At 34.4% G+C, this 57,760-nt stretch overlaps 3 protein-coding genes and 1 long non-coding RNA gene across 8 annotated transcripts in view; 3 read left to right on the forward strand and 1 right to left on the reverse strand.

Moving 5' to 3' along the window:
• LOC107935566 (uncharacterized) overlaps positions 1-990 on the forward strand; it is a 7,133-nt gene extending 6,143 nt beyond the window's left edge. For all 3 annotated transcript variants that reach the window (XM_016868194.2, XM_016868207.2, XM_016868200.2), the window contains 5 exons: positions 1-34; positions 111-215; positions 289-454; positions 550-659; positions 727-990. The exon at positions 1-34 is cut by the window's left edge and continues 5 nt beyond it. In XM_016868194.2, the coding sequence (XP_016723683.1) occupies positions 1-34; positions 111-215; positions 289-454; positions 550-659; positions 727-813 (502 nt within the window). In that variant the 3' untranslated portion in view covers positions 814-990. The remainder of the gene's footprint in view (positions 35-110; positions 216-288; positions 455-549; positions 660-726) is intronic.
• Positions 991-26,504: 25,514 nt separating this feature from the next.
• LOC107935586 (protein SET DOMAIN GROUP 40) lies at positions 26,505-31,372 on the forward strand. 3 transcript variants are annotated; one of them, XM_016868213.2, is made up of 5 exons: positions 26,505-27,275; positions 27,379-27,510; positions 27,628-27,768; positions 28,091-28,339; positions 30,622-31,372. In XM_016868213.2, exons 1-5 carry the CDS (start codon positions 26,961-26,963, stop codon positions 31,252-31,254), a joined length of 1,470 nt encoding a protein of 489 aa, XP_016723702.2. In that variant the 5' UTR covers positions 26,505-26,960; the 3' UTR covers positions 31,255-31,372. The 3 variants fall into 3 exon arrangements, with proteins under 3 accessions (XP_016723702.2, XP_016723717.2, XP_016723708.2); XM_016868228.2 differs by having other exon boundaries at positions 26,733-27,275; positions 27,375-27,510; XM_016868219.2 differs by lacking the exon at positions 27,379-27,510 and having other exon boundaries at positions 26,733-27,275.
• Positions 31,373-32,891: 1,519 nt separating this feature from the next.
• Positions 32,892-34,068, forward strand: LOC121210862 (uncharacterized). The gene is made up of 2 exons (XR_005906128.1): positions 32,892-33,348; positions 33,419-34,068. It is a non-coding gene; the product is annotated as an uncharacterized lncRNA (long non-coding RNA).
• Positions 34,069-43,809: 9,741 nt separating this feature from the next.
• LOC107935609 (SUPPRESSOR OF ABI3-5) lies at positions 43,810-55,288 on the reverse strand. The gene is given in 16 exon segments (XM_016868259.2): positions 43,810-44,136; positions 45,228-45,412; positions 45,607-46,023; positions 46,026-46,553; positions 47,577-47,769; positions 50,096-50,275; positions 51,165-51,233; positions 51,316-51,407; positions 51,490-51,577; positions 52,003-52,156; positions 52,988-53,067; positions 53,148-53,240; positions 53,333-53,404; positions 53,495-54,239; positions 54,509-54,549; positions 54,723-55,288. Coding segments are annotated over 16 exon segments (3,171 nt in total). The 5' UTR covers positions 54,777-55,288; the 3' UTR covers positions 43,810-43,956.
• Between the last annotated feature and the right edge of the window lie 2,472 nt (positions 55,289-57,760).

Raw genomic sequence — 57,760 nt, forward strand, 5'->3', positions numbered from 1 at the left:
ATGGTCTTTCACAAAGGAATTATACAAGTTAAAGGTATTAAATAAATTGAAAATAATTTTGTTAGTTAGATTATTGTGTAATATTTAAATTTAATTTAAGGTGAAAACAGTATGTAGAAGATGCAGGAGGAGAAAATGTGGACGCCTCCATTAACAAGATTACATACAATATCTCCAACCCTGATGATATTGAAGATTTGCATGCTATTCTATGTGTAAGTTATGTTTTTGTTTATAAATGTTTTTTTTTTAAAAAATCATTAACAACTTTATTAATATTTATTTCAGACAGTGGATGTTGTAATAGATGAAACATACAGTTGGGATGCAATTGGATACAATACCACTACCTTCCTCCAAAACATAAACATTGAAGATCATTCATGTTTTGGATTTCTTACTAACCAAAGCATCTGGAGATACGATAAGAGAATCTATAAATTAACAACTCTTGGTAATGATTTTTTATTTATCTTTTCTTTTGTTATTTATTTATTTATATAACAATAATTATTTCACTCTTTTTTTTACATAAAAAAATGATTAAAGATTGGTTTGATGGTGCTGTCTCTCAACCCCAACTGGTATTAGCTGATCTTATTGAGATTTTGTTCCCTACTGGAAACTATAACACCACTCACTTCAGAAATCTTGCCAAGGTACAATCTTTATTTATTTATTCATGTATTTCCATTTATGAGCTTAATACATATATCTAATGTTTAGGGAGAAGGTGTTGTAAGCATTGAGCCCAACATGTGCCAAAGGGATATGTCTACACCATTGGATCCCACGATTCTACCTTGCCCGTGATTTCTTTGTTTTATAATCAATTTTGGTCTCTCTTTTTAATGGTTCTGCTAATATATTTGATCTGTTGGGACCTCAATACGAAAGGCTTAGATTTAAATAAATTAGTGTTTGAATTATGACCAGAAAAACAAACATGAGTTTAGCTATAAATTTCATCACTGTTTGGTATTTTCTTTACATTAATTTTTGGTTGCCCAGTTATTTTAAGTTTATGGTAGACTTCTTTTCCAGACACTTATTAAGAGAATAATTAGATATCATCCAAATTTACAACAGTTTTTTCTTTTGTAATCATTATAAATACCTTGGTAATGATAACTCGTTGATTGTAATTACAGAAAACGTTGCTTCTCTTTATGGTATCGGTTTTGAGATGTACCGTTTAAACATCATTCTTTTCGATTCTTACCATGGCTATCCAATCACCGTCGTCGTCGTCATATTCTTTTTCCCTGTCCTCATTAGAGCACAATCAAGCTTACTTCCTCAAATTATCTTCTCTGGAAAACACAATTTATTTATTGTTCCTTTGTGAGAAAGAATTGGTTCATCACATTGATGGCTCCAACTCTCCCCCTAAATATCTTGATAATACTCCAAACCCAGAAAAACAATTTGGTATGTTAAGGATCAAACTATGTTATGTTGGATCCTTAGCTCTGTTTCTGAAACTGTTCTCTCTCAAGTTGTTGGTGTCACCATAGCCTACGTTACTTGGTCTTGGTGGAAGACTTCCATGCTTCAGGATCAAAAACTCAAGTTCTCACTATAAAAAATGTTCTTTATGCTTTGTCATGAGACTATGACTCTATAGTCACCTACATGGATCATGCCAAACTTCTTGTACTTGATGCTTCGATCTTTGAGGATGATCTTATTGATCATATCTTGCATGATCTTGGCTCAGATTACAAACCCTTTACACGCAATATTGAAGCAAGGTTAACTTGTAACATCCCTCACTTGAAATGAATCGATACATCACGAGCAAGGGATGTCACATTTGAACACTAAGACTACTTAACTCGAGCATCAATCACAAATTTTTGCTTTAACGTAAATAGACTCTTTTGAAGTTTTTCAAGTCATTTCTAGACTTTCTTTAAAGTTTGGTTACAAACGGGGACCATTCAAGGATTATTTGGGATTAAAACAGGGTAAACAAGATCAATGTCGCGACACTGGGAAATGGGTGTCGTGACACTAACTGATGTTGCGACACTAAGCTTTTGATGTCGTGACACCAAGGGCAAATTACTCTAGTTACATGTCCAATGTTGCAAACTGAGGACAAATTACCCAAAACATGTCTGAAACATCTACATATGTCAAATTATCATTCAAAACCTTCATATAACACATGAGTATATCCATCTAAGGAAGATTATCCCAAGGTACAAAATGATATCAAGCATGCATGACATATTTTTGGACCACTTAGTTACTTTACAACAAATATTCATATGGTTCTAATCCTATGTACATGCCACTCTATTACCAAAATCTAAGTTCCATACACTTCAATCTTTGCTTGATGATGAGATGAGGATGAGGATAGCCACTTCAAAAGATGTCTTCAAAACGATTTTTACCTACGCATTCAAAAAACTCGTTAAGCTTTGTACTTAGAATTCTAACTTACCTTTTTAATCAATATAGTATATCAGTAAATAATTACTTAAATAATAAATATGATAAACATGGCTCCTAAAAACTACTTAAAGATTGATATGAGCAACAAGGTTGAATAGCATCATTTCACTTACCACATTTTATTCATGCATTTTCATTCATTAATCACCCACTTTGCCCATTGTAGACTTGAATGAACAAGAAGGATATATGAAATATAATCACGAAGTACATAAGCATGTAAGTGCTAGAATATCACGAATACTAATAATGTTAGAACACAAGCACCAAAGTGCTAAATTCACAAACTCGCTAAGGAATTCCTAATAGCATGCCATCTACATCCATAAGTTCAAAACTTCTCTACAAGGGCTTTAACATTATTATAAATTCAATATTCATCACAAGCACAATCAAGTTTCATAATTTCATTGTCACACATAAATTTTCAACATTTTACAATTTAGTCCTTTTTTACACACATATATTCACATCAACAATGATCATATTCATTTACTACTTCCTTGAATTATTCACATATTTATTAAGTTACTGTAACAACTCGATTTTCAATGGTGTTGAAAAAAGTAGTTTCGGAACCCTATTTTCGTAAACCGGGTCCGTAAATATTAAATTAAAATAATTAAAAAATTGGTATAATAGTTTATTAAAGTTTGGTCCTTTAAATTTTTTTCTATTAATTGTTTAATTAAGGTACAATGACTAAATTGTAAAAGTTTATCGCTATAGGTTTTTAATTGACCAAAGGTCTAGGGGTTTAAATTGTAATTAGCCAAAGTTGTAAAATGGTAATTAAACCATTTTGTAACATAGTTTAGTGCTTGATGTTGATGAATCCACTAACTTTGCTTAAGGTTAATTAATTAAGCTTAAGTTAATTAAACCTAATTAGTTAATACCTAATTATATTATATAAGCTAAAACTAAAGATGAAAGAGCCATTTCATTCCTTCATCTTCTCCATTCGTGAGAGAAGAAAGAAACCCTAAAAAAAGTCAAGGTTTTGTCAACAACTGGTATGTGTAATTAAGTATTTTTCTTGTAATTTTTATGTTTTTTAGGTCATGTGAGCTTGATTTAGCTAGCCCATGTACCAATTTGTAAAATTGTTAAAGTTTTTGAAAATTGTCATTGATGATTGCTTGAAGAAATTGGTGTTCAATTGTTAGATTCTAAGTTTAGATGTGAAAAAGGACTAGATTTTAAAGTGTAATTGTTAGTTTTTGTCAAAAGAACCAAAGTGTAAAAATTGAATATTTGATGTGAAACTTCTATAACTATTGATAGCAGAGATTCCTAAAAGGGTCTATTTGAGATTGGTTTTGAAACTGAAGCTCAAATTTGAAAGTTATGGGAAATTCAGTTTTAGAGACTAAATTGAATAAAATGAAAAATTTAGGGGCATTTGAAAAATGAAATTAGACTAATTCATGCATATAATAGGACGTTATAAAATGTTTGGAATTGATAAATTGAACCAAATTATTATATAGGTCGAGAATTGAACCAAACTGAAGATAATGGGGAAAAGGTAAATTTGTTGATTAGTCCTTAAAGACTTGATCGTTTTTTTTTTTGCTGGGTAAGTTCATATGAAACTTACTGCTTTGCTTCATGTTATAATTTAATTGTAATTATTTTTCTTATTAGTTTATATAAATGTGAATTTGGTGATTTTGGCATCAATTAGACTAAATTGCAAAATATGAAAACTATGGCATTTATGAATAGGTACAAGGTACCAAAATGGATATGGGATGTTTATAAGATTGGTATGACATGTATATACTGTTATAGGGATTGAAATGATATTCTTACAGTAATAATGCTCGTGTGAACTTAGTAAAGGATTAGGGTACATATGGCATGCCATTAGGGTCAAATATGGAAACGATAAGGGATTTACACATGTTTATATAAGATCCAGTATTAGTTGCAGATTCTCAGTTTATATATATTGTTGGTTTATCCTATACCAGTAACCTTGATAGGATGTCACCTTGTATGAGCAACTTTGATCATTGTCAGCTTGTGTGAGCACTATAGTCCCGTGTATCTGAGTTCGATTTATTAAGGTTCTTTTGGGTGAAAACAGTAACCTAATGAAAATGAAATTGTTGAAATAATTTGAACATGAATTTAATTACATATACTTTCAAATGAAATATGAATTGGATGGTACATGATACTAAATTGAATTGTTATATATATATATGATTTGTGTTATAAGTTCTTGATATGTAAGTGAACTAACCTATTGGTTGTATTTGTGGATATGCATATGATAGTATAAAGATGCAAAGGGATGCCATATAGAATGCTAGTGTATTTAAATGTTTAATTTGTTGTAATGTTAAGGTAAATTAAGTAAATTTCATAGGGACTTACTAAGCATTCAATATGCTTACTCCATTGCCTCCCTTTTCCTTGTAAATTACCAACTTGCGCAACATGTCAAGCGGATTAACGAGAAGCTCACACTATTCTGCTATTGATTTGGTAGTTTTTCAATCATTAAATAGTTTGGTTTTTTAGCATGTATATAGGTTTTGGTACATATTTTAATGTATTAAGAACTTGATGAATTAAAGGTTGTTTTGGTGCATGGGATTGAAAAGTGTGATTTGTAAATGGTTGATGTTTAGTTGAAATGGTTTATTTTGCTGAATATGTTTCAAATATGTATGGTGTTGAATGGCTAAGTTGTTAGATGAATAAGTTGAAATTGAACAAGTTGAATTGATATGTTTTGATGCCAAATTGAAGTTATTTTGGATTGGTTGAATTGAAATGGTTTAATGCAATGTTTTGGTATGTGTTTGTGTAACACCCCTAACCCATATCTGTCACCAAATCAGGGTTATAGAGCATTACCAAAATATACAGATCAAATACAGACATTTTTAATATTCATGTCAGAATTTATTCATAAAGTCTCTTATATGAGCCATCGAGACTCAAAACATGCATTAGAATCAAATCGGGACTAAATAGGGTACTCAAAGAATTTTTTCGGGAAACTTCAAAATTTTTCCTAAGTGCAAGGGACACACGCCCGTGTGGCCAGGCCGTGGCCCATGTCTCAAGCTGTGTGGGCATTCGAAATAGGGACACATGGCCATGTCCTAGCCTATGTCCATACCCGTGTAATTCTCTAACTTAGGTCACACAGCCAAATCACACGCCAGTGTGCTAGGCCGTGTGAACATAAAAATTTATGTTAAATAGGTGCAGGGGTCACACAGCTAAGCCACACGCCCTTCTGCAATTGAAGGAAAAATGAAGTAAGAGCATGGTATTGAAGACGTTGCAACATATGTCGGGAAGGCCTCCGTTAATTGTGTACAAACAAAATACGAGTCCAAAGGCAAGGTAAGAAAGGGTTTAGCTAATGAAGATATTAACTCTTCCGGGAACCAGTAACGCGTAAACCATGTCAAACCAAGACCGATCAATATCCGAACGGAACGGATTCGAAATTCTCCTAGAATAGTTTCCGATGCAAAATGAAATTCATATGATATATATATGAGTAATTCAAAGGAGAAATATAAATATTTGATAGGATTCGATTCATTTTAGTAATAAACAAAAACAAATAGCATTGATTATGTATCAAAATTTCGTTACTACATCGAAGGCTTTTTTGTAAATATTCTTACAAAGAAAATAGCATTTCCTATTGATTTTTCCCCTGGACTGGATCTATTCTTCTTTTTAATTATCCGTCGCTACGCTGTTCCCAAGGACTGGCAAAATCAAAATAGTGAAATTCTTGGGTCATCTCAATGGGTTCAGAAACCACACGTTTCTCTGGATCATCATAGCGTACTTCCACATATCCACTCAGAGGAAGGTCTTGTGGATAATATTGAGCATTTTGTTTTAAAATTTAAAGATACAGGGGACACACAACTGAACCATACGCCCATGTGCTAGGCCATGTGTCACATACGGTTGAGACACGCGCCTGTGTCTCTACCCGTGTAGACGAAAATAGACCATTTCCAAGGCCACATTTCTCACCCAATTTGTCTTCCACCTATATTAACACTTAAACATATTCACCAACCAATTCAAGACATTCAAATCAAGCCAAAATCATGCCTTAAACATAACATATTACCAAACTCAACTAATGTGCTCTTAGGCACCTTAATTGACAATTTATTATCATATCTACTTAGTGTTCATATTTACCTAAATAACTAAATGCACAATCAAGCTCAATACTTCTAACATGATAAATCCACTTATATATACATTAAAACATATCAAACATAAGTCATTCAAATGGCTATTATCAATCAAACATTTACATACCAACATTTTGGCTAATTAACCTATACATGCCATTATAACTAAAATGAGTTTACTATTTATACCGAGATGAACCGAGGGATAGTATGATGATGCTCCGACCAACCTCTAACCTTCACGAGCTTTCGAGTACTATAAAACAGGGAAAATAAATCAAAGTAAGCATATAATGCTTAGTAAGTCCGTATAACATGGAATTTAACTTACCATTTAATCACATTAAAGGTAAGCACACAAAACGTATTCCAAACAACTTGGTCAAAAACCTAAACACATATCCTTACCAACATGTTAGTCATGTATTTCATAGATATATCAAGGGACATATATGAGCTCATAACAATAGAATTGCCATATACATATACTTTCCATATCATGGATTCATATAACATGTACAAACTATTTCTATGTATTTCAAATTTATTCAGTAATAATCCATTCTGAATCTATATTATCTCATATCAGAACTTTGCCCGTTGATCCATTTAAAATCTCAAAGGATACAAGGGTAGTACACACAAAGTATACAAAACTATAATCCATCAATTCATATTCGGCAATGCTCATACGAGTACATAAACGGGAAGCTCTCTCTCGAGCCAAATAACAGGAAGCGTATCCGAGCTGTATAATGGGAAGCTCATAAGAGCCATAATTAGGAAGCTCATGCGAGCCAATAACGGGTAGCTCCGAAGAGCCATTAATCAAGAAGCTCCAGATAGCCATATATCGAAAAGTTCAAGCGAGCCATATCGGAAAGCTCCAGAGAGCCATTAATTAGAAAGCTAGAGCCTTTAATCGGGAAGCTCACGAAGAGCCATATATCGGGACGCTCATAAGAGTTGTGGTGTGTATACAACACATGCAGAATCACAACCAATCGAGATACTCCGAAGAGCTATTAACGGGAAGCTCACAAGAACCATATAACAGGAAGCTCGAGAGGGTCATATATCAGGATGCTCATGAGAGCTAATATCAGGATGCTCATGAGCCCCTATACTTTTATTTAATTCTGATTTTGTCCCTAGGCTCGGAAAATGAAATTCATGCAATTTAATCCTTATTCCAAGCCTAGCCAATTTTTACAAATTACAATAATAGTCCATGTATTTCACAAAAATCAAAATTTTTTCATAAATTTTACATCTTTTCAATTTAGTCCATAAATCATAATTCATCAAAATTTCATTTACAAAAGCTGTTTATTTATCAACAACATTTCATTTTCAACCATAAACTTCATAATTCATGCATACTCATGAATGGAAAAACCCTAATACTTTGATAACTTTACAAATTAATCCCCGAATAGCTGGATTAAGCTATTACGATCTCAGAAACATAAAAATTATTGAAAACGGGACAAGAATACATACCTAATTAAGCCAAAATAGCTTGCTTGAGCTCAACAACCATAACTAGGGTTTCCATCACTTTAATTTGGGAAAGATGATATAAAATGATGATATTTTCTTATTTAATTAAAATATCATTTTTTATTATTTCATCTTTCCAATTTAGTTCTTTTCTTTATTTAATTTCCCATGGATGAATCATCATACTTATCTACTAACTCCTCTTAATGGTCTATTTTCCATATAAGGACCTCCAATTTTGAAATCTATAGCTATTTGATACCTATAGCTACTAGAACTCAATTTTTGCATTTTATGCAATTTGGTCCTTTTATCAATTAAACATGTAATCGGTAAATTTTTCTTATCAAAATTTTTATACGATATTCCTATCATACAGTATACAATAAATAATTTTAAAATAAATTTTCTTCCAGACTCGAATTTGTGGTCCCAAACCACTGTTCCAATTTCATTAAAAACGGGCTGTTACAGTTTGGGTTGTTTTTGTGCAGGTAATGTTAAGTATATATACACAAGTTTTTAACTTGTGTAGTGACATTGAAATAGGTATCAAATGGCTTAAATTTTACCAAAACTAGAGTCCATGTCCCGATGAGCAATCTTCCTCATTGCAACGTTGGCAAATAGTGAGTCACATAGCAACGTTGAGTGACCTAAGGTCACGACATGAAAATTTATTTGGCAATGTCACTACGTGGAGAAAGTGATGTCATGAAATCGACCCTAAACTTTTAAAACTTTTCAATTTGGTCTTATTTCATGCTCGGTCAACAAAAGAGCTTTGTAAGCTCCATTAATGCTCAGATTTAATTGTGTAGCATGATGTGAATGTGTTTATGATATGATTGATTATTTGAATGATTTATTTACAGTGTATTTAACGGTACTTGCTCCAACAATGGATGTGGCTTCCCCTAGCTTGGACCCGACGATCAAGTCGGGCAAGGGCTGTTACATTTAGTAGTATTAGAGCTACGATTTATTTGATTATAGAACTAAAACGTAGCGCGTGTTGAGTCTAGAAATACATGCCACAATAACCTATGATAGTGTAATGCCTTCTAATCCGAATTAACTTTGTTTTCTTATATAGAAAAACCATGTCGGTCAAATCAAATCGTGTCAAATAAGATGAAGCTGGTAGAAATGTTCCTGCTTTTGATCAGGGAGCTGCTCATAGTGTACCTGTTCCACAAGGGCCAGAGAGTGAGGCAAGATACGCCTTCTTCCAAATAATGAACCAATGGTTCACCCAATTTATAGGAGCTATCCCTTCAGCTCTATAACCCCAAATACATCATATTTCCCCGATTTTACCTCCTATGGCACCCTTTCATCCTCAAAACCCTAACACGATAAATGTTAATTAACCCTCAATTGATAAAATTCAGAGGCAAAAAGGATGATGATCCAACAAAAGCTAAATATTGGCTGGAAAATACTCTGAAGGTTTTGGACGAAATGATATGTACTTTAGAAAATAGTTTGAAATGTGTTGTATCATTATTGAAAGAATAAGCATACTAGTGGTGGACGACTCTGATATCTATAGTTTCGAAAGACCGAATAACTGAGATTTCTTCGAAACCGAATTCGAAAAGAAATATGTTATTTGGTTGTATCTCAAAAAGAAAGAGATAGAGTTTATGAAACTGAAATAAGGTGACATGTTTGTGGCTGAGTACGAACTAGAATTCACTCGTCTCAGTAAGTATGCCAGAGAGATTATGCCTACAAAACCTTAAATATGTACCCATTTTAAGTAAGGACTGAACAAAGATATGCGTATGTTGGTGGGAGCCCTAGAATTAAAAGAATTTATTGTTCTGAATAAACGGGCTCAGAAAATAAAAGAAATGTGAAATGAAAATAAGCAGGCTAAGTCAAAGAGCTGAGATACTGGGAAACATGGCATGGCTAGATCTTTTTCGACTCCTCTGTCCAAACAGATGAGAGATTTCAGAAGTTAATCATTCGCTCCTACAAGAAATCCAAGAAGAGACATGTCTAGACAGAGTTATATGATACTTCATACTACGCCAGCGGCTAGTATTAGCAGCGCTCGGAACATGGATAAAACCAATTTTCAAGCATTGCGAAAAAAATCATTTCGAAGAATGTAGACTAAGAAAATGAGCCTATTTAAGCTGTGGTTCTACTGGTCATTTCCTAAAAGATTGTCCAAACAAAGTTGAGACTATTTTAGATCAAGTTACAAAACAAGTGACAGCTCCACAGAGAGGTGGAAGACCAGGAACTGATGGTAATGCTGGAGCTAGCCGAGGTGGAACCAAATATACGACAATGAGGTCACAAGCTCGTGCACCTACCAAAGCTTATACTATACGGGCTAGAGATGAGGCTATTGCTCTTGATGTCATTACTGGTACATTTTCTCTTTTTGATATTACTATACATGCTTTGATTGATCATGGATCAACACATTCTTACATATGCACCGCATTAGTAACTGAAAGAAATATTCTAGTAGAATTGACAGAATTTGATGTTAGAGTAACAAACTCGTTAGGTCTGTGTGTCATTGTCAATAAAATATGTAAAGATTGTCCACTAAAAATCCGGGGCCGTGATTTTCTTATTAATTTTATGTTGTTGTTATTTAATGAGTTTGATATTATTCTCAATATGGATTGGCTAACTCAACATGATGTTGTAGTCAACTGTAGACAAAAAAAATATTATTGAGATACTAGGATAATTGATAAATGTTGAGGCAAACAGATCTGATTGTTCTACCAATATTATATCAGTAATATCTGCTCGAGAACTGATTAGAAAATATTGTAAAGCGTATCTAGCCTACATTTTAAATACCAGAGTACCAAGACCAAAGATAGAACAAGATTTGATAATTAAAGAATTCATTGATATGTTTCTTGAAGAATTACCAGATTTAACGCCTGAGAGAGAAGTTGAATTTATTATTGAAGTAGCATCATGAACTACTATGATCTCTATAACACCATATAGAATTACTCCAACGGGATTAAAAGTATTGAAGGCTTAGTTGCAGGAATTGTTGGACCAGAGATTTATTTGACCGAGTGTGTCACCTTGGAGTGATCTGGTTATTAATATAATTATGAACATGGGCCTTCAAATCCCCCTCTTCAATGTTGAGCATTCCACTCTTACTTGCTATAATTGTTAAGGTTTGGTGCACACCTCCAAACATTGTTCAAACCTTAAATACAACTATACAACAACTACACCAATTACAACTCCAAAATTGACAAACAATTATACCGCATCTCCCACTCCACCAACCAAACCATGGGCCATTAACACTGGAGCAACAAATCACATGAATTTTGAACTAGAAAATTTAGGCATTCACTCTGAATATTCAAACACTAACAAAGTGGAATTCACCAATGGTAAAAGCTTACCCATTGCTCACATTGGTTCCATTAATATTTCTTTCAATTCTTGAATTCTTTTGTTAAATAATATGTTTTATGTTGCAAATCCAACACAATTTTGTTTTCTATTCATTAATTCATCAGTTCTAATGACGTCGCTATTAGATTTTTCTCTTTTTTTTCTTTTTTTGTAATTAAAGACCACAAAACAATGCAACTACTCCATCATGGATACGTTAAAGATTTATCATTACATTGATTTCCATGTTGTGGTACATTAAAGTCAGTAACAAAAATTTTGAAACATAAGAGGTGTAACACCCTAAACCTGCCCTAGAAGTTTAAACCGAATCCCGGAGGTCACATTGATCACCGAAGTGATCGTAGAAAAAAATTATAAAACATATTGTCTCAATTCCACTACGACATTTTAAAGTTTAACAAACCGAAAATAATTAAACGTTGGCTTCTAATCAAAAATGTTATAGTTAAGTTTAATAAATAACCAAAATAAATTGTGCGATTAAAAAATTTCCAAACAGATCTTGTACCATAGTTTTTATACAACCCTACAAATCTAAACGGTAAAACAAAATGAAAACTAAAAAGATAACTGATAAATTAGCTTCCACCGAGACTGTCCGAGACCTCCGCGTACTGAGTCCAACAGCAGAAAATGGAAGTGTACCTGCAAGGGGAACATTAAAGGGGGGTGAGCTACATGAGCTCAGTGTGAGTTCAAAATGATTAAAAATAGATTTCAAAAGAGAACATCAAATAGCAGTTCAAAACAAAACATACTTACAGATGTAAGCAGAAACAGATACCAAACACGGAACCAAAGCCCCAAGAAGCAATTAGAACAAAGCACACCAAGTACACACAAAACACTTAACACGTGTTGTTCAGAGAACAGAAAAAAGTTAGATAATCTTACACCCAAACAAATTCACATGAATGCAGTCAAGTACCAAAAGCCACCCATCCAACCATTACACCTCTCCGTCCCCCAATCACACCCCAAAAGAGCTAATAAAGCTCATCCAACCAATCACACCAACTAAGGCCTCGAAAGGCCCATCCAACCCTACACTCTAAGAATGTGGACTAAGCTGCTCAGAATATAATACGCAGCAGGGCTAGCATATATGCAATACAGTGCAACGCGGTAGTCCGTTGTATAGTCACATTGCAGTTTAATCTGCCAAATCAAATAACGGTACGCAGCAAGCTGACGTACCTACGGTATAGTCGGTAAACGACTGTACACAAAAATTACAGTAGAACTGTCAAATCATATCAGAATCAGTCTCCTTTCTCTTAACAACCAACCCCAAAAATTTTACTTTATGCAAGTGTATGTATGCATTCAATCCCACAGAAACAATGATCATGTCAACAGTAATCAGACAAATTCAGATATGCACACACACCCAACAAACTAGGTCCAGAATTAGACATCACCCACAATAGTCACAATTAACCCATAAGCCGAAGCCCAGATCAGAATCCTAGCAACCCTCACTAAAAACTAGCTAAGGGTCGGAACACACAGAATCTTAATTAAAAAAACATACACTAATACCAAAATTAGTGACTTAGAGCCACACGGCTTTGTGGAAAAACCTAGGGGACTTGGTTATTTTGTTATGTGTCATAATTAATTTGGCCTAAAATATTGACCTATATTATTTGATAGTTCATTTTGTATAAGGCCATTGATGTGGGCTATTATTGGTTAATTTGTATGTTTATGATAATGCCATTTGTGTGTTGATAAATTTGGTATAAGTGTGTAAATGTTTTGGATAGAAAAAAGCTTAGTAAATAACCTAACTTTCATCCACACAGCTGGCCACACGGCCATGTGCTCAGGGCATGTGCCCTTATTTTTCAAGGAATTTTTCAAAGTTTTCAAAAGTTTTTGGTTTGGTCCCGAACCACTTTCAAATTATGTATTGGGCCTCGTGGGCCCGTATAAAGAACGATATTCATATGATTGGATGAATATGATTTGGACCAAATTTTATGACTCGGTTTTGTATGATTGGTTATGTTTAAGTCCAATAATGCCTCGTACTCTGTCTCGAAGTCGGACACCGGTAAAGGGTGCTACATTTAGTGGTATCAGAGCTATGATTTAGTCGATTCTCGGACTAACATAACGTATGTGAGTCTAGCTATACATGCCATATTACTACTCGTGATAGTGTGATATCTCTCGACTCTGACGAAATTATATTGTTAAGACAGAGATGACTTCCAACCGGGCTATTTTTTGATAATGCTGATAATGATATTGAAATGATTGAAATGTGCTTATGATGTGTCGAAATTTGGAAAGGTATGAATAGAAGTTCATGATATGCATGTACTAATATACAAAATGAGATAACCACAAGTTGAGAAATGTGAAAAGTGGAATGAAATGAAAGTTTATATGGTGATAAGCCCATCCGTGTTTGTTTGGCATGCATATGATGTTATGTGCCCAACATATTTGACTAAGTGAATACGATAAGTAAATTTACTCAAATTGACGGAATGTGTGTTTATGTACACTTTTTTGAATAAGATAATCGAAAAAGTTCGTGTAACATGACTATGTATGTTAAGTTGCTTGAAGAGAATTATGTAATTGTGATGATATGATGTTAGTGGTGAATGCTAAGTCATATGTGTGTACTTATGAGAGTCAAATTAGAGGCTTTACGACCTCACCCCCTTACCAGTGTTGCTTTTATAATGAAAATTCATAAGAATTATGTTGAATAAGTTCACAAGTGTGAAACCAAAGAGTACAGTGGTGAAATAATTAGTAATACATACAGAGATAAGAATAGTTTGGAAAGTGGAAACAATTTTGGAAGGATATCAGATTGTTCTAAAGATTATTCAAATTAAGCAATGTCACAGTTAAAGAAAAAGTTAATCTCGGCTAATCGACTTATTCAGCTATGATGCCTAGACTATGTGTTTGCTGAAAATTTTCCCGAATTGGTTTTCGCTAGTGAATGGAATGATGCGAGGTTCATGATGACCAAATTAGTCAGAAAAATGATAATTGAGTACTAAAGATATTTTTGTGTGACAGTTACAGTTGAAATGAATATGATGGTTTTTTTTGGGTATTCTATATATTCTTTTATCCTTAGAGATATGTGTGTGATTGTTTATTTTCTGGTGAAATTCTTATCGTGTGAAAATGTTAGCTGACTATAATGTTAGACGAAAGTTTTGTTGGTCTAGTTGGTTCATGATTGGCATTTTTTTATCTCTTCGGAATTCTATTCTGATATGTTAGAATGAAGTTGATGGTAAAAATTTATGTGAGACTAATCTTATGTTTCTACTGATTATGGTTTTGTTTTATATATATGGAAAATATATTATTTCTATTATGATGGAAGTCCAGAGTCGGTAAGCAGTATTTTTCTTCTAGCTTTCTCTGGAAATTATCAAGATCTTTATTATCTTCTTGTGAGTTATATTCTTGGACTTCTGCTATGGTATCGTATCTTGGATTTCCTTATCTTGGTTTTTCTATCATTCTTATTTCGTGAATTATCAACCATGGCTTATCTTTAAAGTGTGTTCTTCAGCTTGTAATAATTATGTCTATTATGATTATGCTTCTATGTAACACCCCAAACCCGGCCCAGACGTTACGGCCGAATCCGGTGTGTGACATTGAAGCGTTACTGTATAGGTCATGTCTTAACTAAAATCTTTCTTAGTGATTTAAAGGGTATTTTCGTTATAGATTAAAGTGAATGGAAGCTGTGCACCAGGTAGGATGCCGAAAAAAGAGGAGGTGAGTCTATTAGACTGCTTAAGTACCAAGCTCTCCACCGATCCACTCCTAGACATGCACACAACCATTGCCACACTTTAACTGAATGATTGTTCAGGAAAAACCATTTCATTTTAAGCCTTTGAAAACACTTATTAATTTTTTAAAACGTTTTCATTTCGGAAGCTTTGCCTTGTTTCACAATATTTTGAAATCAGGTAATCCCTTTTAAAAATGCGCCCTAGAGCTATTCAATTTCAAACATTTAAATCCATATCATGCCTAATCTAATAATCATACTAAAGCATTTAAAAATAATTAAAGCGGCCTTATTACAACTTAAAACCCAAAGCAATTAAAGTAAATGAAACTAATCCAGTCATAAGAAGAAAATTGAGCTTGCAAAACATGTGGCCACTCCGAATCCCTCTCAGCTCCAAGTCCACTATGGTTAGGGGTTACCTGCACTGATAAAATTAAGGGGGGAGTTTGAAAAACTTAGTGTGTAAAATAACCCAACCATAGTCCAGATCAGTTCAAACCACAGAAACAGATTAAGTTAGGCCTTAGCCCTATACAAAATTCAGAATGAAGCCCATAGGCCCATAACAGAAACAGAACAAATATATCTTGTATGCAGAAAACCCAACCCATATCCATCCGTATACACCTCCGTGCCAACCTTACACCATGTGGGGAGATTACTCGACGCACCCATCTGCTACACATCACAAAATTTGCAGCATGGCTGCTAGAACAGATATTGTGACAGAGCCACCAGAAACAGATATTTGTGGCAGAGCCACCAGAATGCTTCCTCCATTAATATAACCCATATCTCATGCAACAGATATACATGTCATGGCATACAACAAACAGAATCAGAATATCATGCATTTCAATCAAAATTAACCCTAGGGGTATAATGGTAATTTTGCACCTAGGGGTATAATGGTAATTTTCATACTTAGGGGTATTTTAGTAAATTTAACTATTTTAGGGTTTACACTCATATTACAGCCATTAACACATTAACAGAAACACTTACTAAGCATTTTTACCGAATTGGGCCCGTTAGACCATTAACCCGATTTCGGCCCATTAAGCCCAAATATACCGAAGTGCATGAAATTACGCACTCTATAATCATACCACTTGTGGTTACCAAAATTAACAACCAAACCATCTCACGAGCGCTCACACGCTTGCAAGTTCACATAATGCCAGCTTTTCGGCATTTCGGCTTTATGGCTTTTACCGATCTAGTCTATGAGTGGGTGTCGTTTACACACCTAATTTGCTACAACTTCTATCGAAATCTCCCACGATATCCTACAATCGTCACTAGACATATCAGATCCAAAATACAATGGCAACCATCATAAACTTACTTACCATAATCGGCCATCAATACCTATAACCCTTGAGATCCTACCTTTGCCAAAACTAGAGACTAGATCTAGATCTAGTCATTCCACTTGCCCAAGCCTTCGATCAGTAGCCTCTAGATCACACTAACACCAAAACAAATCAATTGTTACAACCCTTAGAACCTTAAGCTCCAATCGACAGCCTCCCTATGCCTTTAGGGATTTTGGCTTTTCTAAAACCCAAAATAAAGAATAGATTTGAGTACCTACCTCAGGTTCTTTCAACCAAAACAATTCTACTTCAGTTTCTACTCAGATCTGATGCATATCCAGCCCTTAAACACTAGCAGAAATCGAACCTTAGAGATCTAAAGATTCGACTAGACGTCCCTAAAAACAATGGTGTTTTCGGCTTTTGGAACTGTGAAGAGGAAGATGATTTGGTATGGTGGCTTTTTGCAATGGTATTGCCGATAGGGATTGAAGTTCAGAGGATGTAAAAATTGGCCAAAAGAGATGAATAAAATAGGAGGATTTTGACTAGAAGAAATCGGCACAAGAAACAACTTTCGAGATTTCGACTTTTATGGCAATCGGCTATAGAGGTTTAGAAAAGAATGGGAATGAAAGAGGAGATGAGTAGAATGGTAGGAATGTTTCGGCCAGAGAAAAAAAGAAGGAGAAAAATAAAATAGAAGAAGTGAGGAGAAGAGAAGGAAGAATTCAGCACTTAGGAGATCTAACTCTGCGTTTTTCGGCTTTTTGCGACAATGAGAAGAGAATAGAATAAAAGTGAAGGCTCTAGGTGGCTAACCCTAATTCGGAAAAACAAAAAGAAAATAAAGCTTGCCCTAACGGCCATTTAGACCCACGGTCCAACCTTCCTAAAGCCCTAGCCGAATTTCCACTTAAGCTCTATCACATGCCCGGCACATGTACACAAAAATAAAAGTAACAACACGCTTACCTTGTGACTTGAACTCTGGCTTCCCCTAATCATCCACACATCACTCCCCAAACCCCTAAGTGGCGCCACATGCCACTTTACCACAGATCTTTTCGTGTCCTATTTTTACCACCTCAATTTTAAAAGCCCATATCGCCAGAACACTCTCTCTCCAAAATTAAAATTCAAGAATTGCCTTGAACTACATTTACTCTTAGGCCTTTTAAAGGCCCACCAACATACTCAGACCTACACCAGACAGTCGAAACACACTATTTCTAAAATTCATTGAAAATTACAGAAATCCCAAAATTCTCAAAAATTGAGGCGTTACATTCTAGTTCGATCATAGAAACGTGGTGATTCTGGTATCTGGATTTCTCTAATTTTCGTGTAAGAAATTGACATCGACAAAGGTATAAGTGGTAAAATCACAAGGTTCAATTTGTATGATGGATTTCTTTTCTCAGGTAAGTTAATTAAAGTCAATGCATTCAATTTGGATGCGTTTGTTTATTTGATCTAATACAATTGTAAAGATCTTGATTAGCATGATAAGAGAATTTTGAAAGATTGTGTGTTTGAGTTGTTTTAATAGCATGAAGAAAGGAGCATTTTGTTATGTTATTATTTGATAGTCTAAATCGACTCGGTTGTTTTTTTTATCAGAGTGAGCTGGTCAGTTGAAATGTGATTTGAGCTATATGTAGTTAAAGTATCCTCAATTATGGTAATAAATTTTATGCATTCACGAGTATATCGATAGACAGTCTGAATGAAGGATTAATATTTTAGAGAGTATAATACCGAGATATACCTATTAGATTTGTTTTAATCTGATGATGTTATTATGAGTTAAAGTTGTTCTGAATGATATGGTTATCACATTTATGAAAATTTAGATGGTCTGCGCATGTTAGCCAGTTGAAAACAATTGAAGATATTATTAACCGAAGCTCTGGTTCTGAGTTCAGTTTGAATTGAGTAATGAATTTATGATTTTTCAGTGATGCACTATTGAGCGGATTGGAATGTGTTTTATTACTAGAATGTAAAGTGATGGTTCATGTTTTCATACGGTTAATGTCACATTAAAAAGAACTGTTCGACCAGTGATTTAGAAACGATCACTTTTAAATCTGTATTGAGAATTTTGTGATATCGTTTATTCGACGAAAGGTGTCACATGTTCCCTGATTTCAAGAATTAAAGCATCGAATGTCATAGAAAGATCTAAAGTTAAAATAGTATTAAAAACTTGAGCTATTGAAAGATCACGAGTAATTATTGTTTAATCTCTGGGAAAGCAGATATAGTTACATTTGTTGAATGGAAAATTCTTTGTTTATTTTGTAAGTGGGTTACACGATTGATCTTAATTGATGATGATCTGATTTTAGCTATAGATTAAAAGCTAAAGCGATGTTTTCATTACAAGATTGAGAATCTCATAAATGTGTTAACGAATGGTACGCTAAAAAAGTTCAGTATGAGTCGATTTTTTATTCTAAATTTTAGGTCTCACCTAATGACTGATGTTATTATTCTAAGATAGAAATTGCGTGCAGATGAATTCAGAGCTTATGCAGGAAATTTTTGTACGAGGCTCAGCAGTAGCTCGTTGGTTCATTCTGGGAGTAATAAAAATGTGTAGTTAATTGAAATAGATGTTTTGGTGATTGGGTTTCTCATTTGACAGATCGGCCGAGTTATATGTTTCTGAGATTGTTAGTTCTCATAGAGTGTCAGTCCCCACTATTTTGGATTGAGATCCGAGGATTATATCCCAATTTTGGAAAAAGCTACATGAAATTATGAGTACGCAGTTGCATCTTCGCACAGTAATACATCTGTAAATCGGTGGTAAGTTTGAAAGAGTAATTCAAAACTTTTACGATATGCTCCGACACTATGTGTTAAAGTTCAATGTGATTAGAAGCAGTTGATATGATTTGTGATTCTGGGAAATTAGTGGAAGTAAATCATGAATGTTAAAAGCAATTTCTTCTGGTAAGATTTTCGGGGACAAAAATCCCTAAGGAGGGAGAGTTGTAACAGCCCGATTTTAGGCATAGTCGGAACAGTGGTTTCAGGACCACATATTCGACGAGGAAAAAAATTATTTTTATTATATTTTTATGGTCTATGGTTTCATGGAATAATTTCGTGAAAATTTCGTTCAAAAATTTTGACGTTTGGGCACTCAATTTAGTCAAAATGACTAAATCGTAAAAAGTGAAAAACTTGAGTTCTTGAAGCTAGAGGTGTCTAATTGCTATGAAATTTTAAATTTGAGGTCCTTAAATGGTAATTAAACCATTGGTTAATTTTTTGGACAAAAATGGACATGAAATAGGTGAAATAGAATATTTTTAAGTTAGGGGCATTTTGGTCATTTAGTAATTAAAATGAATTAAAAACAAAATTAAAAGCCAATTTTTGTCCATCTTCAACCCCATGGCTGAATTTCACAAGGGGAAACCATGGCTAGAGTTTTTCAAGCTTCCAAACTCGATTATCAAGAAAGACGAGGAATTGATCTTGATCGGGGAAAAGAAAAGGTTGTGGACTAAATTGCAAATTCGTCATATTTTGCACTTAGTGTCACCAAGATAGCTCGGGGTACGGAGATCGCCAGATATCCATCCACACTATCAACACTCTTTTGGTATTTTGAAAGTAATATTTTGAATTATGGCATGTATAGGGGACTTGGTTATTTTGTTATGTGTCATAATTGATTTGGCCTAAAATGTTGGCCTATGTTATTTGATAGTTCATTTTGTATAAGGCCATTGATGTTGGCTATTATTGGTTAAGTTGTATGTTTATGATAATGCTATATTGTTTATTGATAAATTTGGTATAAGTGTGTAAATGTTTTGGATAAAAAAAGGCTTGGTAAATAGCCTAACTTTAATTCACATGGCCATGTGATCAGGGCGTGTGCCCTTGTTTTTCAAGAAATTTTTCAAAGTTTTCAAAAGTTCTTGGTTTGGTCCCAAACCACTTTCAAAGTATGTATTGGGCCTCGTGGGGGCTCGTACAAGGGACGATATGCATGTGATTGGATGAATTTGATTTGGACTAAATTTTATGACTCGATTTTGTATAATTGGTTATGTTTAAGTCCGGTAATGCCTCGTACCCTGTCCTGGCATCGAACACAAGTAAGGGGTCTTACTTTTTCGATCACTATAATAACCTTCAATCATGTCACTTCAAAAACCAACTATAATGCACTACATTTCAAAAAATTACAAACAACACGAGCCTAACTTGCCTAACTACCAAACACACAAAAAGATCACTGAATTCCATAGGAAATCAACAATTTCACAAATAAAAATAAAAGAGTTTCGAATCACACACCTAATTCACGATCAAAGACATCCGAACACCGATTTGACGATAAGCAAACGACTCTCCAAAAACCACAAGAAACACCATTTTTAAAAAGAAAATGTAGAAGAACCAAAAACCAAAAAGAAAAGCAAAAAGAAGAAGAAAGAACGTGAACTTCCCAAAAAAATAAAAAAAATAAAACTAATAATTATATTCTAAAATTAAAACAAGTCCACTATAATCAATATAAAAATACATCACCCAAAATACACACACAAAAACTCGAACCCAAAACTCAGAGGTTCACTAACACTCACTCAACCACTAGACCAGCAGGCTCATTCTATCACTTAAACATGCAAACTAATCCAAGTGCGCGACCTACTCACTGACCCTTACTTAGAATCTCAAACTTCTAACCCCAAAAACTGGGGTGTTACAAGAGGCTTGTATCAGTAAAAGACCTCTAGGTTCTGGTACATGTACCTAATCAGTTTAATGCTTCGATACTTTGTGGCTTGGAGATAAATGACTAAATTTTGTCATATGCATGGATACCTAGATTCTAGGCAACAATGCCTAGCTCTCACTTTGTGTATTTTGGGCCCCAAATATCATTCCAATGCCCATTTATGTTTGATTCACATCCAAGGCTCCTTACTAACATCTGTTATCTCTATAATTTCTATTTGAACATGTTTTATGTGAAATTATTGAACATTGATTCGTTGTTTTGATTGTTTTTGCAACCAATGTGTCTTCCTATATCTGATCTTTGTTTGGATCGAGTGTAGAGTGTTACATGTGCACATGTAGATATTAGGGTCTAAAAAGGATCCCATGCACACATGTTGTGTGTGATATTGTATAGGTATGAGATATTATAGGTTATATAATTAAAGCTTACAAAAATATATATAATGTTTCTTGTACAACTCTATACTTCCCTCTATTCTTAATGACTAGTTCCGAAAGGATTTAAGAATGGGGCTTATGAATCCTCCATTGAAAAGGAAACTCTTTGAAAGAATAAAGTGTAAAGGAAAAATAGATAAAGGTGAAAAATATAATGAAAGTAAGTTGTCAGAAAAAAGGGTGAAGATGAGCAGCAGAGAATGTGGCCAAGTTTGACACAATAGCAGTACTTGTCTTCAAAAAAGTCAACTTGAAGTAAGCTTTGTTCTTGTCATTTTATTTAAAAAACTTATAATTTTTTCCATGTACTAATATATAGTTGACTTCACTACGCGCAACCAAAAAGAACTCAAGATGATTCAATAATTAATCAATCTTGCACATAATAGTTAACAGTTAAGGTAGTTTCTTTCTATATTTTGTTTAATGGTTTAGGAATGACATTCAATTTTTTTTTTTTGGAACAGAAAAATGAAGAAGAACTAAGGTATTATCCATCTCAAGTTGCATCCTAACCTTCTCCTACAGTAGCAACCAATGTAGTATCCTTATCACAATGAGAGCAGTAACAAGGCACCAACAACAAGTTGCACCTACAACTAGATTAGAAAGGTAATAGCCTCTAGGGCACCAGCAACAAGGTAGTAGCCAGGGCTTAGGTGACTACCTCTCAACCTCCCAAACAACAACCAAATAAGCATGTTGCAATTAAACTAAGAGAGAGAACACTCATGCAAGGCTTGGGAATGTACAAAAAAAAAAAGGTTTGCAAATCTTTAATGTAAGGAACTTGAAATGTTATATTGTCTATTCTAATGTGTTTAATTTGTTAACAAGCTAATTTATTCATTTTACAAGTTAGAAAACAAGGATAAATATCAGTTTCAAGGCCTCTCACCAAGCAAAAAAGTTATAAAAAGAGCTCAGCATACTTCAACAACTTCTGTCCATCCTACAAAAATAATTAATACCTCACACCAAGAACCAACTAGTGTGCCTCTTCAGCAACCACCTCAAACTAGGCACCAACAGTTAAGGCTCTTACAACTAATATGCCTCTTACAATGACCAATGAAGCCTCAACCCAGCTACTAACCATTAAGCCTCCTACTCAAATAAGTCTCCTATAGCAACCAATAAAGAAAACCCAACATCATCTCAGCTAATAGTTAGATTGAGCAAAGTCCTAAATCTAACTCCAAGAAAGACAATCCTAAAACCAACCATCTAGAGATTGTAATTATATGAACAAATTATATGGTTGTCATAGATGTTTTAGTTGAATTGATTTTTGTTGTGCATCAAAATTGTTTTGGCCTCTATTTAGAAAGCTTTTTTGTGATTATGTTTTGTGAATTGTTTAAGAAGCATTTTAGGAAACATGTGATAATGTAACAACCAATGTCAGACAACTAGCTCTTCATGAATTCAACTTTTAAAGTAAGTGATGGTAATTTAATATTTAATTAACAAATCCATAGGGTTTTACTGTTAAAAACATAATATATGAAATGACCTTCTGATAAAAGAATATGTCCAACTAATTTCATGAATCTAATTAAAATTTTAAACTAACTTTGATAAGTTCCTAATCAAGTACAAGATAGAAATTTAAACCACACGATGCCCCGATTTCTACACATGTTACAAAATAAAGGATGTCATGCTCATACAAGGCTTTTGAGGTTCTGGCTTAGTTCCTTAATTCCTCACAAACAACAGTTTGGAATCACCTGAAATGAGGAAAAGAAACATGGTAAGTTTAAGAGGAACTTAGTGCGTTCTAAAATAAGTTACTTCAATTTTTAGGATTCGCCACAGATCTTTCTTAGCTAAAACTTGTGAGACCATGTTCCACAACTTATTTTTGAGTATGAAGCACATAGTGGCACAGTACATTATGCATTAGAATTTCCCCTGGTGCAAGATCGTGAAGCATATAGTTTCTTCATACAGACTTGTTGCGTAAAATCTTAATATAAATCCACCAAACGGAGAGAGAGTCATTTCAAATTAACTTGGTAGACAATCTTGCGGATTCATACACACGAACTCATAAAAGAATATTTGTGAATACAACGGCTCATTCATACAAATTCAGAGAAGAAAATTCTCAAATATGGCAAACTCAAACATGTGTACTTGTATAGAAAAATTCATGAATATAGTAGTCTATTCATGCGAATTCATAGAAGAAACTTCATAGATAAAGCAGATTTAAACATGTGGATTCATAGAAAAACTTCACAATCATAGCGGATTCGTACAAGCGGATTTTGTCAAGAACTTCGTATGGAAAAATCTTACATATAACTTTAACATAAAACTTATTGATTAAATCCGGTAGACTTTCATTTCTTTCATAACTTTCATATGTCATGGCCATGGACTTGCTTACACATTTGAGGCTTAAAGCCTTAGACTCCGCAAAGTCTTATACGTACATAGAACCCACATTGGGTTATCATATTCATTTGCACATATATCTCCGTACAATTCAATCGAACCTCCACAAAGCCAGATAACATATGGCACAGAGTGCACAACATGATATTTCTTCATCTTTCATCCATCAAAACAACCCTCCATACTCTGCTTTCCATTCATAATTAAGACAAGTATATAACAAGCATTCAATTAATCATTTTATTGATGACACAACATATCATACCAAACATAACATCTAGCGGACTATGGCAATGATAACTTCATCAATAATTATTTTTCCCAGTGAAAGTTTATCAAACAATGAAGTGGAAAGTTTAATCAAACATGCAACTGTATAACAATACTTTATTTAAACCATCCACGATAATTCAAATCATCATCAGAAGAACATGAAGTCAACCACAACATGATAACATAGTACTGATATATATAAAACAACCATAGAGAGTTTGAGTTTTGAAACTCGCCAACAAAGTACATGGGTTAACATAGCTTACACCCACTTAGTCTTCCCTTTATCATTTGGACCTTCTCTTTCTTGGTTGTTTAAATATAACAATCATATAAAGATCAAAATAAAGATATACATATGTAAGAAACCTTAATCCATATGTATGCAGAAAAGTTATATATGATATTTACGACTTAAACATCACATTTCAAAACAAATTATACTGAAATCCCCTAACTTTCCTTCCTTTTTCTTAAATCGAAAGGTACATAAGAGTTAGAAAGATTTCCATATTACTAAGTTCATGCAACTCATTTATTAGTTTTCCTATCTCACAGAATGAACCAGACAAGAAGAATATAGAAAAAAGAGAAAAAAATTTAATATCGAAATGAATACTCCTTCCTATATATAATCTTTCCACCACCGCTTCACTTAATCTAAAACCAATCAGTATTATTATTACCATTAAACATAATGTTTCCTACTAACAAAAGCCCTTAGTTATAATATGACGAAACTAAATTTAATATCTAACTATTTACTCAAACAGCCCACAAGGTTCATATAATTACATTACAACCCGCTTAAACAGAAAATTTTCTAATTAAATACTCAGAATTTCCATATATCGAACCTTTAATATTTTCGGATGTGACAAATAAGATGGAAACTTATTTGCGATTATGTTTTGTGAACTATTTTCGTCTCAATTTAGGAAGTTGCATAGAAATTTTTTGTGTTTGCATCAACTTATAACATTCTATGTAATATGGAGCAAGTTAATGAGCATATTTCTTAATGCTTCATTTTCATGTACTACTTGATTGTCACATTTGCACAAACTAGGGAATGGAACATAAAACCTTATGTTCATTTAAAGTTTTGTTTGACACTTGTGTAATATTAAATTTATGATCATTCAATTTTTGGAACTTTGTAAGAAATTTGAACATTTCAATAGAATTCAAAACATGACTACCAAATATCAAAAGTTCTCAGCTAATTTATTACAATTCATAAAATCCTCCAATCATAACATTCCATGTAATTTCATTACAAATCATGACAATCAAAAAGATAGATTAGAACATCCAAATAAATTGACACTAACCTTAAGAATTAAAGTACAAATTTTATTACAAAGAAAATAATCCATAACATAAAGAAAGGCACCTTATAAAACAATAATTATTTCCTAATCTTTGGCACAATAAGTTTATATGCTCTTAACTTGTCTTTTGTCAACCTTCTTCAACAAATTTTGGAGTTCATCCACATTTAAATTCTTCTTCAGCTTAATGTTTTTAATATGAATTTAATAATTTCATTCAATATTATTTGAAGTTTAACTCGCAAATTATCAATTACAATATTTCGATGCTCTCTATCCTCTTCTAGCCATTAAAAAATTCACAACAATTCCCCTACATAAAATAAAAATCAAACACGAAAAACTATTTTACAATACTATCATATCAACCCAACTAACATTTCTTCTAAAATTCATGTCAAGTTTAACAATTTCAAACAAATTAACAATTATAATGATTCTGAGATTTGCAATAAAATTATAAATAAAATATTCAACTCAATTAGAAACTCGTATTGTCAATTTAAAAATCAAATAAACACTAAAGACCTCTTTCTACTTTGAACAACCAAAAATTTTCTTTCTTTTCCTTAAGGCATTTTGAAGCTACAAATTGGTGCCCTCAATTGATAGTAACAATAAACATTGCTTAAACCAATATGAGATTTTGAGCTACTAAATGTCGATATTCGTGTTTTGTTGTAGGAAAGTGCAGATTTTAGTATCAACCCTAGGTTGAGAAGGGGAAATTTGTAATAGAAGTTCGAGGAAGAAAGGCTTTTTTTTTTAAAAGCAAGAAGAAAGGTAATTACATTTTTTAGTCAAATTAAGTAAAAATTAAAATTTAATTACATGACAAATCTTTATTAGTTTTTTTTTGGGGGGGGGGCGCGGGGGCGCGGAATTAACCCAAAGAGAGGGTGTAGTTCAATTAAGCCGTTCCTTTACATTATTTTCGTTGGTGCAAGGCCTGAATCGATCTCAGACGGAGGCCAAATCTAGCGTTTAGACAAGTGTAGGACCGGGCAAGTTAAATCAAATCCAATACATGGTTGGGAATGGTAAGATGAATCCCTCATCGGAGGCAGAGGAAAGAGGTATGAAAAGCTTGCTAAAATGGGCGGCAAAGTATGGGATTGAGGTTTCAGAGTCATGTTCCAGCCTGGGGTTGGGCCATTGTCTGGGAGTCTCTTGGTTCCCCGGCGCCGGAGGAAGAGGTGTGGCTGCTCTCCGACCGATTAGCAAAGGAGAGTTGCTTCTTAAAGTTCCAAAATCTGCCTTAATCACAACTGACTCTCTTCTTTCAAGAGATGAAACTTTGTCTCTTGCACTCAAAGCCCATCCTTCTCACTCTTCTACCCAGGTTTGCTTTTGTGTTTCAGTATTTGATATATGTTTTAATCTGCGTTTCAACCAAACACAACGACTGGACTAAAGCAATTTTCCTATTTTCATTTGCAAGGCAGGTATTCACTGTTTGTTTGTTATATGAAATCAATAAAGGAAAGTCTTCACCATGGCACCCTTATTTTCTGCACTTGCCTCGTAGTTATTCCATACTCGCCGCTTTCGGTGAACTTGAAACGCAAGCCTTGCAAGTTCTGTCTCTTATTTTACCTCTTTTGCTTTTGCTTTTGGTTTCTCACATTTGCTTCACTTGTATTTCTTTTTTTCTTTTTTTTTCTTTCTAACCTTGCTATTTATCTCGTTCTTAGGTGGATTATGCCATCTGGGCTGCTCAGAAAGCTGTCGCAAAAGCTAAATACGAGTGGGAACAAGCCTTCACTCTCATGAAGGAACTTAAGCTTAAGCCTCCACTTCTCACTTTCAGGGCTTGGATTTGGGCTACTGGGACTGTAAGTTCACAGTGTTTATGCTTCTCTGGGTTTTTCTTTTTCGGTTTTTATTTGTGTTGGACAACTTCAACTTAGACTGCTATACACATTTCACACGCATGCGTATGGATAAATGTCTGGATATACAAGCATACATGGGTTCCTAATTTATCTTCTCGTGTCTATACATAACATATTCCTACATATAATACATGCAATTTGTGTTGTCTCATGCTATCTACTTTTTACAATCTCAAATTTCTCCCAGATTTGTTTCTCTTTGGCTTTTTTTCTTTCTCATGTCTTTATGTACTTGAATCATAAACAATTGTTCATGTTGAAGATCTCCTCTAGGACATTACATATACCTTGGGATGAAGCTGGCTGCTTATGTCCTGTGGGAGACTTGTTTAATTATGCTGCACCTACTGAAGATCCAGACAGCTTTGAAAATGTAGAGAATTGGCAAAATGAACATGCAAAAGATGATTTAGATATTCATCACTCGCAGAGATTAACTGATGGTGGATACGAGGAAGATGTTGCTGCATATTGCTTCTATGCTAAAAAAAACTATAATGTGGGGGAGCAGGTACCAGAAATTCTTTCATTTTGCTCATAGCAATTAAAATATATCTTGTTCAATAAATTGCTTTATGTTTTACATATCGTTACTTTTTTTTCCTTGCATGAAATTCTGAGCTCCTTTTTATAGTTTATTTTTAGTAAATCAATGTCCCAATGCCTTACAAAATGTGACAGGTAGAATGAGCATACACTGATATGAGAAATTTACTTTGTTTTGTCTGCAAATCATATGCTGCTTGCTAAAATTGTCACTAGCGTGTCCCAATTGTCAAAAAAGCTTTTATCTGCAGTCCTCAATCCTTAGCTTCCCTAGTAGGCTGCAATTCACACTTATAATAATTTGCCATAAAGCACTTTCTTATTTGTTCGAGGATGGTGGGAAAACTCTTTGACGTTTCTCAATAGATTATATCTTTTACACTTGCTGTAGCCAAAGCTAATCATCTCCACTTTCTGTGCCGCTCTTATTACTGCAAAATGTGGTTGTCTGTTGAATATAATCATTTGTAGAATTTAAAATTAAACCATGCCTTCTGTTTGAATCTCACACCAAGTACGATGTCAGTCTTTGAAAATTGTCAAAGACTTTAAATAGCTTAATTTGTTTAATTACTTGTCTAATAAGCTGCAAATGCAAGTCATTCACCATGGGTAATCTTCTTATTCTTTGTATTAGTCCTCTGCTTCAATGATTTACCAAGTCTAACTTAAATCGTTTAGGGATGTAAACTCGAGGTCTGTTTTTGAAGATCCGTATTCTTTTTTCTTGTATTAGGCTTCATGTTAAGTCTCTATTGCACCGTAAGTTTTGCGTTGATGTAATATATTTTTTACATGATAACCTTATTTTATATGCATAAAGGAAAAAGCTCCACAAAAGGGCCCCTGACTTATTAGTGAGAATCCAAAACCCTGAGGAGAAAGTACAAGCCTTGGTATCTGTAAACAAACTAGATTTCTTTTCCTTTTTTTTCTTCAGTTTCATTGATGGCAAAAGACCCTTAGACCTTTACTCTTAATCCACAAGTCATCCTAATTTAGTTGTCTAAGAAAATTGGTAATGGTAGTTTTTCTTAGGAATCAAGTACACTCTCCTATTTTATTCCAGTTCTGTTAAGTATGGTGTTTGTGTATTAATATTGGGTCCTGCAGTTGTTGTCACTTGATTTTTGGTCTGCTTCTTAACTAAGTATTTATAGAATGTTTTTGCTTTTGTCTTACACTACCAGAACAAAATGTTCAGAATCAGGAATCAAATCAGTGTTACTGGTCTATTTATTATGTCAATTTATCAGTTATTTGATGATTGTATCCTTTGTCAAACGGATGGCTGTTGAATTTAATCTGCTTAAATTTTGAATATACTTTATCCACTAGACAGCTATTATACTTCTAGATTGATTAGGAGGTGATTTACACTCTGATGTCCTCAGGATTAAGCATGTCCTCAAACCAAGCTATTGCAGAGATTTTACGTGGGTTTGATTTTCAGAGTTTTGAGGCTTCCTTAAAATTATCTTTTTGATGGTTTGTGGTAACAGTAGTTTAACCTTCATATAGGACACCTTCGTTTGAATTGATTTTCATTTTAAAATGTACTGACATTTAAGCAAATAAAATTTTGTTTCTTAATATATGCCTTTTCTATTAGCAATGCTTGTGATTTGACAAAAGACTAAGGTTTTGCAGTAAAGAATGCTAGTATTTAGAAGTCTTAATAATTATTTAAAAATGAGTATATAACAATGTCTTCAGTGCCCTGTTTTGGGGAAAATAAACTAGTTTTGCCATCCTACTCTCTCTTTGGGTAAAGCTTCAACAATTCTTTCTGTCACCTAACTAGCTTCCATTAATGGCATAACTTATTGGATTGGTTGGGATTTTGCCATCCTTGTCTAGGCAGAATTTGTTGGTTTTCTGGGTTTTGCCATGCCTCTTAGGTGCCCAGTTTAGCATTCAATCCAATTGAAGCTTTAAGCTTGCTGAGCTCCTCGGTTGTGGTGACCTGCGCTTACGGCACTTGCAATAGTGCAGTATCTTGCTTCAACAATGAAATACTTTCAAGTGAAACGTTTCATATTGTTTGTTATGGTGCATCCCTTAAGCTGTAACATACTGACATGAGAATATAAGGTTGCTAGATGTCAAAACTAATTGTTTTTTTAACTAAAATAATAAAATATAATCTAATAAAAGCCAGAATTTCGTTATCATCTTGATTATGTGTACCCTTTGAACAGTGCTTGAAGTTTTTATAGGTTGATATGCTAATTATCTTTTATGTAGGTTCTCTTGAGTTATGGAACTTACACAAATTTAGAGCTTCTTGAATACTATGGGTTTCTTTTAGAGGATAATCCAAATGAGAAGGTGTTCATTCCACTAGACCTTGACATGTATAGCTTAAGTTGTTGGCCGAAAGAGTCGCTATATATCCATCAAAATGGGAGGCCGTCTTTTGCTTTGATGTGTGCTTTGCGCTTGTGGGCAACTCCACTGCAACAGCGGAAATCTATTGGACACCTAGCTTATTCGGGATGTCCGATCTCAAAAGGCAATGAAATATATGTGATGAAATGGATAGGTAAGAAATGTGATGCTTTATTGAAGGAAATACCGACATCTGTCGAAGAAGACAAGTCGTTGGTTCATTTGATGGACAAAATGGAGGAGTATGAGAACCTGGGGGAGTGGGTAAAGAAAGCGAGTGCAGTATTTGGAGGCGAGTTTGGCGATAATAATATATTGAAAGCAGCATATGGTGTGGAAGGAGATGATGAGTTAACTTCATTGGTGAGGACTAAAATGTTGATAGATAGGTGGAAATTAGCAGTCCAATGGAGGCTTATGTATAAAACAGTTGTTGCTCGTTGCATTTCCTACTGTACTGACATAGTCAATTCTTTATCTACTCAATGATTTAGTTGTGCATAACAGTTAGTAACACATAGTGAGCTTAGATTTGATCTTACTAATATGATAAATTTACTGTAAAGGATAGTTTTCGCTGAACTGAAAGAAGTTTACAAACCTCAAACACAGTTTCCATTTTCTCTCGTTCCTTCTCCTTACTATTTGATTTTCTTGGTTTCCAACCATCATTTTATATCAATTTCTTTCGCATTGAAGAATCTTGATAAAGTACTAGAGCCTACTTGTCTCACAACTGAGGAGTTTTTGAAGGGATTACAAGCTTGACAGATTTTCTAGTGAAGTTCCTTGGTCACTATGGAGGATTCTAAGAATAAGATTCATTTCTTGTTTCTAAGGTTTGAAAGAACTTTACTAACAAGAAAGTGAACATTCAACTAGATGAAAGTAACTTTCCATTGTGGAAGCATCAGGTTCTACCTTACAATTCGAAGCTATGGAGTTGAAGCATATTCCGAAGGTATGCAGTCTGTCGTCTATACCTACCTAATTTGTTGTAAATGAGCAAGGTCAAAGGGTTAAATTTTTTGAAAGAATTTTGTTAAATGAGCAAGGTGACAGAGTTAAAATTTTTTAAAGAATTTTGTATGATCAACAAGATAGTGCTCTAGCTTTTTGGCTATCATCTGTTTATACAGTCTTTTTTAATAATCTTAAAGAAATTAAACTATCATGATTAAATAAGTTAATTTTGACTTTTAACTCAATTATTTAATTTATTTATTTAATTAAATAATAATCTAAAGAAATTAAATTAATTCTAAATTATCTCGTCTCTCGAGACATTGTATTTACGATATATAGTAATTCATATAATCTATTTCTCATTTATTATTTTGTACATTCATTTAAAAATTTTGCAATCCACTAAAACTACCATGAATGAATGGTTCATTATATCATTATGAAAGCCACTTTAATTAAGCCTTTGTCAATGACTTTGTCATATGTGTTACCCTTATAAGATATTTGTGCTCTCTTTGGTTAAATCCATTAACCTAATTCGATCTATTTTTATCTTATGATCATCATTGCATCTTGCAAAATAAAAATTATCATTACTTGTAATAGTGATGATAAAATGTCCTAGGCAAATGATTCATGGTCATATTCCATTTTCATAACCCTTGTAATGTCAATGAAAAGCTACCTTTTTACTCTTTTTATTGAGCTATGATTTAATTATTGTGAGTGAAGCCATGTATACATCATGTACTAAATTTATCAACTTTAGATTTCCTACTTCAAACAATTTACTCAATTTAACCTAACGAATTAAGAGAAATTTAGATTTTCTATTACTCCTCTCGCCACAAGTGTTCCCCAAAGAGATAAACAACGGGTCATGAAATATGCTCTATTTCTATGGACAATGATCAAACCCTTAACCTCATGGTTAAAGGATGAGGTGAGCAATCACTACGACACACCTCATGATTAATTTAAATACCTTCTAATATTATGACTTATGTATTACAATTCGATCATGCAATATAATTTAATATTGGTTAAACCTTAGGTAATTAATTAGTAAGAAAATATTTGCTTATTCTTTTTGCTTTACATGCAAAAATTATTGAGGAAAAAATTCAAAAAATATTAAATAAACATGTGGTCATTTTTATTTATTCAATTAGTTCAAAAAAATTACGATTATGACAAAATCACTACACTGAAAGCACAAATCTTAACACATTTATGACTCCCTTAATCGGCTACTTACCATTGAGCCCTCTTTTCCTCCATCACTAAGAGACCCAGGGGGGCCATCGCCCTCCCAAATATAAAAATAGACCTCTCCAAAATTTTTATAGTATTAAAAAAATTGTTTTTGATAAAAATAAAGAGATATTATTATTGGATAAGTCAAATTTAAGGAATAAAAATTGAAATATGAAAAGAGACATTCTCACTGTTGGCACTCAAAATACTTTCCTCATCTCTTCTTCTTGTAGCTGTCCCCACTTGCAAGTTGTGGAGATTACGTTCCCACCTTGGCCCTCCCAATGTTAACATCGTGGCTCTGCCGCTACTCTTTTCTCTTGACTCACGCAAGGCACCAGTCTGCCTAAAGTCTCTATGGTATGGGGTCTATAATAATATTGCTTTAGTTGACCTCTACACAACCAACTCAACTGCATTTTTGTTGTAGACGTAGTCTTCCATTTGTGGCCAGAAGCACTATGAAATTGGCATCTATGAGCTAAGACTCTCGTGTACTAGCGAGGTCTCATGGGAGGTAGGGGCTCTAAGATTGTTTGATTTTCAATATGGCTAAGGATATAAGCATATGAAGCAGCAGCAAGAGTCTAAGTCTCAAATCTGTTGTAAGGTGCTCTCTCCACTTGTCCTTTATGTTGTTGGCGTTGACTATTATCTCTACCAGTCATTTGATGCAGGGGGAATTGTTAGAAGCGGAGAAACGTTACCCCCCCCCACCCCCCCCCAAAGTTTATGTTAGAGTGAAGGTTTCTCCTTTGATGTTCATGTAGAGAGGGCAACCCTTGCGCGGGCTATTAAATCTATAGGGGGAGGAGGGTTGGAAAAAGCTCTAGATGGCTATACATTTACCCCTTGAAGCCTTTTTTTTTCTACATAATGGTGGACCTTTTTGTAAAGGGTGAAAAGTCTGTCTGGTTGATCATTTATCAATGTATACTTGAGGTGTTCATGATCTACACCTACAATGAACGCCTAAATGGCCCATTCATCTGCTAGACCTTTAACCCTCATTGTTGTTGCGCTAAATCTACGAATAAATCCCTTAGATGTTTACCATCTTTGTGCTTGATGAAAAGTAGATATGTTGGGCCTTGTTTTAATGTCTTGTTTGTGAATAATCTGGCCATAAACAGGTTCTCCAACTCATGAACGGTATGAATTGGTCCCTTCGGTAAGGACAAATACCATGCCCTTATGTAATCCCTTAAAAGTCATAGAAAAGGCTCGGCATTTTAAGGTCAGCTGTTGGGCCTCTCTGTCGGTGAGAAAATGATTGAATGGTTTCTTCCTATTAACCCTCTTACTAAGGGGCTCGGGTTGGAGGTTTTGGTTGGTTTGTAAATCTTAAATTTTTTTGTTAATAGTATCAATCTCCTGTTGTTATCAGTAAAGCCATTAAAGTAAGGTGGGTTGTTTTTCTAAAACCTTCATTCTTTTTCTTGCATTTCACAACTTGTGTTGGGATTTTGCAAGGTTTGTTTTCTTAGGGTAGAGTAAGGGTAGTTTTGATGAGGTGGTGGATAGTTAGTATCTCGGTGGTGGGTGTTGGGCATAGCGCGCGTAGTATGGGTAGCTGGGTCATAAGGATTATATGAACATAATAAGTATGGTCTTGTGATTGCCGAGGGAAAGCATGTTGAGAAAAAAAAGGCTTTTTTACTAAATTGACTCAAAAAAATTTTATATTTATAAAAATGATTTAGGTTCAAAAACAATCACTAAAATTACCTGAAATAAATAGTAGAATAGGGTTTTAGCTTGTCAATGACCGGCACCAATTCGTATTTTGGACCTCTGATTGTCTGATAATTGTGTCAGGCTTTAAAAATTGTTTTTTTTTTGCTGTCAATGGCCGACATCAGGGTATTTTTTGGCTATTTTACTAAATTGACCCAAAAAATTTTGATATTTACAAAAATTACCCAGGTTCAAAAACAATCACCAGAATGACCTGAAATGAACAGTAGAATGGGGTTTTGGCCTGTAAGTGGCCAGCACCAACTCGTATTTTGGACCCATGATTGCCTGATAACTGTGTCAGGCTTTAAAAAATTGATTTTTTTGGTTCTGGCCTGTCAATGGCCAGCACCAAGATATTTTTTTGTTAAAATCATATCATACTGGTATACAAAAATACCAGTATTTAAAAAAAATTGGTTCTGCCCTGTCAATGGCCGGCACCAGAATACGTGTTTTTAAAAAAAAAATTGGTACTGGCCTGTCAATGGCCGGCACCAAAGTACAAGTTTTAAAAAAAATTGGTTCTGGCCTATCAATTGCTGGAACCAGAGTACGAGTTTTTAAAAAAAAATTGTGCTGGCCTATCAATGGCCGGCACCAAGTAAAAAAAAATCAATTTTTTTGGTGCCGGCATGCACTAGAGTACCAGTATTTTAACAAAAAATTAGAGCTGGCTTATCAATTGTCAGCACCAGACTGTGCTTAGTTGATTCTCAAGTCATTCTTAGGCCTATGCTTAGGTGATGCAGGCAAGCCTGCAGATTAATCTTGTCAAAATTTTCTTTTTTCATTTTTTTCATTTTCATTTCATTTTAATTTTATTTCATTCCAATTTCATTTCATTTTAATTTCATTTCCATTCCTATTTCCATTTCATTTCATTTAAATTATACTTTTTTCAATTAAATTTATTTTTTTCTCAATTCATTTATATTATTTTTAATTTTAATTTTAATTTTAATTTTTTTCCTCATTTCATTTAAATTTTCTATTTTTCAATGCAAATTTAATTTTTTTTAAATACTGATGCCGGCCATTGACAGACTAGCACCAAAAAAAAATTTAAAACTCATACTCTTTTGCCGGCCATTGACAGGCCAATACCAAAAAATTTGATTTTTTTTTTTGCACTTGGTGCCGGCCATTGACAGGCCAACACCAAAAAAATTTGATTTTTTTCGTACTTGGTGCCGGCCATTAACAGGCGAGAACCAAATTTTTTTTAAACTACTGGTATTTCTGTATAGCAGTATGATACGATTTTAAAAAAAATACCCTGATACCGGCCATTGACAGGCCAAAACCGAAAAAAATAATTTTTTAAAGCCGACACAATTATTAGACAATAATGGATCCAAAATACGAGTTAGTGCCGGCCATTGACACGCCAAAACCCCCATTCTACTGTTTATTTCAGGTCATTTTAGTAATTGTTTTTGAACTTGTGTCATTTTTGTAAATATAAAAAAATGGTCAATTTAGTAAAAAAACTTTTTTTAAATCGTATCATACTGGTATAAAAAAATATTAATATTTTAAAAAAATTGTGCTGGCCTGTTAATGGTCAGTACCAAGTACAAAAAAAATCAATTTTTTTTGTGCTAGCCTGTCAATTACCGACACCAAAGTACCAATATTTAAATTTTTTTTTAGAGCTGGCTTGTCAATGGCCAGCATCAGACTGTGTGACAGCCCTAAAGTGACCCTAGTCGGAAAGCGGTTTTGGGACCGCTAAACCGAGTCACCAAATTATTTGAATATAATGATTATTGTCTAAAATATGTGAATATGAATGTGTGAAAGTTTTAAGCTTCGATTTAGTCAATTGCAAGTGAATTTAGCTAATAGGACTTATGTGTGACACTTTTAAAATGTGATAGGTCGATCTATAAGGATCTATTAGTGCATGAAATCAAAAGGGTGGACTTGCATGTCAATTTCCCCCTTAAGAAGTAGTGGCCGGCCATGACATTAAGGATAGACAAAATGTTATGGGCAAAACATGTCATAAACATGTTATGTTAGTGATTTATGTTAGGAAAAATAAAATAATGAGTATGGGCAATAAAATAATAATGGGAAGGTAAATGATGACAAAAGAAAAATGTGTGTGGTTGCCCCCCCATTGCCGTGAATTGAAAAAAAAAAGAAGTTCTCATGTTGTTCTTGGCCAAATGGGAGAAAGAGAAGAAGGGGGAAGAGCTTTGAGAAAATCGGCTATGGTGGGTTGCTAGACTAAGGTATGTTTGATGTTGTCCATGAGATTCATGCATGTTTTTAGTTGTTAGTTTGAGTTCTACCTAGCCCATGGTTTAAATCTTTGCTATGAGATGGAGATGATATTCGGCCATGGGTGTTGCCTTCTTGGTTGATGTTTGATGTTGTGGTGATGAGGCATGAAGATGAGTCAAGTTTCGGCTAAGGTGGATTTGTGTTGATGTCATTTGCATGCTAAGTGTGAAGCTTTGTAATGATACATGTGATGGTGATTGATGACTCTTGGATTTTCTTTTTGGCATTTTTGAGTTAGACATTAAGTTCTTGTGTAACCCATGACCAAAATTGAATGGTATGGTGTCTTGATGCATTCGGCCATGGTAGAAAGTAGATGTGAAATGGCAGTAAGGTGAAGTGCAAAATGTTAGTATTTGATTACTAGTGTATATATGCGTATTAGCCGAGTTTTGAACTTGAAACAAAATGATATGTAGTCAATACAAGTAACCATACTTGTAGGAAGTATTAAGCATATAATCGGCCTCAACATAGACATGCATATTCGGCCACATGAAGAAGATTGGTGTTGCATGTATTCGGTTAGAGGCAAGCATATTGATGCTTTTATCTTGGCTTAGATAATCGGCTCAAGGAGAATTTGTTAAGTGCTTAGTTAATTGATATTAGGTCAATGATGTGTGTATTCGGTCATAAAAGTGCACATGAGGAAATGTTAGATTAATTGTATTAAATTGCTCAATGTGATTAAAAATGCGTATGACCATTTTGTATTTGAGCTAAAGGTGGCCATATGACCTATCAAACTCCTTGTCATATTCGGCCATAAGCTAGCATAATGAGACTTTAATAAGTTAAATTTGTTTGAATTAGCTCAAGAGCTTAGAGGACCACAGTTGGATAAGGGAAGGGAAAAAGTGATCGAATAGCCGCCGAAATCATTCGACCACATCCGAGGTAAGTTTTAAGTGATTAAACGTTGAGTAAATTCAATCATAATAGGACATAATGAGTTGATTTAATAAGATATGATGTGGCCATGATATGTCTTAAACTCAAATGGTAAGTTCATAAGTGTTTGGACTTGGAAATTTAAGAGCAAATTGTAATAATTTGCTTGGACAGCAGCAGTAATGTGATTTTAGAAAATCACTATAAATTGTTGGTGTGGAGATTATGTCCGGGTAAGACCCAATGACTACGTGTGGAGATTATGTCCGGGTAAGACCCGATGACTACGTGTGGAGAGTATGTCCGGGCCCGATGACTACGTGTGGAGATTTTGTCCGGGTAAGACCCGATAACTTCGTGTGGAGATTTCGTCTGAGCTAAAGGTCTCGCCGATAATCCGAGTAGAGGTGAAAGCTATAAGACTTCGTAATAAGAATTGCTTATAAATATATTCAATGCGAAAGGTTAAACAGGTATGTACTCCAAGTTTATATGTGAGCTTGATTTGAACTAAATCATAAGGTAGTTATGTGATGCATACGAGAGCAATCTATAGGACTATTCCTATGATTATGTGACATCGGATTAGTGTGAGAGGTTATTTGAAATCATACGATATATCTATGCCACATGAGCTCACTTTTATGTGAGAGTTTATCTGCCTATTGTATATGATGAGATGTGCATATTCGGTAAAGGGATGGCATGCCCGAAGGAAGAGTGACATAAAAATACGAACAACTATGTTATAATTTGATTGTTATCTATTGACACTGCTTAAAATTTACTAAGCATTGTAATGCTTACTCCGTTTACTCTGTTTTCTCTGTTTTATAGATCTCATTGCGAAGCTACAGGCTCGGGGATCGTCAGCAACTAGTCACACTATCACTATCCACCGCTTGTTACTGTTATGTTTAGAATTATTTTATGGCATGTATAGAATAGACTAGTGGCGGAAGAATATTTTTGGTTAATGTATATAAGCCATGCGAAAATGGCATCTTTTGAATGTTTACTTAGTGAAGTTTAAATTTTACCTCTGGTTGTGCTTAGTACTTATTTAAATGAACGATCTTTATTTCAAGAAAAAGTTCAAAATTTTACTCTTCTGACATGAGTTACAAGTCCGGTAATGCCCCTTACCTATTCCGGCGATGGTTACGGGATAGGGGTGTTACAGACTGTGCTTAGGTGATTCTCATGCTATTCTCAAGCCTATGCTTAGGTGATGCAGGCCAACTTGCAGATTAGTCTTGTCAAGGTTTCTTTTTTTTTTTCATTTATTTTCTTTTTCATTTTATTTCATTCTAATTTCATTTCCATTCTCATTTCCATTTCATTTCATTTCATTTAAATTATATTTTTTCAATTTAAATTTATTTTTTTCTCAATTCATTTATATTATTTTTAAATTTAAATTTAATTTTGTCCTCATTTCATTTAAATTTTCTATTTTTCAATGCAAATTTAATTTTTTTAAATACTGGTACTCTGGTGCCAGCCATTAACAGGCCAGAAGCAAAATTTTTTTTTAAAACTCGTACTCTGGTGTCGGCCATTGACAGGCTAGCAAAAAAAAATTTTGATTTTTTTTTGTACTTGGTGCCGGCCATTTACAGGCCAGCACAATTTTTTTAAAAAAATACTGATATTTTTGTATACCAGTATGATACGATTTAAAAAAAATTTACTAAATTAACCCAAAAAATTTTGATATTTACAAAAATGACCCAGATTCAAAAATAATCACCAAAATGACCTGAAATGAATAGTAGAATGGGGGTTTTGGCCGGTCAATGACCGGCACCAACTCGTATTTTGGACCCATGATTGCTTGATAATTGTGTCAGGCTTTAAAAAATTAATTTTTTTGGTTCTGGCCTGTCAATGGCCGGCACTGGGTATTTTTTTTAAAATCATATCATACTAGTATACAAAAATATCAGTATTTAAAAAAAATTGGTTCTGACCTGTCAATGGCTGGCACCAGAGTACGAGTTTTAAAAAAAAAAGGTGTTGGCTTGTTAATGGCTGGCACCAAAGTACATGTTTTAAAAAAAAATGGTACTGGCCTGTCAATGGCCGGCACCAAAGTACAAGTTTTAAAAAAATTTTGGTGTTGGCCTATCAATTGTCGGCACCAGAGTACGAGTTTTAAAAAAAATTGTGCTGGCCTGTCAATGGCCGGCACCAAGTAAAAAAAATCAAATTTTTTGGTGCCAACCAGCACCAGAGTACCAGTATTTAAAAAAAATTTAGAGCTGATTTATCAATGGTCGGCACCAGACTTTGCTTAGGTGATTCTCAGGCCATTCTCAGGCCTATGCTTAGGTAATACAGGCTAGGCCTGCATATTAGTCTTGTCAAGATTTTTTTTTCATTTCATTTTAATTTTATTTCATTCCAATTTCATTTCATTCTAATTTCATTTCCATTCTTATTTCCATTTCATTTCATTTAAATTATATTTTTTTCAATTAAATTTATTTTTTTCTCAATTCATTTATATTATTTTTAAATTTAAATTTAATTTTTTCCTCATTTCATTTAAATTTTCTATTTTTCAACGCAAATTTAATTTTTTAAATACTGGTGCCGGCCATTAACAGGCCAGCACCAAAAAAATTTGATTTTTTTTGTACTTGGTGCCTGCCATTGATAGGCCAACACCAAAAAAATTTGATTTTTTTCGTGCTTGGTGCCGGCCATTGGCACGCCAGCACCAAATTTTTTTTAAAAAAAAAACTCATACTCTGGTGGTGCCAGCCATTAACAGGCCAGAACCAATATTTTTTTAAACTACTGGTATTTTTGTATACCAGTATAATACGATTTTTAAAAAAATACCCTGGTACCGACCATTGACAAGCCAAAACCAAAAAAAATAATTTTTGAAAGCTCGACACAATTATCAAGCAATCATGGGTCCAAAATACGAGTTGGTGCTGGCCATTGACAGGCCAAAACCCCCATTCTACTATTTATTTCAGGTCATTTTGGTGATTGTTTTTTAACCTGGGTCATTTTTGTAAATATCAAAATTTTTTGGTTCAATTTAGTAAAAAACCTTTTTTTTAAATCGTATCATACTGGTATACAAAAATATCAGTATTTTAAAAAAATTTTGTGCTGGCCTGTCAATGACTGACACCGAGTACAAAAAAAAATCAATTTTTTTGGTGCTAGCCTGTTAATGGTCGATACCAGAGTATGAGTTTTAAAAAAAATTTGTTGCTGGCCTGTCAATGGCCAGTACCAGAGTACCAGTATTTAAAAAAATTAAATTTGCATTGAAAAATAGAAAATTTAAATGAATTGAGGAAAAAATTAAAATTAAATTTAAAAATAATATAAATGAATTGAGAAAAAAATAAATTTAAATTGAAAAAAATATATAATTTAAATGAAATGAAATGGGAATGGAAATGGAAATGAAATTAGAATGAAATAAAATTAAAATGAAATGAAAATGAAAAAAAATGAAAAAAGAAAAAGAAACCTTGACAAGACTAATCTGCAGGCTGGCCTGCATCACCTAAGTATAGGCCTGAGAATGGCATGGGAATCACCTAAGCACAGTTTGGTGCTCACCATTGACAAGCAAACTTCAAAAAAAAAAATTAAATATTGGTACTCTGGTGCCTGTCATTGTCAGGCCTGCATCAAATTTTTTTAAAAAAAACTCGTACTTTGGTGCTAGCCATTGACAGGTCAGCACCAAAAAAAAAATTAAAACTCGTACTCTGGTGCTGGCCATTGACAGGCCAGCACCAAAAAATTTTGATTTTTTTTATACTTAGTGTCAGCCATTGACAGGCCAGAAAAAAAATTAAAACTCGTACTCTGGTGCCAGCCATTGATAGGTTAGCACAATTTTTTTTTTAAAAACACGTACTCTGGTGCTGACAATTGACAGGCTAGCACCAAAAAAAAAATTTTAAAAACTCATACTCTGGTGCTGACAATTGACAGGCCAGAACCAATATTTTTTTTTAAATACTTGTATTTTTGTATATCAGTATGATACGATTTAAAAAAAAATATCCTGGTACCGGCCATTAACAGGCCAAAACCAAAAAAATCTATTTTTTAAAGTCTGACACAATTATCAGGCAATCATTGGTCCAAAATACGAGTTAATGTCAGCCATTAACAAGCCAAAATCTCATTTTTACTGTTTATTTTAGGGCATTCTGGTAATTTTTTTTAACCTGGGTCATTTTTATAAATATCAATATTTTTTAGTTCAATTTAGTAAAATAGCTAGGAAAAAAATATTATGATTGATCCTAAGTTGTTTGTTGATAAGAAAGAAGATAGGGACGGTAGAATTCGAAAAAGAATTAGCTAACACGATATAAAAATATTTTAAGAATATGAAATTGATAGACAAGAAAGAAAGAGCTAATTGGTTAAGGATCTAAATCAGGTGTGAAGCCTTAATTCCAAATTTGGATAGTAGCACAAAGAAATATTGGCAGAAATTACTAGATAAATGTGTTCAAAGATAAGGAAGAATTCGACTAAGATAGTAAATGCAAAGCACCAAATCTGGACATGATTGAATTAGAATTAGACAAATGATAGAATAATCAGCAAAATGGGTAGAATAGAGATGACAAGTTGATCCTCTTGGAACAAGATGTTCCACTAAAATCAATCAAGTCTAAAAGATTGGAAAACAATCCTTCAAAGCTGGTCCTTGACAAATCTAGAGTTGAAGAACTTTCACCAAACATTCCAAAAGAGAAATAGTGTTCAAATTTCTTCTAAAATGCAAAAGGAAAAACTCTAGAGTGTTTTCAAAGTATATTTAAACTAGCTCAAAGAGAGTGGCCAGCCCTATTTATAAATTCTCTCAGCCACAAAGTACAAGTTGCTTTAAACTCTTAAGGATAAATGTAACATTTATCCACAAAAGTTTAAACTAAAGACGTGGCTTGGAGGTTGGGGGCAATTCACCCAGAGGATCGAGAACTGCAAGAAAGAGAGAGAGAGATGGATTTGACGATGGATTCATGTCCCCCTTATTACGAGGTATGGGAGAATATATAGTAGAGACCCTTGTAGGCCACACACGTCATCTTTGAATTTGTAGGCTTGTCATTTGACATAGATTGTTTATTAGTTGGATTACGTGAGTTGAAGTGACAGATTAATGATGCATAACTATAATTTTATCAGGGTGATTAGGTCTGGAACGGCCATGACCTCAACGAGCTGTCATATTTGGTGGTACTTATCATTTGACAGGGCTTTATCTATGCATTGAAGCTTCAATTGAGCAAAACAACCCAATTAGATGAAGCATGCGTAGCAAATGTAATTATAGATGACGACTGTACAGCCTATAACCTAAGTGTATTTATAATTCATTAGAGAAGGTTATGAAAAATAACTATTGAAAAAGAAAATCTATATCTCGTCCGTCATTAATAGCAAATAATATTTGAAGTACTCTATTATTCCGCCCCCCCTTTTTTTTTTATATGAATCACAAGTGTTAATAAGAGTTTCCAACAAAAGCGAAAATTGCCGTACCGCACATGATGTAGAAGCATTTAAGAATCAGAAAAATTAGAGAACATCTTTCATTTGGATGTTATACTTAATTATTTAATATTTATTTTTAAATTTATAGGATAATAATTGTATTTTGAAGGAAATCATAATGTTATTTGTTACAGTTCAATCTTGATAATGTTAAAAGTCTCAATCATTGTGAAAATTACAATATCATTGGCTATATATTGAATCACAAGTCCATACGTATCAAATATTTATGCATCAATAGCCCGTCTAGTTGAATCAGTAAACACTACCTGCAAGCCATTTAGCCACTCAAATAATAATGAAGTAAAAGATATCCTAGGCAGGCTCCAAAAAACTCGATTCACACCGAAATTAAAATGGCCATAAATATTAACTTTCCAAAATGGTGTGGACTGGAAGTTTCAAACCACGCCAACATTCTCTAAATGATACATATATATAAACAGAAACAATAATGATTTCCACATCTTTTCTACCTAGGGGCTGCTAAGACATTTCACGAAACCTAGCAAGTGCTTTCTTATGAATCACAGTTTTGTAACTATCCCCGGCTTGCACCTCAAGGCTAGGGTCCAACTTCTTCGTCTGACTTCCGAGTCCTGCTCTACCATCCATCGCCTGCGTTTGTACTGGTTCTTTCATTCCACTTCCATCCTTCCCCAATCCCTATATATTTTTTCATTTCATTTCCACAAAAACAACAAAAGAAAATAAAGCAATCCCCCATTGTTAGAACTTTCTGCTTCAAGCATGCAAAATGCAACCTACAATTGAGGATAAGTCAAAGACACAGAAGAAAGCACTCAATTTATATGAAGAACGAGCAGTGATGCTAAATTTTTTTTCAAGTGTTTATTAGAGGTCAAATACCATACAACGCCTCTGTACTATACAGCCTTTTGCAAAATTAGTCACTCTACTATAATTTAATCAAATATTTTAAAATTGACCAAAAAAAAAAGAAAAGAATGTATAATATTTGTTCAATTGTATAAAAAATGCCTATGCCATATCACCGCATGTAAAAAAAACGTCACATTATTTGATGGAATTATTGATAAAAAAAATTGGCTTCAGGACTTGAAATGCACATTTTGAAAAATAAAGGGACCAGAAATTATCAAATTATAGTAGACACTATATCCGCAAACAAAAAGAGCATAGTACAGGGGCTTTTCATATAATTTAACCTTTATGAGGCAGTCACAGTGCAACTATTACTAAAACATCTGGCATTCTTTTTGTACGCTTATCATCTTTAGACATTCTAGTTGCTTGGCCTTAGGAACAAGTCTTGGAATAGATCAAATGCAAAGAGTTTGAGTATGTGTTGCTAGGACTTGTGAACAAGTGTTAGAAAAAAATGAGTGCAAAGAGTTTGAGCCTGTGTTACTAGGGAACAAGTGTTAGAATAGAAGAATGCATAGGGTTTGAGTACGAGTTGCTTGGACTTGGGAACAAGTGCTATATAGGGGTCCCATGTCTTCGAAGAAAATTTTTCATATAGTTAGAGGGTCAAAAGGACATAGGTATCAATCTAATGTCTTGGAAAGGGGTACTTTTGGGGGGGGGGGAATGAATAATTAAGAGTCATGGTAATGAGTTTGACGACACCATGTAAATGGGGCATTAGTGTTGGAAATATACAGTTCTTTTTTTTTTTTGAGAGAGAGGACATAGGCATCTCATCTTCAAGAGGAAACATCAATTAAATGCCCTTGGCAAACAAAAATCAACAGCTAAGGAGAGAATGGTACCAATCCTTCATGCCAACCCATATTGCGGAGCATTTGGTTGCCCACATTTTTCTCATCAATTGCTTTCTCTGCTGTGATCACCTCAAAGCTTTGAACATCATCTGACACAACCCCCCGTCCACCACCAACACCAGGTGGGAAAGGCATTGGATCTGAGGAGAATTTTTTGAATGCCATATCTCGATCTTGAAACAAAATTCCTCACAGATTAATAGAAAATTTTATAAATAAAACAAAACCATTAATTTGCACAACCAAGGCCTTTAAACAAGCAATATTTAGAAGAAATATTAGGACTATTTTGCAGACAAGGGTCAGTACGAAACACTAACAGGACAACAATGAACAAATAACATTTGATACTGATAAACGAGCTTACTCGAATTCCTGAGCTCAGGGTCAGGCAGATCATCTCCTGTGGAAGATGATGAACCATACAAGTTCCTCCTCTCGGCCGCACGGTCTCTGTAAGCAGTTTGAGATTGCTCCTTGCTGGTAGTAGAAGTCACTGGTGTTTCAGAAAATCTTCTCTTACCACTTGCAGAGACAGTTGAAGGTGTATAAGAACCCAATGCAGAAGCATCAGTCCTAAAGGGAGTCATAACTGTGGGCATATCTGAATTGGTTGATGAAACTTCAGCACCTCCGACAGCTGAAGTGGAAATTCCAGCAGATGTTCCAGAGTATGGAGTATCAGACTTTACCACGCCTCTTGCCGAGCCTCTTATTACTCCCATTAAAGTCCCCCCTGAGCTGTTGCTTACAGGCCTTGCCTTGACTGGAGACTCCAAACCCCAGTCAATGCAGCTTGGGCAGTTGTATTGACTCCAGAACTTGATATACTACTCTCCTTCAGGCCCGTCACATCAAATTTAACTTTGGTCTTTGCATGTTGTCCAGATTGCAGAGGTCTATCCTCAGATAAAGTAGACAAGTGATTTTCATCAAGAGTTAAACGCGTGGCCTGCCCTTCATGACTCCTCTGTTTCCACATTGTCAACACATTATTCATTTTCTTCTTATTAGCCAGGATACTGCTTTTCGAAGCAAGTTTTATCTCTTTTGCTTTCTCCTTTTCTTTCTTCTCCGCAGCTAGTGCTGCTGTTGCAGCTGCTTGAACTGCATCAGGTAAAGAGGCTGCCTTCTCAACTGAAGTGACAGTAGCAGCCGGCGCAGATATTACTACCTTCCTACCATCAGTTCCTTTGGAAGGCTCAGACTGCTTACCAGGTGTTTTGTTGTCATTCTGATCACCGCAAGGTATGTACTGCTGAGACTGGTTATCATACGAATACCAGATCCCACTGTTACCATCATAGTAAAGACCTGCATGTTGAAATAACAAAGGAAATTAAGTCTAAACTTGCAGCTCTAGAGCATTATTATATTTTGAATCCCAAAAATAAAAAACCAAAAATTAGCTGTTTGCATTGAAACAATTATTTCACCTTTTTCCACCATACAAGAATAAAAGTTATTCTGTTACCACTAGATAATATTAATGTGACACATCAATAGCTTGGTTACATAAATGTGCTTTAGAAGCTGAATTAGTTCCAAGTGTCTTCAGTAACTATTAGGTTATTGTCTAATTATAATTAGTAATTTCTGTTATTGTTCACATCACTTTGAACTGCCATGAAGTATTATCCTTTATGGTTTAATCAATCTATGGCATGGCTTTTTGTAATCTCAAAAACTGCGTGTCATCCAACTTTCTCCTTAAATCTCACCCGAAATGAATTCCAAACCCTTAAAAAACTGCTCACTGAAATATGCACCCTCCACCACATCGTCTAGCCACTCTGCTGTGGATGTATGCCAATTAAGTCAAACCATAATTCACTCCAAAATATTATCCCACTTTCCACCAAATATAAAATTTGCCAACTTAAACAATGAGCCACAAAGCAAAATTAATCTCTGCTACATAACTACTACAAAATCCCTACAGCTCACTTTTGATCAATATTTGTTATGCATAAACATATAACTGGATGTCTGTCTCTGAGAGAGACATCACGAAAATATATCATTTTACCAACACAAGAATCTCAAGTTTTATTTTGAATCTACCATACCCCACCATTGACAACTTGAGCCAGGGATCATGCGCCATGACAATTTCCTGAGCAAAATAGCAGTTGCAAGCAATAGATCCCCAGTTACCACAACTCCTAATGATATAATAGTTCCATTCTACTATTAGGAAATTTATATTTCTTTAGGAATAAATTATGCCAAAATCACAATATAACTAAAAAATTCCAAAAATCCATATCCTAATTTTGACTTCTAACCAGCCAAAAAAAACTGTCATAGAAAGTTAAAAGAAAATGCAAAATAAACCTGTATTTCCATCATAGTAAAACCCAGAAGCAGCATCAAAGTAGTAACCAGAAGCTTCATCCCACACAAAACCAGAATGCAACCCCGAACCATCCTGTTGAACTGGAACTGAACCAACAACTTGCTCCTGCCAGCTAGTAGACTGTTTGTCATCTGGATTATATTCCTTTGGTGTCCATCCAACAGCATCGTACTGAAAGGATAAACGACAAAATTAAGCCCCAGAAACATTTGGAACTAAGATGACAAGTAGGATGCAGGAAATAAACTTTGTATACTGTGTAATTACATAATTTATAAAAGCTTAAAAAAGAGAGCCTGCAAGGATTCATCACAAGGCACATTACATATCTATATAAGCTAAAACAAAGGAAAGAACTATGCACATCATTGAACAAAGTAGGAAAATCAGAGGGTTGGCTTTCCAGCTCAAAGAGCTTATAGTAGGTTTTGTTCTAGCAATTCCCCGTCATTAGCCACACAACACTAGACTCGATATATCTCCTATATTTCTAAATAGAAGAGGGAAAAAGTTGATACAAACATGAAAAGAGATAACTCAAACTTTGCTCGGTTTTCCTGCAATAGAGAAGATGAAACACTACAAAAGCAATCTTATTCTCATCAAAGTAAGGGTTCTAAATCCATGTAACTACATCAGGATTGCTTCTTTTAAGTTTCAAGACTACACCAAATAGTACTAATATGCCACAAATGAAAAGATTATCCAGCAAAGAACCTAACCCAGCAAACTGAGGTTCAGTAATAACCCCTTTTTTCTCTCCAAAAAAAGAAAAGGCTTTGAGTTTTGAAGATATTGGCACACAATAGACTCTCTTGCTTTAAATGACACCTTATAATGACACATTTTACTAGTAATAGCTTCATCCATTTTCTCCTTTGTTTTGTTCTTCTCACTCTTTTATGGCTTTTATCAGACATAGAGCCTTCTCTCTCATCTTCAATTCCACATACTCTTTGAGCTTCTTTCTTTCCTTTTTCTTTTTGGGTTCTTATCACCTACTTTTTTGTTTGTAGAAATCTTCCTAGTTCCGTCAGGTCAACACACCAAGCTACTTCACAGCATCTCAAACATCATGATCAAAGTATCCTAATCTCTTTTTTTTAGTTTCCTACATGTTACCTCTCTTCAAGATCAGTAGATATACAACTACATTGTGTCGAATAACGGTGCCATCGACAAACCAAGTACTATAGCTTTTGTCTGATACTGTATATGGCACCCTTTGCCCAAGAAGAGCCAGGGGCATTCAAGATAGTGCATGTGGTCTTGTCTCAATGGTCAAAGTTAACAAATCTATGTCTCAGCAGCTTAGTGCCATAAATTCCTCTGTATAGACACACTCAAGTTTCAACTATAAATGCAAATAGAATATCAAAGGCCAACCTGACAATTCAAACAAGTATTTAGGATGCAATAAAGATACCTCTAAAGTTCATACATGGTACAGATTTTACCATCCTATGTGCCACCAAGACAAGTGATACTAGAAATACAAGATAAACATTTGAGTCATCCGTCTGCAAGTGAGCTAACGAAGAACAATATATGGGTTGCAGGGTAGAAAACCAAAGAAAAAAAGGGATAAAGTTGGGTAAATTAGATAAGTAGACTCAATTATGTGACAGCAGCTGGCAGCAGGCAATTTGCAAAAGAAAAGCATGGTAAAACAAAGAGGACAACCCAAGAATATCATAGAAAGTAAAAGAATATATATTTACAACCATTTCAAATTTTCTACAGAACAGATTTGACAGGCAAGTAGAAAAAGAAAAAATGGTAAAACAAAGAGTACATCTCAAGAATATCTTAAGTAGAAAAAAAAAAGTATTCACTGCCATGCATTCAAATCTTTTTCAAAACACATGCGACAAGCTCAAGCTAGAATAGGAAGACTTGTTAAGATAGACTTGAACTGAATTCCGATAAACTAAAACTGCATTGAATATTAACTCAAGTATCCACAAGGTAGGTCATGATAGACCACAACTAAAATCCATTTTTAAAGACAATAAGCCCCAGCCTACTCTTACAACTAAATCTCCTACATTGTCAATGTTAAAAGTTTTTATTTGTTAGTACTTAATAAAACTTGCTTTTTTAATCCTTCTAGCTTTTCATCAACAATATACAGAAGGGAGACCATGGTAATTTGGGGAAAGCAAAACAAATTCAAATAAATAGAAAATCATTTGCTAGCCACTGCACTCTTTCTCATTTGATTAAGAAAATTAATGGTTTTTTGTGCTCCAAGCTTATTTTGCAGAAATTTGCTGCAATAACCAAAATTTTCAGAAAGGCTCACTCATGCAATACATCCTAAAATAGGAGAAGAAAAACATAAGGCAACATAAGAGATGACCAAACATTAAAACATATCTTGTAAACACACAAATGCCCGTACATTAACTTGCATTTTAGTTTCCAAAACGTGCATCTAATATTATTTCTAAACAGTAAAAACATCATCATTGAAACCAAACAGACCATGAAATACCTGTTGAGAAAACGCTGCTGCCTCAATCGCAGCAGCTGCAAGGCTACTTGACTGTGAAGCTCCTGATGTCCCTGATCCTGGCCCAAGGATGCTCTTTGCATATGCCACTCTTAAGATTTGCCCGTTCTTCTCAAGCGTTGTTCCATTTGTAGCTTCTAGAGCTTTTGTGGCATCAGCAACCTACATGACATCAAAATACTTGGTCATGCATTATATGTTAAAAATAATTTTGCAAACCAAGAAAGCTACAATTTTTTTTCCTCCTCCTGGCAATTAATTATAGCAAAATATCATGAGGAAATAACAAAGGCAGAAAAATATAAGCGTTAATATAGCTGCCACACGGACTGCAAAAGAGAACACAGTTATAAGCATTTTATAGTACCAGCAGACCCATGATGCATGGTCAGTAACGTGTCAGATAATGCTGTTATACTTTATCTAAAGGCCTTTAGTTAGAGGTAGTGTTAATGAAACAAGATCAGTTGAAGCAACCTATAACAGAGGATATTTTCACTTCAGTGCCTAAAGTTGTTCTGTTCACTTGCACAAGAAACATGGAGAGTTTGGGACATTCTTAATAGGTGGGATGGAAGAAGTAAAATAGAATTTGAAAAAATACCAATATTTCTTTATTTAATAGAATCGCCTCTGATTCTCTTATTTTTATGATATTTATAGGGAAATAGAAGTACGAAAACCCATTATCCAAAAGAAATGTAAAAAAACCCAAAATGTAAACAACTAGTGGCAGAAAGAAAAGAGCTCTTTGAATACATGCAACAACGTTTGTACCCACGTGCCCAATAGAGATGATAAATATTAAATGTTAGCAATGAATTTTATATTTATTTGCACTAGAGAGGTGCACCACAGCAAAACAATAATTTGGGGATATCAACCTAAAACTTTCATTTTGACACCTGCTCAATGTGACATCACAAACCAGAAATTTATCAGAATCAATGGCCTATACTGATACAAATTATTAAAGTCAGATTTATTTAGAAGTCATTCATATTTACAGCTTTTATAGGAAAGTAATACCATAAAGAAAAGCAAGATATACCGAATGGAAATGAACAAAAGCAAACCCCCTTGACACATGGGTGAACTTGTCTCTAACAAGGCGAAGATCCTGCAGATTAATTCCATAAGGTTCAGCAGTTGCTATAAAAGAGAATTTTCTGTCAAAAGATAATTATAATAAAAACATAAACCTTAATTGGTGCATGTTTAGAGAACTCATAACGGAGCATTTCCTCATCAGCATTTTCATCCAACCCACGAACAACCAGTACATGAGTAGGACCTAATTACATGTTAACTTAGTAAGTTGTGGCAATTACACAAACAATGATACAAGCCTACTCAAAATAACAACAGATACCGACCTGAATCAGTTCCTTTCTTTCCTAAGGATGTTGAATGTGATAAAGATATGTCAGCTGCTGGAGCATCATCTGTACGTGGCTCATTACACTACACAAAAAGGCAAGAGAAAGGACACGTCAATGACACAATTGGAAAAATATTCAGACATAATCATAGCAAAAGAGCATATTTACACTAAAGCAATGCACCACCCTGTAAAAGAAATAGATCAACAATAATTGGGTTTAGCAGTTAAACTTGGGTACATAATTATATCTAGGTTTCAACAGCCAATATGAAGTGCTTCACAACTTCTGACATCTGCTATGCATTTGCATCACTAGCCTAGTTTCTAGGCTCTAGCATAACATTCTGGTATGCCTTCATCCAAAACAACATAAAGCTAGACAACTATAATTACCTCTTCTTGACCTAGTGTTGCAAAATAGCAGAAATGTAATCTACTGGTCATGGACACCTCCTTAAACGGTATTTTAACAATACCAGAAAGACTGGGAATGAAAAAACCTTACTTGAAAGCATGAAGTTCGCCGTGCAAAGTTGACACATCCACATATGGTGCACATCCAATCAGAAGGCACAGTGATGCCCCTATGAACTGAATGGCCTGACTTCAAAGCATTATCATTACCAAAAGGTCCACCAGTGCCCCCAGTTGGCTTACTACTGCAACGGAACAGATTTCAATGTATTTCTTATGCAAACACATGGTCAGAAAACCAAACATATAATAGATAGCTTTTTTTCCTTCATCATCACAAATCCACAATAAAGAACAGAAAAAGAGGGAAAGGATGTTCCATTAAATATAGGATTTAATACTGATTTCAACCATATCAATTCATCAAGGTATAAAAGCTTTAGTTAAAATACATATATCACTCAATAAGCACAGAGTAACACATGTGATCCAGATAGAAAAAGGTGCATATAACACATCTAAGGTTTACTAAGGGGAAAAAATATTAGCAATTTCATATTTCCATTGCATGGGGCCTCATAACATATGAATCCATATTTCAGAGCAAACTTTCATGCTCAATCATCTAAGGTTCACTAAGGGGGGAAAATATGAGCAATTTCATATTTCCATTACATGAGGCCTCATAACATATGAATCCATAGTTCAGAGCACACTTTTATGTTCAACAAGCACTCTGTTTCAGTTTCCAGTTTAAGATTTACTGTGGACAAGAAGCATTCCTGCAAATAAATACTAGACTCTTAGTCCTGAGAGGACCTGGAGTTCCCTGTTTACTCCTTTGCAGATACCAATAGTCACTACTTTGGAGCAACTGGTTTGCCATCAAACCGAAATCAATCAATATTTATTTCATTATAACCCTTATAAACCTGTTTTCCACTATCAAACCAACATAGGAATAGAAGGAAGACAGTAAAAGATTTTCCCTAAAACCTACCATCAAAAAGTAACATAAGAAATAAAAATGGTGCCAGATGAACAATTTCAATCGTGATTCTAGAATGAGAATTTACCTGTACTCAAAAAAAAGCTTCCGACCATCAACAACAAGACCATCATCACCAATCCTCTCCATCATAGTGCTTGCTGCCCCCTGTTCCAGAAGAAATTTCCCTCATATTACATTCAACCAAACTTAATGTAAGGCATTGACTTGTCAAACGGGATGAGTACCACAGAGGGAAAATCGATAAAAGCAAATCCACGAGAAATTCCAGAATGTCGCTCTTTGATCACTCGGACATGGCGAAGAGGCCCCCATTCAGCCTGATGGCCACATAAAAATTGAGAAATGTAACCTGAGTTATATCTACCAAAAATAAGAACATTCAACACAAAAACAAAGAGCAAAATGTTACAAGAATCTGGTATAGATCTTCTTCAGTTGTTTTTTGCGAGAGACCCTTTACAACAACAGTAGCAGATGGTGCCTGTGAGAAAGCAAAAAAAATTTACCCAATTTCACAACTTAAAACAAATGCAGGAGCAGAAGCACAAGGAACATGGAAAATGAAACAGACCACAGAATAATGTTCCCGCTGATATTTCTCTTCACGATCCCTTCGCTTCTCAGTTTTATCATTCCGACCATCATCATAGCTGTCCTCACGATGACTTCGTCCATGGCTTCGACTTCGAGGTGATCTTGATCTAGGACGATCATCGCGTCCATGGGATCGTGATCGAGATCTCTCATGCCTTCTATGTGGACTCTGATCTCTCTCTCTACTCAGGCGATCTCGATCGCGCCTCCTCCAATTGCCATCTCTTCGACTACCTCTTTCATAATCAGAATCATAACTATGTCGGCCATATTCATAATCCCTCTCACGGCTGTTGTCCCTGCTCTGATGGGAAACACGTGGCCTATAGTCATAATCATCATATGAGTTGTCATCTCGTTCTCGTCCCCCAAACCTAGAGGGCCTGTCAAATTCATGATCACGAAAGCTGTCAACACCCCGATAGCCATCCCGAAACTTATCAAAATCTTGAAATGAAGTGATCTCATGATCACGAAAAGTATCCATGTCACTATAAGAATCAGCATAAGGCTTCTGATGACGCCTAGAATCCCGATTGTGGGGATATTCTTCCTCATAAGTTGTCCTTCTTGATTGAGACCAGATACCAGCAGAAGCAGCAGGAGGAGGGGGTTGGTTATCCCTCTCCAGAAAATCTCTGTGGTAGTTACTTCTTGGATACACATTATCCCTCGAGTATCTTTCATCTAGATATCTCCTCTCATCATATGAACCACAGACCCTGGTACAGTAAGAAAAAGAGTGGAAGAGGAAAGATAAAATTTGATATAATGAAGCCAAATGTTGGTGTAAATAAGTAATTAAATAGCAAGATGAAATCACAAATTTGGTCATGAGAGCGTTAAAGCAAAAGGGCAACACAAAATAGGGCAAATTCACCAAATAACTTGTAAACCATGTACCTGTGTTAGGGAAGCACTAAAAGAGGTAAAAAATTCATAGTAAAATTTTACCGTGGAGACGATGAAAGGGCAGTGGACAAGCACTCACCGGTAATTGTGGTCAAGAGCAGCAGGAAAACCCTCAAGAGCCTGTGGATTGAAGAGAGAAGCTATGTCAATGAAAGAAAGAAATATGAATTAGGCAAATGGAGAGTCCATATCCTGAGTGCCGCAGGGCTTTGTTTCATATGTGTATAAGGGGATGAGAGAATGATCCCAAACCCATATAGGTGATTTGATATAAAGGAGGAAACCGCAATTACGCTGTTATTATCCCATCCATGTCCTTGTTGAACAGGGTAGCGACCAGGGTCCATTTTCTTTCTCTTTCTTTCTTTCGCTGAAGAGATTTTTCGTATAAATTCCTGTGATATAAACGCACAAACATAAAAAACACAAAGAAACAGAGAGGGTTACGCCATTATACGAATCAATCGAAGCAGCAGAAATCCCCCCGTACGATTTCGGCCTGGAAACCCCCTTTTTCCATCTTCCTTTTTCCACATTGATGAATGATGAGAGCAGTCAAACAAATCAAAACAACAAAATTCCTCATTTACAAAGTCAAAATCCCACAATCTGCATTTCATTTTGTTTACCTGCCTGAGGCTGAGACTGAGGTTCAGCTGAAACTTGAATCAAATCTTCATCCGCAGTCAGAATCTCCGGTTTACGCCTTCCTCCTATTTCCTTTCAATCTACCAACAAAAACCTAATTCTTTTTGAGAGACTTTACTATTGAGTATTATTATTGTTATTATTTGTTTTGTTATTTTCAATCCTACTATTGTACCAATTTATATTTACTCCATAGGGATTTCAGGAGCTGCCTCGGCTCGTTCCTTGTTGGCTAAAATATAAAAGACTGGGTCCGCTGGCTGCCACTGAAACCAAACAATTCCTCAAAACCCTAGATGCTCCTTGCAAATTACCTAAAAGCCCTCGTCCTCCTTCAAATGTTATGCTCTTGATTCATTTATGTTAATATTATTTTTTTTCACTTGTTTTGATACAAGCATAATTTATTGTAAATGTACATTTCATTAAGGGTAATACCAGGATAACAATGTAAATTAGTCAATACTAGTATAAAAAAGACATAATGATATTAGTTGTGTCATCTAAAAATTTTTTTTTCTTTCTTTCTCCATTTGTAATTTCTTTCCCCGATATTTTAATCCACAACAAAGGTATTATAGCCTTTTTCCTAACAACGATGATCATCGTTAACAAAGTGAATGTGTTGTGGATCTCAACTGGTCAATTTTGACAACAACTTCAATTTGCAACAATTTGAAATAAAAATTGATGAGAAGTTTGATAAGTTTCGATTAAAAATGAAACTTTAAATCAATCACATTTTTTAAGAATTTCTGGACATCCAAAACAAGGAACAAGTTGGATCCACATTTGGGAAATGGCCTACGGTGAGCAATGTAGGGGTTTTAGAATAAGTAATGGAGCTGGTTCATTTAATGACCAATTGAAGCATAATAATGTGCCTTATGGTGACTCCTATGAGTTGGGTAAATAACATGGATTTATCGGAGAATCAGATATTCTTTAAGATTGTAGTTCTTCTGTAAAAGTAAGTAATATCAATCCATCCCAAATTGATAAGTAAAATTAGAACTCTATTAAATAAGCAAACTTCATCCAAAGATTAGAGGAAACCCATGGCAAACTTGGAAGTTTTCGCAAAAGATTTTAAAGAACCCACAATGGCAAAGTTGGAAGTTTTAATGAAGATATTAAAAAACCCATGTTAAAGTCAATAGAACTTCAAAGCATTTTTTTGTAGGAGATTTTAAAGAGTGTTGGAGATGAATTTATGCTCGTCGATCTAGTTACCAAAGGTTGGTAGCTTTTGGGCTAACCTTTTTGGTATAATCGCTTGGCGCATATGGAATAATAGGAACCTTTTTTATCTTTCAAGGTATAACTTAGAATCCCACTAATAATATTAAGTCTTCTATGGGTTGGGCAAAGCAATATTCACTAGCTCATAACGACAATTCGACAGGACATTTTGAAACTACTCATGACTCTCCTATGACAGGTAACTGGGTTCACCTATATACTGATAAATCTCTTAAGGTGAATGCAGGGGTTGCAACTACTGGGGGCGATGTACAAGAAATGAGGGGAATGGATCATTGGATTTAACTAGTACTTGGGTACTTACTCTGTGTTTTACGCTGAATTCTAGGGTATTCTAATTGGCTTAACCATTATCCAAGAGAAGGGACATCATAAGGTTGTGATCCACTCAGACAATCTAGAGGTAGTCAAAGCCATTCAATATGGTCACTTGGCAGATTCTTCTTCAGTTTTATTGTGAAGGATACATACAAAATTAAAAAAAAATACAACATTGGAGGATAAAGCATATTCCAAGGGTGAGAGATCAAGTCACATATCGTACTGCAAAGATGGCCACGATAAAATGCATAGATTTGTAGGTGTTTGAAGTTATTCCCAAATATTTACCAACTGATCTTGTAATTGATGGACTTGTTATTGAGAATAAGTTATGAGAAGTGATAGGTGATCACCATATGGGTTTTACTAAAGGGTATAATGGAAAGGGACTATCTGCTCGATGATAACAAACAAACACAATTGTTATCATTTAATAGTATAAAACATTTGCATTTGCAATTGGTACCTAGTGGCACGTACTAGAAAGGCCATCAAGGGATGCATATATATATTTGTGTCATATTACTATGAGTTGTAATGGTGATAATCTCTATTTTTATATATATATATTACTTTAGTTGGCCTTGAGCCAGTTTATATATATTTTGAATGATTGTATGCATGCTTATGTTTGCCATGATTAAACTGGCTTTTGAATGGTTTTGTAACGATCCAATTTTCAATAGCGTCGAAAAATGTAATTAGAAAATGAATTGATAACTTAAATTGCAATTAATTAAAGGTTCAAAACAACAATTAGACCCTATTATAATGAAACTCAGTAGACCGTTTAAGCATGTAGCCATTAAACTAATTAAGCTAAATATTATATGTTAATTTAAGATTAACTACTCAATTAACTACCTAATTACAATATATATGTGATTTTCGGTGGGGAGAAAGAGAAAACGCATCTTCCCCGACCGAAGCCAAAAGAAAAAAGAACGGTTTAATGCCATTTTCATGAAATTTAAGTTTCTAGCTTCAAAATTCAAGTAATTTTTTAGTTATTTTCTTGTAATATTTATAGATTTGATGTCATGAGAGCTTGATTTAGCTAGCCCATGTACCAGTTTGTAAATCTGTTAAAGTTTTGAAA

This window comes from Gossypium hirsutum, chromosome A12 (assembly GCF_007990345.1).
Source record: "Gossypium hirsutum isolate 1008001.06 chromosome A12, Gossypium_hirsutum_v2.1, whole genome shotgun sequence".
Taxonomy (NCBI): domain Eukaryota; kingdom Viridiplantae; phylum Streptophyta; class Magnoliopsida; order Malvales; family Malvaceae; genus Gossypium; species Gossypium hirsutum.

What these genes read in the sequence shown, in the direction of transcription:
- LOC107935586 (XM_016868213.2), top strand. Translation starts at nt 26,961, where the DNA reads ATGGTTGGGAATGGTAAGATGAATCCCTCATCGGAGGCAGAGGAAAGA. An exon ending in TTGAAACGCAAGCCTTGCAA is followed by an intron (nt 27,511 to 27,627) that starts GTTCTGTCTCTT and finishes TCTCGTTCTTAG; the next exon opens with GTGGATTATGCCATCTGGGC. An exon ending in GGATTTGGGCTACTGGGACT is followed by an intron (nt 27,769 to 28,090) that starts GTAAGTTCACAG and finishes TTCATGTTGAAG; the next exon opens with ATCTCCTCTAGGACATTACA.